General features: G+C 35.8%; 1 protein-coding gene across 1 annotated transcript; it reads left to right on the top strand.

Annotated features, from left to right (window-relative positions):
• Window positions 1-17,054: 17,054 nt before the first annotated feature.
• Window positions 17,055-48,298, top strand: LOC131073105 (dihydroceramide fatty acyl 2-hydroxylase FAH2). The gene is made up of 7 exons (XM_058009481.2): window positions 17,055-17,294; window positions 36,663-36,733; window positions 46,593-46,685; window positions 46,839-47,035; window positions 47,177-47,282; window positions 47,437-47,583; window positions 47,804-48,298. Exons 2-7 carry the CDS (start codon window positions 36,683-36,685, stop codon window positions 47,906-47,908), a joined length of 699 nt encoding a protein of 232 aa, XP_057865464.1. The 5' UTR covers window positions 17,055-17,294; window positions 36,663-36,682; the 3' UTR covers window positions 47,909-48,298.
• The last annotated feature ends 23,791 nt before the right edge of the window (window positions 48,299-72,089 follow it).

Genomic DNA, 72,089 nt, shown 5'->3' with positions numbered 1-72,089 from the left:
TTAGTAATTTCTTGATTATCTATAAGAATCTTCTCAATGGTTTCATTAGCTTGTTTCTGCTTAATAAGGTTAAATAAAAATTTACTACCTCTATCACCAAATTGAAGCCAATGGGCTCTAGAGCGAATTCTAGCACCAAGAGCTTTATGATGCTGATGTTTTTGAAGGGCATCCTTAGTGCAGGCGAGATGGTGGACCAGAGAAGGATCAACTGGGTTATCTTGAATAGCGGATTCAACATCATACAGGTTGGCAGCAAGCCTAGACTCCGCACGTGTAAAATCCTTGGCTTTCTTCTGACCAACAGTCCTAAGCAGATTCTACCAGGCAGTAACATTCATATTCCACCTCTCAGCATGAGAAATGGAAGGGTAGTGAGATATATTGATAAGCCTGATAATGGGAATGGCGGAAAGGATATCTTCATCATCAAGGAGGCTAGTATTGAGAATAAATTTGGGGCTATCATTTCTACTAATAACAAGGGAGCAACTAAATCTGACCGAAATAGAGATAGGGTGGTGATCCGATAGAGTGGTAGGGGATACTAACACCAGGTTATTATGCTTATCAGGGGTCACAGAAAAGAAGTTCTTATTGAGGTAAAACCGATCCAATCTAGAATAAATTCTGGAAGGGCCTTTTTGAAAGTTGCACCAGGTGTGCCAAAGCCCCGAATTGGTATTCTTGTTCCCAGTTAAAGGATCAAAGAGGAGCTTAGAGTGCTTAAGTAAATTCCAATGACGTTTTTCTTGCTCTTTCCATGAGAAGGGACGACCTCCCATTTTATCCTCTTGGGATTTGATCATATTAAAATTTCCCCCAAGTAGCCAGGGAATATCAAGGAGTGAGGTAAGCCAGGACCAAAGATTAGATCTTTCATTATAATCATTAGCAGCATAGATAGAAAAAATACCAAACTCTTTATTATTATAGTTAAATATGATCCAAATAGCTCTATTGCAGGGGGGATATACCACTACTCTTGATAAGGGGTCCCCATTTCGGGTTAATCAAGATGGCGACACCACCTCTGCCATGAGTATGGTTAGTGAAAAATTTAATGGCATTGCTCCAAAGAAAATTAAGGTTGGATTCAAGAGTGAATCCAGTAGATTTTGTTTCTTGCAACATCAGAACATCGATATAATTAATACTGCTGAGAAAACTCTTGATAAAAAATTTTCTATCGGGACATTCAATTCCTCTAATATTCCATGAAACATAATTCATGAGGAGACTACTTTGGGATTAGATGCCTCAGAACCCGCAATTCCCTCCATAGGAGTGATTTCCACAGAATCAGGGGGACTCTGTTTTTTTGACGCAGAGTTTTTGTTTTTGGAGCCAAGAGGTCTCCCTCTTCTCTTCGAGGTGAGGATATCATCATTGTCTGAGAGAGACGGAGACATAATATCCAGATCCATATTCAGGGTGCTGGCTAAGCTAGGGGCAGCCGGAATGACTTCCAAAACAAAGTCATCGGTAATTTCTTTAAAAAAATTTACCGGAAGCTTAGGCCAGGTTGGAGGATTCGAGGCGGGGGGTTTGATGGAGATGTCAACAGAGGGAGGTGAAGAGGGATTTGCAGTTAACTGGGGATTGGGCTCGGAAATTAACGCGGGAGGAGGGAGGAAAACGAAATTATGAGTGGAATTATTAGGTTTATTGGCACGGTTCTTCCTTTTTTTTGAAACTATTTAGAATCCATCCGCAGAGTCCTCAAAATTAGGCAACGACGCTCGTTGGGGATTAAGCGGAAGTTGAGAGGTCAGGTTTGATTGGGAAGAAACGTTTATTGAGGGCAAGGGATTAGACTTAGAAGAAGTAGAAGCCGCAGGTTCCAGGGGATTGGAGGAAGGGGAAACCGTAGGGTTAACCGGTTTAGGGGTTTTATTCTTTACGATGGGACAATCTTTTCTAAGATGCCCCTCCTTTCTGCAAAGAAAATAGGCATTAAGCCCACCCAAAATCTCTATAGGGCAGGAAAAAACTTCATTGGTAATGACAATTTTTAATTCATTTGGCAGATCTTTGCCCGGATTTAACAAAATTAAGACTCTAGCATCCATGTGTGGTACCAGCTAGACCGAATCATCCATTCTAACAAATTTGCCGATGGGTTCAAGGAGTTGCGGCAATAAACGCCACAGAAAGGGAGGAATTTGCTTAACAAGAATCCATCTAGGAGCTGAAAGGGCAACAACTTCGTCAAGGATGGCTTCAAGAGTCCAAGCAAGGGCTCGAAAAGTGGTGTTACCAACCATCCAGTATTGCTTTTTGAGGATATCAGATTGTGATTCATGGTTATTAAAAAAGATAACAAACAATCCCCTCTGGATCTGACGACAAAATGAGATGTGATATCCAAGTTTTAGGTTCCAGTAGTTATGGAACCAATCATCTAGAAATTTCCTAGGAGGAACCTTATCAATTTCAACCGCGGAAAAGAAAATTGCAGAATTTCTTAGCCTATCCTTTTCCTTTAGAATTTCAACCAACATTAATCTGGGTATATATATACCAAGATATAGATATATTCAGATATATAATCACATATATTGAACATCACAAAAATTTTGAAACTAACAATTATAAGATTTATATGACAAACATATCAAATTTAATTTATATATATACTTTTGACTCATATATATATATATATACATATACTTTAGGTATATATATATATACAGATATACTTTATATATACATTTATATTAGCATTCATATATATACATTTAGAATTATAGACTTATATATATATATATATAAATAAATTCATATATAAATTAATTCATACTTACAACCTGAAACCAATAATAATAATTAGTAATCATTTTCATATTTAAAGTCTACACTATCAAATCCAAAACATACCTATAGAACATTTTATCTTAAACTTGAAATTAATTAAATATTCATCAAGATTTGAGGAGCAGCTATGCCCTTAGGCTTATATGTCCCTCATATCATGAAATAGAGGATGATTAGTAACTTAGCAGGCGGTAGCACTCATATCTAAACACAACAATTATATAAGAATAAACCCCTACATAGGTGTACTTGATCATTAAAGCATGTAGGATCCCCAAGAAATCCTGATCATTATGACAAGTCAGGGCTTCGGTGTGTGGCGTACTCATTAGATCATCTGCCAAAATTAATCACGGCTCCTCAATAGGATTTTCCTACATACGACGCACCATTTAAGGATATGCACTATTTCTTAGCCAATTAGATTCATCCAAAGTGGGTTATGACTCGCATGCATTTAGAAAGAATAAGCAAACTCATTTCTTTCACATCAATAACCCATTCGGCTATTAACCAAGCTTAAGGTTAATTTAAAGACACTCTATAATACATCAAAGAGCTAGAATTGAGAAAAATTGGTGATGGATACCCTGATCAAACTATGTAGTACAAAGAGGCAAATGGCTTTTGAAGGGGCTATCACCAGAGATCGCCTAAAGCGTATCATGCGACTTCCCCATACCTTAGTGATTGATGCGGTTGAGAGCATCTTGGGCCCGGACTTTCTCACAAATTTAGACAAAACCAGGGCAAACACGGATGTGGTAGCCATGTTTCTTGTTGTGATGGTTACATCGTCCAAAAATCGCGAGGATACAAGTGCTCTATGTAAAGAGGTCTTCATTGCCTCTATATTGGATGATCTGGAGCGGGTTTTAGTCAACATTGACAACGAATGGACTATCCCTCGGTCGCAGCACTATGATATTCTCATTCAAAACAACAGGTCGGTTCCTAGATTCCCTATCATCTCCACGGATGGTGAGTCCTTCACCAGGGAAAGGATTGAGGCAATCAATAGAAATGTCAATTTTTTGCTCTACTTGTTTCATGTGCGACACCCTCCAATATCCACTTGGTTCGAGGACTTCCTCAAGGCTGAAGGCCTAGTTCTAGACGATGAGAATGCTTCTACCTCACCTTCGGGGTCAGAGTGAGTAGGCTCGGCCCTCGGTGTGTGCATGGGACCATTTTTTATAGTAAAACAGGGTTATTTTTGCAGGGGATAATCTTGTCACTAAATGTTTGGATTATTCCGGTGACCCAAGAAGATTACTATATCTAGTTAAACAGGGTTTAATCTTTAGTTAACAAAGATCGGGGTAAAGATAGTAACTAGTATCGAATCTTAAAGACAAACTTAAGCGACCTACAGGACATTAAATTAGTTTGATTTAATGGTTAATCCTAAAAGTTATGAAGACTAAATGGGCATGATGGAATATCTATTTATATAGACATATATTAGCATTCTGTTTTGGATACCTAGCAATTTGAATATATACTCTAGATATTTACAAGCATCTGGATGCATGCATTTACTGGTATTTATTCACATTGGTGGAAATCATATCAGGATGGGTAATATTGGCTTATTTTAGAATACTAATCACTGGTTGTAGTACTCTAGTGCCATTTGCTGAAGATTTCTATATTTTGATATCCGTCTGTCATAGCTCAAGACTATGGATTAAATGTGGCTAACATGCAAAATTCGGGGCTTGGACAAAGATTATATCTAGCCTTGAATAATCATCCTCTCTGCTATAAATTTACAAGGAAGGGGAGCTTGAAATGACCGAATCTCATTTACCTACTCTTGTTATTGTAGCCTGGATCCCATCCTCCACTAGGGATTGCATCCAGGAGCATAAACAAGAGTTGGTAAACCAGAGATTCTTTGTTTGGATGGGTCATGGGTCGATCATGATTGGGCCTAAGATAAACGAATTTGGAAACCCAATTCAGTTTAAAGTTTTATACTTCTTTATTTATGATCTGTGAGGATAGGTTTCATAGGATATTTTAATGGTAACTTTCTAGCTTTATAGATAAAATTTCATTTGTGATAATGGATTGAATGATACTAACAAATCTGCCAAGTGTTTGAGAAACTAACCATGCAGGCCAAACAGGTATATCTTGGGCAATTAAGGGATACTATATACAACCAAAGAACAACTTCAGAGCCAAGCCGCTGGAAGTTAAGGGACAAATGATTATTGAAACTTGTAAATTAGGGCTTGTAAGGGAGGGGTAAAATAGAAACACCCTCCCTCCTGATTACCCTGGCCCGGGGTGATGATATATTAAAATCTGAAATTATTGTATATTAAGACAAGACTAGTTGGACTATGGTCCCGGGCAAGGCCGGAGGTTTTCTCGCCTCCACTCTTTCCTACTGGCGCCCGCACGAGTGGAGTATTGTAAAACTTCAAAATAATTAATAAAATTCTTGGCCTCGGCCTCTTATTGATAAAAAAAAAAAAAATCATCAAAAAGAGGAATTAATTTGAAAAATAAATAAAATTTGTCACAAATCTTCAAAAAAGGAAACAAATAAAAAAAAAGAATTAATTGACAAAAAAAAGAATTAAAATTTGAGAAAAGAAATCAATTGGAGATAATCTTGAAAAACAAATAAAAAATTGATAAATAATCTCAAAGAAAGCAATTGAAACAATTAAATATTAAAATTGAATGAAATAGAGAATAAATCAGTTTTTTCTTGATTTTATCTTAATTTTAGTTCAATTTCCTTTAAAACTGAGAAAATCATCCAATCACATCAATTCACCTGGATTGTGCTTCCTCTTGGATAATCTCGACTGCTCATCATCATTTGATCTCAGCCGTTGGTTTCTTTCTAAATTTTCTATAAATTCAGGCTCTCATCTCTCATTCAGAAATCCAGGAGAATATATTGTTATTATGTTGTTTTTGCTCTAGGTTCATTGAGAATTTGCATTAAGATATTGCATATTAGTTATTTCATATTGCTTAAATCATTTAGCTTAAATATTCATATATTACTTAAATCATGTTAGATTAATCTTGCATATCTAGCTTAAATCTTGCATCCATCTAGCTTAAATCCATGCTCATATAGATTTAAAAATCCTTCGTTTAGGTGTTGTCTAGTCACTGGATAGCTTAGCAATCAGAGAGCAATCTAAACTCGCATCTACTAGAAGGCAATGAGTCGCTTTGTAATGGTTTATTATTCATTGATTATTGATTTACTAACCATACATCTAATGACTTAATTGAAGTGTTGTGTATTCCAGATACAGATATAGGTCCACTTTTCACACACACACAAACTAATTGATTGATAGGCTTCACTGAATTCAATAGTATTGCCTATAGAAAGTGTATACACCTAAAAATGGTCTGAAGATAGTCAATTAAATACGCAGTTATTTGATTAATTCCCCTTCCCAATTAATTGAATTCACAAGCAATTTAATTAATTTCTCTATTCATCTACTAGTAAATAAATCCAAATGATTTATTTATATAGTTCATCTCACATCCCCCTTTGATTAATTAATTCTCAATTAATCAATGTCTCCCCATACTAATCAATTCTTCTAATCCCTAATTAAGATTAACAAACTCAAGTTTGTTGAGATTAATTACCATTTTTCTATTATTTGAATTTCTAAATTCAAATGAGCACATGGCTCCTAACTTTAACCACCCAACCTAACCATCCCCTAACTTAACCCATTCAATCTAATCTTGGGTCTAACTAAACCTATCATATCTTGCACATTCTAACCTCCTTATCCTAACCTCTTATGGTGTGGATATTCTCTCCTTGAGACACATGGCACTTTTTCCACATGTCTCCTCCCTTGGACACTTGCCCTCTCATGAGCAAGGCTCCTTGACACTTGTCACCACAGAGATGACAAGTGTCCCTTCCTCCAACCTCTTCTCCAACTTCTTTAATCTTGGCCCTTGATATCTTCAAATCAAATCTGGACCGTCGATTCCTGACACCTCAACTTTGGCCTTGGAAATCCTATAAATACCCCTCATTTTGGAGCAATATGGATCCCATCTCATATCAATTTAGGCATCATTACTATAGGCAATTTGCATTTCGATTATCTAGTAATTAGATTTGGAATTGATCATAGCATATTAATCTAGTTTCTTACATCATGCATTTCATATCATCTCCATAGTCAATCATGATCAAATAGCTACTCAACTCTTGAGTTGCCACTTTGGAGGTCATTGCTTCGTTGAGAGCCCATCAATCCAACATCTTCAAGGTCCTCAAGAATAGAGGAAAATGGGACATTTCAAGGAAGGCTTATGGTTTGCGTCTTTGATTTAGTTTTTCAATTAAGCTTTTCAACTATGTTTTTATTGTCTCATTATATGTGTATGCCTCTTATACTAACCACATTTTTAACATCACATTAATTGGTGCCCATCGTGGGGCGTAGCCCCTTTGATCTTTAACAAGTTTGCTTGCAAGAAATTTTATTGACAGGTTGATTAGCTCTTTCAGAGTGCAGATTAGCTCTCTTGGGCTCCCGAATCGCGTTTTTGGCATCTTTTGTGGCGTTCCGGAACCTCAAATGACATTTATGGGAGATTCCTCAACTCTATTTTCTGTACTTTAGCGCTTTCAATTTGTACTTTAGCGTTTTTGGTATGTATAGTGGCATTTTTGGCAAATTTGTCAGCGTTTTCAGTCTGTTTAACAACGTTTCTGGTTTGCAGAATAGCGTTTCTGGTTTGCAGAACAACGTTTCTGGTGTGCAGAGCAGCTTTTCTGGTGTGCAGAGCAGCGTTCTTGGCATATATGATGGCGTTCTTGGTCAATTTGATGGCATTTTCAGTTTTTTATTAATTTTGCAAATATTGTATGTTGCATTCCTCATTTCTACTTCTGGACTGTCATTTTTCTGAACCTAATTTGCAGATTGTTGATTTAGCAGACCCTTATTTCGCTGTGAAAGACCGGAGTTATAAACTATTTCGCCGCCAAAGAATACAATATAAACTGCTAACTTTGTTTGCAACCGTGAGATTTTTGCACTTATATTTATTAAATTAGGCACATAGACTAATTACAATGGAAATGAACAAACATGTCTTATGTGTCTTGATGATAGGCGAGTATGCTCTCACCTTTCTTAGGTGATTAGAAAGCTAGACTCATCCTTTACTTTCAATAGTGCATATCTTTAGCGGGCCTGTCACAGTGGGAAAAGGTAATCACCCTGTGAGAACGACCCAGGTGAGTACAGTTGGACCTGAGCATTCCAACTCAGTATAATAAATAGGTCTCTGATGATTAAAGTCTCAGAGGATGGGATTATTTGAGTTTTCTCTTTGAGATCTCTCATATCGGGCATTTTGTAGGGCCTCGCGGTCTCAATCACATTTACGTGACTACAACTTATTTCAGTACCTTGTTGGGCTATAGGCCTCAATCATGCTTGCGTGACTTCAAGGGGTAATTTCAAAGGGAATTCCTAACTAAGAACCATAAAAATAGAAGCTACCCGATTCACCTCCGAAAGGGTGATAATCTTTGTGCAAGAGAGATAGAAACTCTCCCAAGACACTTGCCATATCGTGCCCCCATTAGCGTTTGGAGTCGGATAATACGACGTTAAGAATCCATTGCGTGAGACTCAGCGACCGTATTCTAATTAGCTATCGGGTGTGTACCTAAGTCAGCAAGCAAAGGTTTTCATTCTCAGCCAATCTCCTTAGGATAGACTGATTGATGTGTTTTTAATTGTTAAAAACCTTTGAAACAAAAATATAATCTGATTTCTATGTTTGTAAGTCAAGTCAAGATATCATCCATTAAAATACAACAAACATTGAAAACTCAAACTTCAAACTGTCAAATTCACAAGTTTTGCAGCAAATTAGCTCTTTTAGTCCAAACAGTCGCATCTACAGTCCAAACATTAGCTTTTTCAGTCCAAACAGTTGCTATTTCAGTCCAAACATTAGCGTTTTCAGTCCAAACGGTCGTACCTTCGGTCCAAACAGTCGCATTTTCAATCCAAAGGTCAGCTCTCTTGGTGTTAATGTCAAATTTCTCATATTTCAACATTAACTCTCAAAGGTTGAGCATATTACAGAGTTGGGTCAAAATTGTAATCTCCTAAGTTCAAACACTCAATTTGCTAAACCTTTATATCATTATTTGAACTTTAGATTCACTGTATTGCATAACAGAGTTCCTGGTCTGTCAGTCAGCGTTTCTGGTCTGTATGTCAGTGTTTCTGGTTAGCATAGTAGCATTTTTGGTAAGTCTGTCAGAGTTTTTGGTTCAAACAGCAGCATTTCTGGTTCAAACAACAATGTTTTTGGTTCAAACAGCAGCGTTTCTGGTAAGTTTGTTAGTGTTTCTAGTCAGTACAACAGAGTTCCTGGTCATTTTGTCAGCGTTTCTGGTAAACTGCATCAAAATCAGAAAACAAAAATAACCCATTTCTTAAACAATCAAACATAGAGAGTAGGTCATCTTGTTGGGTCATTCAATCAGGCTATCTTCTGTCAAAAACAGATTTAAGAGCAAGACAAACAAAAGTCTCAAGTATTCACTTCAAACAAGTTAAAGATCAAACACCTTAAAGTGCAACACCACATTGTCTTTGATAAATTGATTGTTCAAACATAGTTTCTCATTAGGATCTATCATCCTTTAATCACGAAACTACAACGCTTGATCAGAATAACCTCGTTCTTTATCATAGGATATATCGTTCCTATTTGAACTTGGTCATATAAAAAATCACAAAATTTGCACTCCAAAAACTAAGATCGAAAAACCTATAAACAAGAAAATACTTGAAAAGATCATTTTGTGTCTATCCACTTACAAATTTCACCTCAACAATTGATCACTTATAACAACACGTTACTCAAGATTTAAACCTCGAAAAACATTCAAAACACGTGTATGCCTCTTATACTAACCACATTTTTAGCATCACAGAAAGTACTAATAACAACTTCCTAATACTATTCAATACTACAATATTGATGAGACACTTGCTTTAAACTGATAGTAAAACTAACATATAAATCTTAGAAACATCAATATAAAAAATATCGAACAATATTTTTCTATGGGAAATTGGGATGCACCATAAAACCATGAATGATGAGATTGAGTGTTACCTTTTTAAAACACTTATTAGAGTCATTTAAATATTGTGATGTGTTTTTGAAGGAAATTAAATTGCATCATAAAAATGTGAATGATGAGATTGAGTATCCCCCTTTTAAAACATTTATTCAAATTAATTTAAAAAAAAATACATTTCAATATTTTAAAATCTAAATTTTGTTTAAGATAATTCAAAAATATTTGTTAAAATAAAATAAAATAAAAATATTAATTTTAAAGTAAAAATAGTTTAAATTTTGATTCAAGATAATTTCAAACACTTTTAAAAATAAAGATAATTATCTCACTCTATTTTGTAATAATTTCTTCATAAGAAAATGGTTTATTTTTGTTCCATTTAATATCTTAAAAAGAATTAAGTTGTACTTACTATTTTTAGATTTTTATATAACTCTTCACATCTGTTTATACAACTGTAAGATGCCTCTCAACATTTTAAAAAAACTTGCTAAAATATTTTTAAAAGTCCCCTCCATAGAACTACAGTTTAAATAAAAAGATAAACAATCTTCCTACATGATCCACTAACGTAAAAGGGAAGGAAGGTTAATGAATAAATGAAACTTAAATGGCTTCATCAAAAGACAATTTTTAGATAAATGGAAGAATCCAAACAACAACCAACAATACCATTAACAATTTCAATCGACTAACATCATATTTATAATATTTCCAAAGATTCAAGGAATTAATCGATCTAAATCATATATTCTATACTTAGTTAACATTCTTATATTCTCTACAAAAGAATTTTTTTTTCAGTTTTCCCTCGAGCACAAACTAGCTTTTAACATCTAAGAAAGGCCAAAGAATAAGGAACAAAATTCGTTCAAAGATAATGTATGATGATTTCCTTTATAAAAGTCCCAAGTCCAAATGTTGGAATGCGAATGACACTCCTCTTTGGTCATGCTATGATTCCAATCTCCAAAATGTTTGGATATGACGAGTATGTTCTAGCGTTAAAACCAAAAAATAGCCAATAATTTTTATCATTTGTTTTAGATGAATGAGACATGCAACTGATCAAAGGGAAAGGTCATTGCATTGCTTATTAAAGACAATGATAAAATCATTTACAAAATAGGTTGCAAAGTGTTTGTTGGTAATAAGTCAAACCCAAACAAAAAATGGATTGGTTCCATAGGGCCCAATAGCTTAGTAGAGCACTTCAACAACAAATGGAGGTCTTAGACTTGAGTCCCAACTAGTCCATGAAAAGCTCAACATATTATTAGAGCTCAGCCAAGGCTGAGAGCCCCAAACACCTAATGACTTAAGAGGGGGGGGAGGGTTGAAAATAAACCAAAACCAAACCAAAGATGGGTTGTGGGGCTAGTAACTTAATTGGAAGAACACTTCAACAACAAATAGAAGGTCCTAGGTTTGAGTCCTAAAAAATCTCAACATGGTATCAAAGTCAAACATGGTATCAAAGTCAAGCCAAGACTAGGAGCCCCAAGCACCTAATGTGACTTAAGCAAACCTGGAACAAAGATGTGTTGGTCCTATACAAGCCAATACCTCAATTGGTAGTGTACTCTAGTTATGCAAACAACTTAAACTTCTACCTAAGAGAAATTCTTGTTATGGGAATTTCTCGCCATTAGCAACAAAACTCAACATTATAACTTAAAAATCTAAGCTTTTTCAATATACTGAAAATTTTCCATGTAGAATTTTAACTTCTGATAGTAATGACATTATGTTGGTCTACCCGTGAAATGAAGAAGTGTGATGACAAACTACTTATTTACACATGAGATTGCAAATGAGATTGTTGGCTATTAGCTACAAAATAGACAATAATGTCTTTCTTCAAGAGGAGAGCGTGGGTGTGAAAGCTAGAAGTGTAGTGGCAAGAAAAGGAGTTAACACCTTGCATATAGACTTGTGGACATGACATGCATGACATGCATCTTACTTTAAAATCAATAGAAGAGGTCCAGATCCATGTTCAATTCAACAAGTTAAAAGTACAATATTCCACAAGCAAACAATTTTCTCTCCCTAGCATACATGAGGACTGGAAAATAGATCTATGCTAATAAAGAGTTTTTTCTCTGCCTCGGTAATTCATGGGAGTTCCATCTAAAATAGGTAGCAAAGCAGGTTGCCAATATTTAGTAATTTTTTTTTTGCAATTTGGCAAAAGGCTATCTTGCATTAAAGTTTAACTCTAGTTCAATACTATTATATTGGAAGCAATCAGAAATGAAATGAATGCTACCCCAAGGTTTTGGTTAGTGGACAATAACACTTTTTAATCTTGTTAAAAAATTCTTAGTGGGTATTTGCCCAATTGTAAAATACTTGCTTAATAACTGAAAACCAAAATGTCTATACCTAGTAGATCTATGCAATATAGCATTACACATTTGTGTCTAAATCAGATAATCACTAATAAAACCCCATTTATTACAAAGACAAAAAAAAATCAATAAAACTACGTAAACGTATAGTAGAAGATGCACCAGACTCTTAAAAAGAGTACACAACGACAAAAATCTTTATTTAAATTTATTTGTATTGTTGTTAATCATATTTGTGATAGGCATATAAATCCTAACAAACTTTCACTCTAAGAGCCAATTCTTTTTGCATAGAGAAACTTGCAGTATACATATTTGATGTTTTTTTTAGCAAATCTGTTTAAAACTTCTATGCACAGAGAACCTTGCATTGAGACATGTATGCAAAGAGAATCTTGCATCACTATCAGTGCTATAGGTTTATTTTTCTAGTTGTAATCATTCACTACTACATTAGCATATATATCCATGGAAGTTAAAAGAGTATATAGCAAAGAAAATAAGGAACATATGCATTCGTCGCTATGTTGTGTATCTATTGTTCCCTTCTTCACCTATATAGGCAATGTTTTGACAAGAGTACCTAACTTGCGGCAATAGAGGTTTTTTTGCATCAGCCATTCTCTTTGCAAGAAACGTTGAAAAAATATAGCGACATTTTGAAACAAAGTGAAGAAAGAGCTAGTGTTAAGCGTAGCTTCCATTTACACACACATACATATACATACATACATACATACATGCACATACATACATACATATACAAATATATATATGTATATGTATATGTATACATATATGTATGTATGTGTAACTAGGAATTTGGATAAAAGATTCATAACATAAAATAAGCTAACCACGAAAGCCTAAATGCTATGAAAAGACTCCTAATTCAATCAATAGAAGCATAAAAACAAAGCACTAAAATGAAATGCAAACCAAACAAAAGTGCTCCTTCCATGTTATTCCACTATTCTTCTTTCTCCTTCAAATGTGTGTGGCTCTCACCTACAAAGCAAATGTAATGCAAGCAAGATGATAAAATGACTTAGACAACATAAGGATATGAGAAGCGTGGTTGTTAAAAATGAGCAATGAGAGCTCAATTTAAAAAAAAATTATGGATTGATTGGATGACTAAGATTGGCTCGAGACTGAAAATAATCAACGAACAAGATTGAATGCACAACAGAGTTGCCATTCGGGGAAGGATGAAGACAAAAGAAAGCAAATGAGAAGATATTATGAGAATAAATAATTAAATCTTTAATTATCTTCTCATAAATACCAAATTAGCAAGTTGAAAACATCAAGAAGATTTTAATAATTAAAAATTATTAAATATCTTCATTCGAAAAGATAAATAGAAGAATTAAAAATAAATAAATTATCCTCTCACAAAAAGCAGATTTTTGAAGATGCATACCTCATTTTTGAATTTAAAAAGTAAGATTGATGAGATATTGCCAAGAAGATTGATTTTTTAAATCAAAGAAAGATATTAGTTTCCAAATTTGAAAATTAGGAGGATTTTATGAGAATATTTTAATAATTAAAAATTATTAAATATCTTCGTATAAGAGGATAAACCAAAAGAATAAAAAAATTAAGAAAAATAGGAAATAAAGATGAATTAATAAATAAAATTTATTAATTATCTTTATTTTGGAGGAAGATAAATATGAAAATTAATAAAAATGATGTATTAATTTATTGCTCATATCTATGAATTAGTTAATTAAATAAAATAAATTTATTTAATTAATGGACAAAAGAGACAAATAAATAAATTATTTAATTTATTTATTTAGGACTTAGAAGAATTGTTAGTAAAGGGGGGTTTAATTAATTAATTAAACCTAAGAGGCACTATGATCATGATATGTTAAAAATAGGAGACATGGGTGTTGACCATTTTTTAGTGTCTACAATATGTATACATACATGTGTATATATGTATATACATATACACATACACATACACATGCACATACACATATGTTCACACACACATACACACAATGTTTATGCTTTTATCTAATTAACATCCAAATGCTTAACTACATATTTCTTATAAGTAATTTGTGTGATTTTGATAGATATTATAGTATCTGCCACTATCTAATCTTATTTGCGTGTATTTGTTTTTGCATATCATCATTTATGGATCCATTTTGATTAAATTATCTTGTAACTTGCTTCACTTTCTCTCAAAGTACTTTGTTTTTAACTTATCCAACATGCACTCATTTGCACAGTTTTTAAAAAGTCAATTTAGCTCTCTATCGTCACAATTCAAATTCTTTATGCTAAATTATGTTGCATCTCATTACTATTGTGCTCATCTTCACCCACTTGGATGTGTGATTCTTGCTTCTTCTTTATGTCATAATATGCATTCTCTTTAAAATATTTGAGGTATTCTAGTTAAGCCTATGCGTTTAATTAGCTTTACTATGTTGAATTTCATTTTCTTTCAATTGCTATCCTTTGGCTTTCTCGCCATGATCTAGGTGGCAAATTCACAAGTGACTTGCATTTAGTCTTTACTGTTGATATTCTTAGCCCTCAAAGAATTCAATGTTACATTTTGCCCTAGTTCATTGCTTATGATGTCTTCTTGGATTTGAACCTATACTTTGTTATGAAATCCTATGTGATTTTATCTTTGAGCGAATCTCATTCAATGCAATAAGTTTTTTAGTATGTGAATGAATTGATTCAATCAATTTTCTTCTTTATTTGTTGAATTTTTGATTTATCTCTAGAAGCTTGCACATCATGACTGATCCACTTACATAGATATTTGCATAGAACGATACTAAGGGAAAATTTAAATCATTTCTTTGCCCAATTGATTCGTATACATTAGATAATGATCAATATTTACAAATATTTTATAATGCCTCCATGAATGAGATTTTTTTCATCTACTCTTTGCCTTACAATCATGGTGATAATAAAAATATTTTCACATCTGACCAAACTTGTTTTTATATGACACTCAGTAGAAGCATTTAAAATTCATTAATCATGTAGAAAAACCAATATTTTTGGTTGGTTTTTTATTCTCACGTTTGATAACTTTCAAAGTAATTAATCTAAATGTTGTTGCTACCAAACCTTAAGACTAATCCAAATCATTATACAATTGACAGGAACTTGATGCAATGCATCTCTTATTTGTTTGTGTTTAAGTGAATATTGAGTATTTTAATGTCAAAAAGTTAAAAAAGACAATATAAGTGTGTATTTTGTTTAGATTTTTCAACATAAAACACTTGTGGAATTGATAAGCAGAAGAAATTTTCCACAACAATTTAAATTATGATATTGGTATCAAGATTCAATTGTGTAGTTTTTGTTTTTGAGTCAAACTCATTGATTCATGTTTCATTAGTAGTGGTTCACAAGAACTCATCTCTCAGAGAATGAATGGTCCACTTAGTAGTCATTGCATCTAGGTGATGCTCATAGAGGTGAAGCATTGGGCCTTCTTGGGGAGGTCACCCATCCAAGTACTACTCCAACTCAAGCATTGTGGAATGTCAAGTGACCTTTAATCTATTGGAGAATTTGAATGGCTCACAAAAGCTAACTAAAATCAAGACTTTTTTATTACAAGGCATATTGATTTCAATGAAAAAATGTCTAATAATAAAATATATAGTTATTTTTTTCCCTTTTTCTTTGTTTTATCTCATTGTAAAGGAAAGTAATCTTTCCTAAACTTAGTCAATGCTAATCCAGTACAATGCATTCACTTAATAATAAATAAACTTAGATTAATAAATTTGACAACTATGAGATTGATATCTAAGTATTTAATACAAAGCTAGGAAGTTAAATGTGAAGTTGGTTGAGTACTGAGCTACATACATGATTTAAAAAAATAAAGGTGGATCTTGAAAACTACTACTTTGACACACAAAGATATATTGATCTATTATTTGCCTCATATTTTGCGCAAACTTGTAGCTTTCTTGATTGAATATGAGGGTTTGGGCCAATTTTGCATGCATGAATTAATCTTGCAGGGTGTAGATTTGAACTTGCTAAATGTTTACTTTTACTCATAAATTAAATTTTTTATATTAATTATTATTATATTTTAAATTTTTTCATTACTTATTATTATATATATATATTTTAAAATATTGATAATACAAGTATTTTATTCTTCTTGTTAAAGATGAGATACACATTTGAAATGCAACTACTTTGTTCTATTTGAAAATCAAATGCTTCTTGCAATCAATTGATTCACCAACACTAGAAATGCATCAAGATGTGAAGCCATTTCCATTAACATAGCAAGCAAACATAGTAGTGAAGGGGGCAAAGACATAACATCGTCTAAAATACCTTTTTGTTCAATATCCTACTACGACACCCTCTAGACATTAGTGACAAAGATAACAACATCATTATAACAACTTAAAAAATATTCAATATTTCCATACCTTAACTCAATTTGATCAAACTAATACTACTCCCAATTTGTCTATAGTCAAATCCCAATTCAATATAATTCTAAAGTGATTTGTTGATATTGCTCAACTAATTGACTTATGGTGAGATTAGTTAAACCACATGATAGAAACAGATACTGTTTTGTTTTGTTTTTACTCATCAATTTAAAAGTAATAATGATAAGAACACTTCAGTAGGTATATTCCACTAGGAATGATAGTTGAGAAATTTGCGTTGCTTATTCCACGGAACCACATGGGGATAGCGGCGGTAGCTTCTTATTGTTGCTATTATTATTATTATTATTTTATTTATCAATGAGCGGGAGAGTTGTCGCTAGCTTAGCTTAGCTGGCTTCTGCATATAGGAGGTATCGATTTGCAATTTATAGCCCACGGAACAGTTGGAAAGTAAGCGCTTTTGTTATTTGACATTGACAGGGCGAGTGAGTTATTGAGTTTACGAACGGAGCGCTCTTTGCTGCAATTTGAACTGTCCGCATTTTGAAGCAGGTACACATCTATCATTTAGCCATTCTTCCTGGTTGCTTCTTTACCTGCAATATGAATGCCCTGCATTTTCAGTCGGATGTACTTTATGCTCGGTTAAATCATGTATATTATTTTTGACGAATCCAGAGGCGTGAAACACTTCAGGAACCCACCTGAAGTGATTATGAAAGTATAATGCTATTGGGTTTATAATGCTTTTGGGTTTGCTTTATTGTCTTTTTGAATGCATGTACACAGCACATTGTATGTTTCTTTCTGGATCCGCTCGATTGTGTTTACTAGATCCTTATCAAACCAGAGGAATTGTATATGAATAAAGGGCCTTCTCTTCCCTGACTTGGAATTGTATATTAATACATTTCCGACTTTTAGAGCTCCAGCCACAAGCTTAGATTTGATTTTAAAGCCGAAGGTTGTGGACTATGCACAGTTTTGATGGATTTTTTTATTTTTTATTTTAAAGAAGCAATCTAAGGAGTGTAACTTACACTTCAGGCATTGTGCTGGTATATACTTTTGATGCTTTGTAAGTTGTGTTAGTGGTACCCAGGTTCTCTTACCCTGACCGCCCACTTGATCCCGATTTTCATTACCTCCCGAAGAATAACAATGCTTAGAGGAAGGATGGTCTGTATGTCTGAATGTTGAAGTGAGGTTGGTCTCTGTGTCCGAATGACGATGTTGAAGTTATTGGTATGGAATGAGTTGGACCGGAAAATTGGCAACCTGGAAACAACTTTTGAAGAACAGAGACCGCTAGTACTTGAATCTCAGATCTCCCATGTACATGTCTGGAGAGTCTACCACTGAGCTACTGCCCTCTTTCACTTTTCCCCCTTTCAGTTTCCCCCTTTCACTTTTCTTATTCTGACATTTTAGGCTGGACAACAACATTATTAAAAAAAATGGAAACAATTGGATTGCATAGATCTATATATCTTGCTATTTTAGCAGATTATAACATAATGAATAAGCATGTATCTAAATCAGAAGCTATCCCATGGCTAAGTTCTCACAAGTAGGGGCACTAGTCCATCAATCAACTAGGGGTCGAGCCAGTCCTTCAATCAACTAGGGGTTGAGCCTGGTTGAGCCTGGCATAATTGTGCCTTCAGAGGTTAGTGGATGGTATAATCAAGGAACATAACATCATCCTCATCAATTGACCTACAATGCCTCAGTACACCAACAATATTTGGAAATGTAATATGAGCACCGAAAATATCATACTTAGGTTTTTGAATGTCATTATGCTATCTTGCTGTAATTCACTTGTGCGAAGTAACATTTGATCCAAAACACAATCTCCTTTATCTTGAGTGCATGAACACAAACTTGGAATCTTTATTTAGTAATGACAGCCAAATCTTGGTTCTAGTACGTTGGCCATACTTTGTAATGTCCCCACTTTGAAATATAATTTAATAATAAATGCTAATAATAAAATTAAAATACAAAAAATTAAAAATAAAAATAAAATAAAAATATAAAAGAATATAATTAAATATAATTAAAATCTGATTAAAGTTAATGAATGGTCAAAAGGCATGAAATGATAAGTTGTGATTCCCCCAAACATGAGGTATAAAAGGGAGGAGAGAACTCATTTGAAGAAGGGATAATTTGGGAATGAGAAATGCAGATCTGATTTAAATAAGAAGTGCAGATCTGATTGTGAAAGGTTGTGTCCCTTTCAACAGGCAGAAATAATGAAGAGTTGCACTCTTTCAAAGGGTGTGTCTCTTGCCAAAGGGCATACATGATGAAGAGGTGTGACCTTTCCCTCACATTGAGAGATATAAAGGAAAGGAATCAAAAGCATCCAGCGACAGCACCATGGATCAGATCAGATCAGGACTGTTATTAAGTTACAGGCAGTAACATTCTTGTTCTTGGTGGTATGCATGGGGATGTGTCTAATAAGTATGCTTAATATATGAAGCCCGATAATGTTCTTATGCAGAATGGATAGTAATATTAATATGGACTGCAATATGTATGGCAGTCATACTTAATTTCATATATATTAATAATACATAAGAAATTAGTATACTTATAGTCTAAATCATGTTATTATTGTCAGTATTTAAGAAGATGGGAATGAGATGTTCCAAAGAGGGGCAGTCTATATCCAAGCAATAGGTTAAGTCCCACGATAGGGTGGGGATTAGTGACCCATAAGCCTTAAGGGTATAGACCCAAGATTGGTAAGGTCTCGGATTTGTAAACTTTGAGGGAACCTAATGTATTTGGTCTCTAAGCGCTTTGGTAACATACATAGACCCTTTTTCCTTAAAATTGAAGTAGTAGCAGGGTTTGATATGTATATTAAGAACTATGAATAATGAAATTAATCATCTAATGAGGAAAATAAATAAGCACTTGTTAATAACTAATAAGTTGAAGAATATCAATGATTGGCCTCATGATTAGTCTCTCAATCAATTTTAGTATATTGAAATAGATTAATTATGTTAATTAGGTAGGGGACATTACATACTTTGACACAATTTACTTCAGTTCCCCAAAATTCACTTTAAGAACTGAATTTCATCGTGGAAATTTTAATTACAGTTTTCTTAGAATGTTAGTTCAAACAACACAAATTCCATACTCAGAATTTTCAAGTTTCGAAATTACTTGCAAATCACTGCTTATGGGATTATAAATTGCCTCAATTGTGAAACGGGGTGAACTGCAAGAAACACAAATCTGATAACTAGAAATTTGCTTACAAATCATTTATCATCCAATGCAAATCTGTTAGTATTAAATTACACTCAATTCAGTTCCATATTTGTTGTGAACTGCCACGCTTGGAAAGCTGGGTGAACTCAAAAAAGAGAGAAATTAATAAGAACCTTTGGTGAGTTATTCCCTCAAACCAGGTGTAAGATACACCTAGCTATATCTTAGTATGAGCTGTGAAAGGATGCACTTGCATTTTTATTTCTTGGTCTACCTCTATCAAATTTTGAAGTTCAAACTTCAAACTACCACGGAGTTGGAGATTCTTGTTTTGTTTTCTGACCTAGCAGCATTGGTTTGGTTTAGAAGAATGGTAAAGCTATAAATATTAATAGGCTTAATTTTATCTTACTCTTCCATAGGTGTACTTGATATCCCCTGCATTCTATCTTTTGGCAGATTTTTAACTTTTTAGTGCCCAGCGATGCATGTCTGAAAAGTTGTAGGTTTGACTAAGTTTTCCCCAAATGTTGTAGTTACACTATGTTAATCCACCTCTTAGAACTAACTTGAGATGCCATGAACAGTTTTCCATGGCTTCAATTGTGCCTAAAATACTGCCACGTGTCATCCCTTGCTGCTTAGTGTGTGCTCAGGTTTGCAATAAACACAATATTTCTACTATTAGTCATTTCCTTGGTGTCTATGTGCTATTGTTGTACTGACTTGTTTGACTTGTCCATATTGGCATTCGCTTCCCCTTGATCCCAACATCTTGACCATGAGGTGCATTAAATTTTTTCAAAGTATGGAATTTGTTGACCTATTAGATCATCGAGGTTGTTGTTGTCATCCAAACTTTGAAATGGTAATTAAATGCCTTCAATTATATTTTATCATTAGAGTGTTAGACGTGTTCTTCCATTGGTACTACTTTCTTTGCATCCCTTCCAACCCCCATAGTTTACTTTTGGAGTCAAGTCTTTTCTTTGTCAAGCAACTGGACTTGGTTGTCCCATCATACCCCCACTCCTCAAGCTCATTCAAATGCAAAACTTTTTCTCTGTGTTTCTTGTGGGAGTTGCAGGCCTCCACATCCTGAAGTACCATTTCCTTGTCACCATTGACTCCTTGAGATCCACCAAATCCTTAGTACATTTTTTCGGAGTATTGAACTTTCCTTCACCTTGGTACCTCTTTTAAGGTATGCTTGACACCTCTTCCTTGACAACTCAATAGCCCTTCCTTTGATTGAAGTTCCCTCCCATTTGGTACTAGTTTCTTGGTATGTTCGATCCTCAATCCTCGATAGTCTAAAGCCCGCATACCTTAGGGAAATTGATTCTTGAGGGAAATTGATTTCAATACCCAAAGAAACTCAAATCTACTCTCGTTTAACTTTCACTTAGATTCTTGTGGAGGTGATTCTCTCTCAATCCTTACCAAAAGTGATTGGGGTAAAGGTTGATAGTAGAATTTGGAAACAACAATTAAATTATGAAGGGATAGCTTTGAGTACAGATCATTCTCCACCCAAAGGAATGTTAGGTAATCTAGTCAAATACCATAATGATTGATAAAGTCTTTGTGATTAAGATTGAACTCCAAATGCTAAGGTTTTGAACACAGGGTAGCTCTACCCCAAGACCAAGGTCCATCTTGGGGTAAAAATGACCCTATCCTTAACTAATTTATAGATCACATTGAAGAAACCTTTAGTGTAAGGGCTGATAAAGATCTCTTTAGCCAAAAAAGGGTTTTCGTGTTTTTGAAATCTAGTTGTTAAGGTCCACTAGGATTGGTCATGTTTTATTTTTTGAAATCTAGTTCTTCTTCCTTCAATACATCTTACCCAAATTCCAAGTTTTCAAAGCTCTCCATTTTAGCTCCATTGTTGGATGGGAAATTTTGATGTTGTTGGAAATTAATCTTTGAGAGTGGATCCACTAGATACTTCACTTAAAGAGCCTATGACCTTTTTAAGGAAAAGAAAGAATTGGGCATGATTAATGGACAAAAGGTCCGTGTGACTTTGTTGATGTGTTTTTTATGCACATGCAAACACAAAATAAAATACCCAAAAGTATCTTATCCTCTCCTAAACAAAGTCTCTCAAACGCTGAAGATTAGCTTAAGGATCACTTGAGACAACTCCAAGGTTCTGGTATGTTGGGTCATGTTGTGTGGATAAGCACAGTTGGTTGATGTGATTGCTGGTATCACAAGGGGTTACGTTGAATTGTCGAATGCTTGAATCGCTAGAACTTAGATCATCTGATGTTGCAATCTTGTGATGCTCTTTTGTCCTAAACTAGCTTGACTTTGAAAAAAGGGCAAAAGATGAAGGGTTGAGAAAGTCTATTCTAAGGCCTAGAATGTAAGAAGATGGATGAAAAATTAGATGGAATTCTACTGGGCGAGGTCTCACCATCAACTTGAACAATTTGACACAAGCTCAGTGCAATCTTCTAAGGACATTTCTAAGATATCCGAATTATTATCATCAAACATTGATCACCATTCAAGTCAATGCATAAACAATGGATGTATAATAATTCGAAGTTAAGCTCATATCATTCCAGTTGACCACGCAAGGCACACTTACAATCAGCAAGAGGCTAGTGGTATGGACTAAACGGATTCCACACAAATACATTCAACAAATTCTTCCATTCAATCTAATCAACATGAAAGCAAATTGAGAAGTAAAGACCATGCAAATTGTTGAAGTAACAAATCAAATTCACCATAGCTTCAATGAAATCAATTGTTCTTTACAACAAGGTTTGGCAACAATCTTTGCTTTCTCCTAATCTAACTTCTACTCTAATTGCTATTATATTCCTCTCCTACTACTATTCGCTAACTATTAACCCTTTACAAAATGAAGAGCTTGAGCCTTTTATAATGCTCTCAATACAATTCAGTGGCTCAGATCAATTCGAGATCAATGGGCGAGATTTTACAATGAAAACCCTAATTAGGGTTTGTTACATCAAACTCAATTCTGGCCAATGAAATAATTACATCATTTGGACACGACCAATAGATAATAGGGGCAGGTGCCTCGAAGTTTGTGCCATCACGGGTGAGTCAGGTACATTGCATCTAGACATGCTGATGTGGAACTTCTCTGATTGGCGAGTGGTGACTAGGATTCCACCTTTAACTTGCACTTGTAGGCTTGATAGATCATCATGAAGGAATATTTCTTGATACTCAACATTATCTGGGTTCAGCGGTGATGATGATGATCTTCTAACTTTGATTAACTCTTCTGAAACTATCTCTTGAGGGCTTCAATCATGGAGGTGCAAGGTATAGATCTTGTCTTCCTCTTAGTTCTGAAGTATTGATGTTGCCTTGGAACGAATTCTTGATGGCACAGTTGCTTCTCTGCTTTGGAATTCCTTCTCTGTGTCTCCTTTCATGTTGTTGGTGTTGTGGATCATGTCTTTGTGTAAGTGAATGCTTCTTGTGTAATCACCTTCTTGTGCTTGTCTATGAAATTCCCCTGAGGATATCTTCGTTGTATCTTAATCTTGATGTTGAAATTTGATCCTTGAGAGACTTGTTTCAATCCTCCTTCAACGTGATCCCTTTTATTTCTCTCTTCATCTCTTGCAAAACGAACAAATGAGCATCAAACACACATGATATACCTTCTATATAACCTCCTAGTTTGATATAATAATGTGATTTCATGTGGTTTGCAGGTGTAATAAGATAATTTAGAGAGAATTCGCCTTCATGAAGAAGCACTTGAAGTTGAGGTCGGTCTAAGGAAGGGGCACCTGAAGTTCGCTCTCACCTTGATGCACATGAAGTTTTGCTCTCACCTTGATGTATATGAAGTTCGCTCTCACCTTGCTGCTCATGAAGTGATCTTTGAACTTGCTTTTAACCATTCATTGATGAAAACCTGTCAATCTAACCTAAGGGAAGGCCTATAGAAGAATTTCGCTCTGGGAGTGGAAGACATGAAGTTCGCTCCACTAGGCGAGTACATGAAGTAACCTTCACCCTTTATCATCTTAAATTCAAAATTGTTCTCTCCTAAGCATGTTAAGACATCAAATTAGCTCAAGGGAATGATCTATTAGCTGTTTTGTATCTTATTTTGGGCAAATGAAACTTTATTCGCTCCTCTTGGCTTGGACATTAAGTTTGCTCTCCTCTCTCAGTTCATGAAGTTCACTCCCCTCCTTGGATTCATGAAGTTCGCTCCCCTCTCTTAGTTCATGAAGTTCGCTCCCCTCTCTTAGTTCATGAAGTTCACTCCTATGGGGTTACACATGAAGTTTGCTTTCAACTCCAAATCAGCTCAAGGTAATTACTCTCACATCATCTCTCGGGTATATGAAATTCGCTCTTCGAGTTCATTACATGAAATTCGCTCTCCTACTCATTCTCGTGAAGTCCGCTTTCTTATGCCCAAACATGAAGTTCGCTCCTGTATGCCTAAATATGAAGTTCGCTCCTCTGGCTCCAAACATGAAGTTCGCTCTTGTGGGCCTAAACATGAAGTTCGCTCTCCTGCCTCCAAACATGAAGTTCGCTCCTCTGGCCTTGAAGGTGAAGTTCGCTCCTTTGGCCTTGAAGGTGAAGTTCACTCCTTTGGCCTTGAAGGTGAAGTTCGCTCCCCTTTCTCAATTAATGAAGCGAATTTCAAACTAAAACAAACTTTTCTTCAATCACTTCATTGCTTTATTGATTCAATCCTTAGGGTTTTCAAACTTTCATTCACAAAGACATGTCAAATTTTCCTCACGAAAGCCTAAAATGCCAAATTCGCTCCTATCAAAGGATACATGAAGTAAACTTTTCTCTAAAGCAGAGGAACTTGATGTGATCTCAAATCGAAATCATACTCACTATCTTCATTTAAACGCTCAAACTCATACTCAAACAAGGCTCCTAGGGGAAATTCGCTCCAAAAGTGATGGTCATGGAGTGATCCCAAATCAGAATTCTAACCCTCTTTTGCTCACTCTCTCAATTTTAATGTGTTATTCCATGTTCAACGTGAGGTCCTAGGATGAACTTCTCATTCATTCTTCGTTTGAACTCATGATGGGCTTTACTTCTCATGTGATCTAGACGTTACCAAAGGTTAACAAACTCACTCACTTCGCACCTCACACCAGGCTATCCATGTAACTCCTGGCTTCTTGATCATCTATACCCCTCTAATGAAAAGGGTAATAGCTAAGAACTCTAACACTACCCTGGAAAGCAAAAAAGAGTGGGGGTCCCCATTTGCGATGGGGCGATGTGTGAATACCTCACAACTGACTTGAATTGACATTAGATGAGTCCATATCTTGTTGGTTGAGTGTGTAAAGGCCCTCGAGATCCTCATTGGGAGAGTTATCTCACTTTTCCTTATAGTCAATCCCTTTTGTTGGTCAAGTCCCTTGATCTCCTCCCTTGGTCCCTTTTTGTTGGTATGAGAGCATAAAAGTCACACTCTACATCCTCTTCTTTGCCACCTCCACCTTCATAATGCTTTCACTTGATTCTTTAACGCTAGAGTTCCAAGTTGGAAGATCTTAGCTCATGTTGAATATGATCTTATTGTTAGAATCTGAAAAGATGAATGACCCTGAATAACTAGTGCAAACAAATAGAAATAAAACTATGAATGTAAATGATACAAGATCAAAATAACAGCATAGAGTTAGCCTCCAAGAGAGAATCGCAAATGCTAAATAAGCAAAATAGCATTAGGAGAATGCAAGAGAAAAATTTGTAGAATGCAATTACAATGCAATAGAATAGAATACAAAGACTAGCTAGGAGTGAGTATATATAGGAAATGACAGAGGGGAGATGTAATGTCCCCTTCTCGTTGATGACCTTCTAGTGGCCCATTAGCCTATTCCTGAGACCCGTAGGTTAGGTGGAATGAAGAATGAGGGTCCAACATTGATGAGGCGAGGACTTACTATTTTTAGTAAGTCAGGGGTTGGCCATTTTGGTGATACTGTCCTACTGAGCTCTCCATGCTCTGTCACTGGGCGCAAAGATCATGCTTTTCGGAGCAGTGGTTCATGACTTACTATTTTTAGTAAGTGGTAGTATGGCATATTTCTATTTCTGGCAGTGGACAGGGTCCTGATCCTGCAACAATTCAGTGGTCTTCCTGGCTCAGCTTCATCCTGGTTTTGACAATAATCAGTATTGGAGTCATAAGTGACATAATTAAATATTATTTCCTTATCCTAAGGTTTAATATTTAATTAATTTGATTAGTTACTATTGATTTATTGACTTTGGGAATAATGCCTAATATCTCCTAAGTGCTAGGCGAAATTTATGTCTAAGAAGAGGACGTCAAATTATTAAGGGAGATATTGTTTTATTTCATCTCAAGTGTTTGCCAAGTGAAAATCGTGGTCCTTGCTTTTGGTGTGAGGTTTGACTTGTGGAATGGCGCCACCCTTGGGGTCCACATGAGATGTAATGAAATGCAAATGGGGAAAGATGAATTTGAAGCATTTGCATTTGAATTTGGTGGTCTGGTTATAAATAAGAGCCTTGGGCTCCCATTCTTGGTATCTTGAAAATTTGCAATGTTATGTTGCCGGATTGGCGTCAGAACTTTTGAGGCTTCGGAGTGTGTCTCCCTAGTGCTTCCCGGTTTCGTACTTGAAACATAGTACCTAGCTGTGTGCTGTAATCTACTATATTCTTAGTGCGTATCTTAGTCCTTTTTGGTGTTTGGAGCGATTTTGGAACTTGCTGGTTTGCCTGTGGCTGAAGTGCATTTTCGATCATACCTCTCTATTGGAGTGATTGACCGTTATGGGTATTGGCTCTTTCATCCTTCCTAGTACTGGCGATATACACTGTAAGTTTGTGGCATCTTTGGTTGAGCTTTGAATTTATTAGACAAAATCGAAATTCCTAAGCTAGGCGTGGGTTTTTGAAGTGCATTGGGATGCGTGCAAAATTAACAAGGGAGTTATGGTAGCTTGTCTTTGGTTGGTTGTCATCGTAGCTAGTCTAGTGTGGGTTTGGGATTGATTTTGGAAGATTTGGATATGTATTAAGAGAGTTGTGAGCTTTTTAGTGATTCCTTAAGCTGTTGGTTTTGCAATTCCAGCCTGCAGATTTGATGTTAGCAGAATTTCATGTTCTTATTTGGATATTCAGCATTACTCTCTTCTCATATCGTCTTATTTTTTGTAAGGTTAAGTAGTAGTACTACTAACCAATTCTGATTTGTAATTCTCATCCTGCTGAAAAGTGGAAGAGGCTGGCTTGCCTCCTATTATCAAGCAAATTGTAATTTCAGTCCTCCCACTACATAAGTGGTCGAGTGAAGTCTGAGTGTAATGGTCCTCCCGCTGCATAATCGGTTGAGTTGAGATTGTTATGTAATTTTAGTCCTCCCGCTGAAATATTGCGGTTGAGTGATTCATATCTTTTTGTGTCTCACTTGGCTGGTTCACCGCCAAGTTTCTTGCTTTCCCATTGGATAAGCGAAAGGGGCTGGCTTGCCGCCCAAGCATTGTATTGTTTCCAGTTAATTGAGTAACGATCCCCTCAACACCGTATGCTCTCACCTTCCCACATTGGGCACTTGGTGATCAGAAAGTGGAAGGGTTGCTTTCCCCGCATGTTTCAGTTTATGATTTCTAACCTTAACGGGTTATCTTCTTGTTGATGACTATTGTTGGCCTAAAAATAAAAAAAATAAAATAGCTGGGATATTACAAGAGAGGTGGCATTTATGACCAATGGGTAGAGACCAACAGTAGCCTAAAAAAGGCAAGTGCAACTCCCATGGAAGATGCCAACACTTTGCACCCATTCACACCAATACTCACTTTATTAATCTTAAGCAAGCTTAATTAAAAGTGTAGGAAAAAACTAATAATAGGAAAATAAATAACCAACTAGGAAATAAAAACCTACACCAACACCCTCTCTTAAGTGTAGCTTAGGTGGGTGAAAAGATGATGGGTCCCAACAAATGAGGCCATATTAGGTACCCATTTATAAAGAATTCCCCCCAAGAAATAGAAGAAGCCCCTTCCATAAATAGAGAGAGAGAAAGAGGACTAAGAAGCCCTGCCCCCGCCAATACACCCCCCCTCCAAAACAAAAGTGGACACTTGCAAATGAAGGAACTTGCTCTTGGTGAAGATATCTGCAACCTGAGATCAATGATCGACTCATGATTCACCTCCGGAATGTAGTGCATGTAGATCTCAATGTGTTTGGTCCTCTGATGGTGGGTTGGATTGTAAGAGATTTGTATGGCACTCTAGTTGTCACAAAAAATGACTGTAGGCTTTCGAAAAGCAATGCCAAACTCAATGAGAATGTTATGCAGCCTAATAGCCTCAATCATAGCATTAATTGCTCCTCGATACTCAACCTTTCTAGATGAAAGAGTAATTGCAGATTGCTTTTTGCTCGACCAACAAATTGGACTGAAACCAAGAGAGAAGCAATATCTTGAAGTAGACTTGCGATCTAGAGAATTGCCTACCCAATCTAAATTTGTGTATCCCATCAAGTCAAAATCCATGGCCGCTGCTTAGTGAATCCCACAATTGTGAGTACCTTGAATGTAGTGAAGAATCCTCTTAGCTATTGTCTAGTGTAGCTCATTGGGCTCTTGCATGAATCGAGAGACCATGGCTACAACATATGAAATGTCAGGTCTTGTGTGAGTCAAGTATATGAGACTATAAACAAGCTGTCGATACAAAGTGCCATCCACCAAAGGTGAAGAACACTTAACCTCAAGTTTGACCCCAGACAGAAGTGGAGGCAGTGCAGGCTTGCAATTAGTCATGCAAAATCTAGAGAGCGTATTAAGAGCATACTTAGGTTGTGCAAGGAATATCCCTGAAGAAGACTGAGTAATCTCAATCCTCAAGGAATAGTGCCAAAAGTCCTAAGTTTGACATCAAGAAATGATCATGAAGGGCAGTTTTCACTGCCCAAATTGTCGATGAGTGACTCCTTGTGATCAACAAGTCATCAACATAGAGAACCAAAAATGTGAGAGTACCATATTGCTGCAAAATGTAGACAATCGGATTATAATGGCATTGAGTGAACCCAACTATCAGAAGGAAAGAGTCCAACTTGGCATACCAAGCTCGAGAGGTTTGCTTGAGGTCATAGAGAGACTTTCGAAGATGGAAAATGAGTGAAGTAATGCCTTTAGAGACACAAAACTGCTCAAACTTCTTGTTGGCATATTCCCCCTCATTATTTGTGTGGAGAATTTTGATAGATGTTCCAAATTGTTTCTCTACAAATGTTCTGAAGCCCAAGAATGAGTCAGACTTTAGACTTTTGTTTGAGAAAATATGCAAAAGTGTATTTGGAGAAATTATCAATAAATGTCAAAACATATTGGGCTCTACTGAAAGATGGATGTGAAAATGGTCCAACTAAATCACTATATACCAACTCGAAAAGTTGCGAAGCTTTCCAATATTTGCCTTTGTCAAATTTTTCCTCTAGATGCTTGCCAAAAATGCATCCTTGACAAACACCATTAGAGCAATCCTGTAACCATGTCATGCTAATTGAGCTGTTGCAATTAGCAATAGTTTAAGTGGCCAAACCATTAATGTCACAAGTTACTCACTTCATCAGAATGAGCGAGCAAAACAAATGGAGGAGGATCAAGAACAAAATGAGAAAATAGATAAAGTTGAGATTGATGATCTGCTCTCCAATTGCAATTGTAGAACCATTGTGCAACTCACAAATTACCACTGAATTAGGAGAGAACTCAACTTGCTTGCTTGAACTTGTGTGAGTGAACTGATATACTAATAGGAAATTAGTTGATAGTGAGGGCACACAAAGAACATCATGGAATGTTCCATCCCCCACATCAACAGACCCTCTCCCACACTCTTCAACATGAGTGTCATCACCCATCAAAATAGAAGACATAGAACATGGCTCCAAAGTTGCAAGTTCATCTTTCGATGACGCCATGTTGTGCGAGGCACTCGAATCAAGAACCCAAGTTGATGGTGGTGAAGCAAATGCTACAAGGGTCTTGCCCTTTCCTTTCCTCTTGCTGTTTTCTTTAGCCTTGTTAGACACCTCACTTGAACTCTGTTTTACTGAGTCAAGAACACTGATATTATTCTTTTCAAGAATGTGTGTCAAGTGATCAATTTGTTTCTTCAAACATGTATGCTCGTCATGACAGGGTCTTTTGCGATAGGCACACTTGACCTTCTCTTTCTTAGGCTTGCCACCATTAGAAGATTTGGTCTCGTTAGTTGCTTTTGGGGCAGTTTGTTTTGATCCTTCTTCTCATTGCTATTCTTTTGTTTCTTATCCTTATTTTACCACTTTGTCCTTTTTGTTCTTTTGTGTCTTGGTTGGCAACCAGGGCATGTGACTTAGAGGATTTAAGAGTGCTCATCCGGATTAGCTTATCTTGCTCTCTTGTGAGAGAAATCACAAAATCATCCAAGGATGGTATGGAAAATTGAGTCCCAAGTGCATCCTTAGTAGCATAGAAGGTAGAAACTAATATTGAATATTCAAAACTTAGCTTAGAGAGAATACTAAGAACAAGTTGTTCGTCTTTCTTTCCAATTCCACATTGCTTTAACTGCAGCCTTATTGATTTCAATTTTGTGGAGATATCTTGGATTGCGTTAAAATTGCTTGGACTTGGACTTATGAGTTCATTTTCCAACATATGACCCCTCTTTGAATCTTTAGTTCCAAATAAAGTTTCTAGCTTTGTCTAGACTTCATTAGGAATACTCAAGGATTCAATATAAAAGAGTAAACCAATAGATACAGACAAGCACAAAGGTCCATATGCTTCATCACATCTATTAAACCATTTAGGCTTTTTAGCATCTAGAGTAGGTTCAGTTTCCAATCCCATTGTTATCCTATGCAAACCAAATTTTATTAAGTAGATTTTCATGCATGATTCTACTTAAAATAATTGTAAGGAGTTAGACTGGGAATTGTTGTTTAATGCATGATGTAAAAATGTTGAAAGAAAGAGAACACAAGAACACCAATACACCCCGACCCTTTTCACTAGTCTTAGAAATCATCCCCCCCTTTGTTGGCACTTTATATCATAGTGTGATTACAAAGCTTTTCCCAAATTACAATAGTGTTAAGGACTATAATGGCCAAATTTACAATCACAAATTCTAGAAAAATTAGCTAGTAGTTGTGCTCAAGACCAATTTCAACATGCAATATCTGAAAAAGGAGATAACAAATCTGGTCAAGACCAATATGGATGGAAAGTGCTCATTTTTATCTTTCCAATGATATTTTGTTTGGTAAAATCTGATGCCTGAGGCAAAAGATGAATTTTTGAAAAACTTATTTTGTCTTGCAAGAACGGTTTTTTCTAGCAATAAAATGTTTACTTCTGATTTGATTTCTGAAAAATCTATTCATTGTATGCAGATAATATTAGAAACCCAAAGTACAACCTGAGTTGGCTTAGTGGTGGAGAACTTGTGCTCTTGAAAGAGAGGTCACAAGTTCAACTCCCACAAGGGGGTAGGGTATGTACACCTTATCGGCTTCGGCCTATTACCTATCAAAAAAAATAAATATTAGAAACCAAAAAATATTTTTGAGGTACTCTTGTAATCTAGCAAGCAGAAGATGAAAAAAACAAGTTCAATTGATGCACAAGTATTATAACAAGTTATTTATGGTGGCATCTCAAATGTGAAGCTTAATATTGTCCCCGTGCAATAAAAAGTGACTTCAGAAGGAATGATGAGAATAGGCAAAATCACTCAAAATCACTAAAATATAACAACACTCCAGATTGGACAAGAAGAAGCCAAACCAACACGAAACTGAACAGAAATGAAGTATGTTGACCTCCTCGATGCAACAATTTGTACTATGATGATGATTTTGATGTGTGCTCACAATTTCTGCAGCATAAGGGTGCTCGAGGTGCTCAAGATTGCATGAAATTGAGAAGTTGAAGTTGCATTACATAATGAGAGAATGAGAGAAGTTTTGCCTAAGTGTTGAATGCATTCAAATAGAGGGCTAGGATAAAAAGATGAAGATCAAGGGTGGAGTTGCATTTGGTCCAAACCTTCTATGAGAGGTTGTTAAGTGTTGACCTAGAAAGGGATGAGAGGACAAGGTAATTGGAAAAGGGAATGGGGTGGAGTGTAAGGAAGATTTGCCATAGAAGCATTTCTTGTCCTCATACTCCAAAGTACATGGGGATGAGGAATAAAATTTTTTAAGTTCCTTGTGGAAAGGGAACCCATGTGGGTACTTTCCAAAAGTGGGCGGCTTTGAAGGTTTAGTGGACAAGTGGAGAAAGCCATTTAAGGCAGGAGTTGATTTCCTCCCTAATCACTATGACTAGGGATGTGCACATGTTTAAGAGGAGGGTGATTAGGTTAATGAAGGAGGATTATGATGCAAGTGGGAAAATGTAGGAGGATGGGACATTTGGAGAAAGAAAAGGGGAATTTTCGATTAATTTAAATCCAAAATGGAGGAAAAGGAGAAAGGGGGAATTTTAATTAAATAAATGTGGGTATTTATTTAATTAAATAGGAGAATGGAAGAATTTCTAACTCCATATAGGAAAGGTTTACATAGTTCAATCAGTTCCTCTTGAATGCAATGTGTGAGCATGAAACAACATGTACAAGATGACAACAGGTTGAAGAGAAGTGTTATCAATGCCTACATTTATACTTTAAAGCAAAATGTTAACTTTAAGTAATTTGGAGTTGAAATTCTGGCACTTAAATTTTACGAATAAGTTAGAAATTGATTTAAAACAATTAAGACCTGAACTAGATACTTATGTTCAAGTTGGAAAATAACTGACATGAAAGATACAATAATAAATAGATAAATAAGCAAGGTTACTAGGAGACGGGGCTACTTGGAGACTTCGGAGATTGGTACGACTAATTTTCAAAAATAGGAGACGAGGGTACTTGGAGATGCTAATTCATTTTTAATATAATTTAATAATTTCCAAAACATATCATGACAGAAAACTTTGAAAACAAGAACAGTGATAAAGTTTAACATTAACTTTAAAATTGAACAATAATTGAAATTAAAATTGCTTATATTGCTGATACCATAGCCAGTCTAAATTGTTTAGTGAAAGTAAGGTAATATAGATGTTGAACACACTCAATTTTGTCGGCTAAATAGTAAAGGCAATTTCTCTTAGACTATTACAATGATAAGAATTTAGTCCTCTCAAAAAGTCTACACTGTCAATAGATCCGATCACTATAACTTTGCATGGATTTTTGTCTTCCTGTGAAACAGTTTCCTTATTAGCCATTTCCCTACGACTTTGGTTTGCTGCAAGCTTATCTTTTTGTTTGCTTTATTTTTTTTTGTCTTTTACTGCATTTTGTCCAAAGTTTTCTAGGAGGAGACACCAATTTTTGGTTGGGAGACTTAGGAGATGGCAGGAGACGGCAGCCAAAAGCACCTTATGCGTCAAGAAGTTTCCAGAGACATCTTCGGTACTAGAGATGCGTCTCCAATACCAGTGTGGGTCTCCACGGGTAGGAGACGAGTCTCCTGGTAACTATGTAAATAGGAAAGGACATGTCTAAGACAGAATGAAGTGACATTAAGTAAGGTAACTTATGATTAGACAAATACATAAGTTACCTTACTTAATGTCACTTCATTCTGTCGGCTAAATAGTAAAGGCAATTTCTCTTTAGACTGTTACAATGATAAGAATTTAGTCCTCTCAAAAAGTCTACACTGTCAATAGATCCGATCACTATAGCTTTGCATGGATTTTTGTCTTCCTGTGAAACAGTTTCCTTATTAGCCAATTCCCTATGACTTTGGTTTGCTGCAAGCTTATCTTTTTGTTTGCTTTATTTTTTTTTTTGTCTTTTACTGCATTTTGCCCTAAGTTTTCTAGGAGGAGATGCCAATTTTTGGTTGGGAGACTTCAGAGATGGCAGGAGACGGCAGCCAAAAGCACCTTATGCATCAAGAAGTTTCCAGAGACATCTACGGTACTGGAGACGCGTCTCCGATACCAGTGCGGGTCTCCACGGGTAGGAGACGAGTCTCCTGGTAACTATGTAAATAAGAAAGGACATGTCTAAGACAGAATGAAGTGACATTAAGTAAGGTAACTTATGATTAGACAAATACATAGGAAACCTTGCTCTAGAAACATTTGAAGGGAGCCAGTGGACAATACGTATAAGGAATCACATGAAACTTATGTGCATTTCAAGCAAGGAGTTTTTAGTGGCTAGTCTTTGCTGCATATTACATATTAGCATTTTAAAAACTTGGGTTAGCTAATTATGACACCTTTTTAATTGGCAAAGTTATAACAAATTTATTTCATTTATTTATTTATTTGCCTGGCTTATTATTTTCCTAAAATTTGTTAGGTAGCGAATCAGTTGTGTTTTCTACTCATCTTTTGGTCAGATTTACCCATATTCTATGACCCATTTTCATAGTTGTATTCTGTTTGTCACTTGTAGTTTAGCTATTTGTGATTATTATTTGTTATTGCAAAAAATTGCCAAACATTTTTTGCTATGATTTCAAGTTTCACAATATGTGCTAAAAAACTACACATTTTGATAAGAAATTCACCAGCAAAAATTATAGAGATATTTTCTTAAGTATATCCTGATTTCAAAATTAGATTTGTTACAATTTCTTTCATAAGTATACTTGTTTACATTTACTAAAGATTCTGCTCAACCAATCAGTCAGGTAATTTATATGCAATAATATTGTCTATATATGGGAGATAATTGCTTCTGTTGGCATTTGAAACATTTGTGTGCTCTTGTGGTTGTTGAGTTGGCCTTGTTGGTTGTGGAAAGGAGAAAATGACCATGCACAGTTAGCCATAAGGATGGCATCACCAAGAAGACCAACTCATCAACTTTACAAGAAAATGTGATTTGTTATGGCCCATGGGAGATGTTAGCTTTTACTTTTTTGGCAGTCTAATATCTTATCATGTTCAGTTGGTTCTGCTTTAAAGATCTGAATTAACAATTGACTTTCTCTTATGAGCATTAGAGTACACCTTATCCTTTCCTTAATTTATATTGTCATTTTTAACATTCGGTGTGAAAGAAAGCTCTTTTTCATTACAACCCAAATGATTCAACAAGGTTTTGAGTCTTAAATTCAAACTTGCAAAGATCAAGGGATGATCACAAAATTTACCATTTCTTTTCCATGATCCTACAATGAAACAGCGTTTGGTTTCTACTCCCTTTCTTCCTTGGATAGGTTTTTTAAAGAGTAGAAACTTCATGCCCAGCATCCTGACTTGCTTCTTATGAGTAGCCTTTTCAGCTTGTATTTCTCCACTATCTTTGGTCCAGAGGAAACTGACTTCCTTAAAGCAGGCTATATTTCTCTCCCTACTAAGTCAAATGGCTTTGTGGAAATCCAATCCATTTCTGCTTTAATGTTCCAATCTGTTGTGGATCAGCCCGTGAAACTTTCCAAAACGCTTATAAAGATTCTATTCCTAATGTCACATGCCAGCATTATGTTATCCAATGATTCCATTCTCCAGCCACATCAATATTTAATAATATCCATATCTGTGGATAATAAGTTGGTTGAGATGATTATATAAAATCTTTGAAAACTAGTAAGGTCCATTTCAGGAAGCTGAAGGTCATTTTTGGCAAGATTTGAAATTGCATTGGCACTCCAACTGTTAGAAAGAGAATCTATAGGACCCCTTTAGTGGTAACTAGAAAACTTTAGAACTAAAAGTATATCCTTTGATAAATCAGCTGAACTCATTAAGTTTGTAAATTAAAAGCTAATCAGCATTGAGTTAGGTGACTGATGAACAGTTTGACAGTCATAGGAAATGTTGCTTGTTGTGATGTTAGAATGGAGCCAGTGGATATGTGACAGGAAGTGTAGAGTGTTTTGGATGATGCACACTGGAAAGCAAAAAAATTGTATGTATTGCAAAAGGAGACGATAACTTTCAATTTTTTCTTTGATATATATATTAATTCAAAAGCAAAGGAACAGGCACCAATCAGAAAGGTAATTTACATGCAGTAACATTCAAGTCAGTAACTAGGAATAATCATTTCAGTTGGCACTAGAAAATCAAAAAGTTGTGTAGTCTTGCTGGTGTAAGAAAATCTGTATGCTCAAAACTGGATTGGTCAGCTTGACATTTTTGATTAGTGCAAAGTATTGAGGTTAGATTGCTGTGCATTGCTATATTTGAGTTCCTTCTTTGTTATGGTTGATTTTCTATGAGAAGTTTGTGAGGTCAAAATTTGGGCTTTTATCCTATATCTTGAGTTGCATTCTTTTTAGACTAATTGACAATTGTCCAAATATCTTTCTTATCTAATGATATTAGAGGGATTTCCTTCTGTGATATTATTTGCTTGTTTCAAAATTGTGTTGGACTACCTAATAGAGGCATTGCACATAATACTTGCGCTGTAGAGTTTCTACTGTACAAATTGGTTCCTACTTTACAATTACGCTAGAAAATCTATTATTCTATCACTACAAGAAGTTGATTAGGAATATTGGGCGCATCTTTCAATTTTATAGAATATGTAAATCTTAGAGCTTTATCTGTGGCAACCATTTTCTCCTTTCATTTATAATATTCTTGTCTATTTCACGGAAATGCTTCTGCAGTGTGCTAAAGTGAGGAAAAAATGACTGTCAAAGCATATTCAGTCGACCTGAACAAGCCTCTTGTTTTTCAGGTTGGTGGTTACTCTCATTTGTTTCTGTGTTATATATTTGCTAACTAAGATTGAATGATTGTATGGTTTGTTTGCTCTTTAGGTTTAGGTTACTGAAACATTCTTCAATTCTTTAATTTTTTCAATCCCCACATTTTAAGCTGGCACTTGGTTATATGATTACAATGATGTATTGAATTATTTTATTTTTAGCTTTAGATTTCTTATCAGTTGAGAATCCTGGGAGTGATGACTATTATTCTATTTTGAGGAGTCCTTGATTGATATTTTTAGAAGAATATATTGAATGGGTTATCAACTTATTTCACGTCACATTTGGACTCCCTGATACAGTGAAAAGAGACTTGAGGCTGTTTTTTATTAGAATTGAGTAACCAAAATGGCATACTCCTGCACTGAGAAATGGTGTTAAGTTGGCAATACCTAACCAGAAGCTCACAGGCTTATCTAAGCTGATAGAATAATTCCAGCAAAGGATTATTAACTAGGATTTTTATTCATGTAGCATAAAGAACCTATTTAGGATGCATCCCTTACTTTTTCAGATCCATCCCCTACAGGAAACATTTTAGGGATGCAGGGGTTTATCGGAAACATCCCCCAGCCATCCCTGACCTGCAAAACAAAAAAAGAAAATGTTCCCAGGATGTCAAATTTTTTGCCAAAAGTGTTCTGAAATAGCCGGAAATGGCTAGCTGACCTAGGCATGTCAGATGAATTTCACTGCGTGCATGGCACAAGCATACATTTTAAAAAAGTATACAATGTACATCTTCTGCAGCAACGTAGTTTCACTTCATTAGTCACTTGCAAGTCACTTCTGCAGCCTCTACGTCTTCTTCAGCAAGCTGTGTGTAACTTGGCGGCCTTTTGGATTACACTTTTTCAGCTCTAGAATTTCAGCAGCATCATGGACTTCACCTCATCTGCCACCTACAAATCACTTCTGCTGCAACTAACATCTTCTACTTAAACATGGTTTCACTTTGTCAGCCACTTGCAAGTGACTTCTGCAGCAGTATGGATTTATTATTAAATTATTAATTTATCATCATACTCTAGCATAGTGCCTTGTGACTTCAGAATTGATTGACTCCTAAGTATCATCAGATTCCAGCTGCATATGGATGTTGATCCCAAAGATGCTACATGGGTTGATGAGGAATAGGCATAGGAGGAATTGGTTGGAGTTCCATTGGATGAGACAGCCCCTCATAGTGGCAGTGACTTAGACTCAAAACTCTGATTTTGATGCAGTGTTAGCAGATATTGATTAGGGGCAGTGGTGGATTTTTTTAGTTTTTGTCATCTGTATAATTTTTCTATAATATATATGCACATTGATTGGCATGAGAACATTGAAATTTTGTTAATTTGTGTGTTGACTCTCAATGTGAAACCTCAATTCAACTCTAACCTTATCTATCAAGGTTCTATGATGTATACGATGGATGCCTTATTAATGCTATCATATAAATTTTTGAGACTTTCTATATTTTCAAATTTCCCTAGTTTTCCCTTAAAAAATGGCTTCCCAAAAAATCTTTCCCAAAAACATTTTCCTCCTCATCTGTTGCCCTCCCCCTCCAAAAAACTTGGTGTAACATGGTAAAGAACAATAGTTGTTAACAAGTAAACTTATTATCTAATAAACAAGAATTTACAAAACACCTAACCAAAAGCTCACAGGCTTATGTAAACTAAGAAAATAATTAATTCCAGGAAAGGAATATAACTTTTGACTGATTTTACATCAAAAGTTCTGTATAAATTACTTTATATCATAAAGAAACATCTAGAAAAAGCACCATTTTCAAATTAAAAAGTGGATTTCTTGAGAAAACAGGGAATAACCCGAAGGTTGCTGCTATGAACATTTTTACTCGTGAAATAACAAATGCTGTTGGTTTCTAAGGATCAAACTCCATGATCCATCATCAAGAATAGAGCAAGACAAGAGAAGAGAAATCATGATCCATAGTATTGTTGTGCATAGCTTTTAGTTTTGATTGTGTAAATTTTTTTCCTCGACGTTGCAGATCAAACTCTATGATCCATTATAGAAAATTTCAAATATTCATATGATAGCATTGATAAGGCAATGGATAGTTAAGCTTTTTGCCGTTTGGGGGCAACTCCCTCTATTAAATTAAAAAAGGAATAGATACATTGGACTGATGGTGCCTAGCCAGTGGTGATGCAGGGAGATACTCTCTCTCACACATGCAAATCTCTTAAATGACTTGACTTAAAATGGTATAGGGTGCTCCCCTATTACAAATCAACTCAAAACAACAAAGATTTTAAACAGGAAACACGTGAGACATGATTCTTGATTTCTATTGACAATGCTCAAAAGAAATAACAATTTTGTTCTGAAAATTTACAAATCTTCTAGCCTTAAAGGCAACATACATTAATCTCAAATCTTATTATAAATCAGCAAATTGATATAAAATCAATACATATGCAAGAGGAAACTACAAGGAATTCATCCCAACACTTGAGCTATAGTTGCACAGTTGCACTTCAAATCTGTCCTTCAACTTGCAAACTAAACTTGCAATTGTGACAGTGAGATCTCCGACTCATCCCCTCAATATATGGACTCATGGGGGCCCAAAATACAACCATAAAACATTCCCAAGGGTCAGAATGGGGTTCCAAAAAAACATTGTAAAAATCCATACCACCCCAACTTAGTGGACAACTTCTAAACATAGTAAATTGTTTCACATGTCCTTCACATGGTCGCCACTTTCTTATTGAATTAAGTGGTTATCATAAAGATGCTTTGTAACTCCTCCAAAACCCAAAAATAGCACTTGCAAAGACATGCAATCTTGGGTTGCCCAATTTTGGAAGCATGCAAGTGACATCTGTCAACATGCATAGGCATGCATGACAAAAGTCACTAACTTCCAAAATGAATGCCTAAATTTAGTACTCTTTTAAGATGCTCTTTCAACCTCTGTTGACAAGTGTTCACAATTACTTCCACCTTCCAAAGTGGGTGCATTGGTCAAAGGATTTCTTCACCATGCCTTGTAACTTTCATCGACATGTGTCCAACTCCCTTGTAAGATGCCACCTTAAGGAGTTGGCCAAATATTTATTAAATATTTAGGCTCCAAAAACATTAAATTTATTTATCAAAAAATTATTCCATACATTGCACAGAATTAAATAAAATATATAAATTTTTTGGTTGATTCAAGATTTCCCTTACACCACCCGATGCTCCTGCATTAGACACCTAGGGTAAGAATTTTTTTGTGAATATGGATTCACAATTTGGAGTTGAGTGGTAGTACCATCTTTTCAGATTGTCATGAACTTGCAGCAAACTCCATCACTGAAATAGGTACCTCTATTTCTTCTCTCTCCTCTTCCAACACCTAGCCGGAACAAACATTCTGCTCTGACAACTTAGCTCTATAACCTCCTGAATTTGGAATCAATTCCACCATAAACCATCCACCTCAAAATGTATCTCACATTCTCCTTCAATCTTGTGGAATTCAACCCATCATAGTCCGGCCACCTCCACCAAAATGAACCTGCACTAAACACTCTAACACCATACAAATCTTTTGCGTACCACAAATCGTTAGCAAAATCCTTCTGAACTAAGTTATCTATAACATGCAAATCATTATCATTATCAAATTTAATAAAATATGAATTACTATTCTCTTCTGCTGCAATCTCGTCATTCTCACATCCATCTTTTCAAAACTTGTTTTTTCACCTTTGTTCCATTCATTGCTTCAACTTTAACCGTGTCTTCAATATGATATGTTATCGTTTTAATGCCTTTAGAAAGGCATTTTGCTTCCGCAAACTGATCTTCCACATCCAAAACAACATTAGAACAATAATCTTGACATTCATCATCCACATTTTGTAACAAATAATCAAGCTCTCTAACCAAGCAGTCTTCATTTTCACTACTCTCAAACAAGGAATCATTAGAAAACTTCACTTTCACCTTCACATCCTCATTGCCTTCTGCTGCAACTTTTGCTCCACTTGCAATAAGTTTATTCCACTCTCCTTCTTCTGCTGTAATCCTCATTAACAGATCATTTCTTTCTCTGTCTCAACACAAATCTTCAAATCCTCAGGTTCTGCACATGTAAACTTCCTCACATTCAGTGATTTGTATACAAACTCCTCTTACCACATTAATAGATTCTATTGCAAAATGCCCCCTTCAGTGATTTGTTCACAACCATGGGAACCTCAGCTCCTCAAATCCTCTAAATAGATCCTCTTGCAAGTTGCACATCCATATGCAACAAAACTTACACACACTCCATGCTTAGGTCTTGGTGTAAACTGCCTCACATTGGGCACGTTGCCTGCAAATTCAGGAACAAGCTTTGATACCACTGATGCATAGAGACTCTCCCTCTCAAACCACACACATGCAAATCACTTAAATGAATTGACTTAAAATGGTATATGGTGCCCCCCTATCATAAATCAACTCAAAACAACAAAGATTTTAAACAGGAAACATGCAAGATATGATTCTTGCTTTCTATTGATAATCCTGAAAAGAAATTTCCCGAAAATTTACAAATCTTTTAGCCTTAAAGGCAACATACAATAATCTCAATTCTGATTATAATTCAGCAAATTGATATAAAATCAATACATATGCAAGAGGAAACAACAAGGAATTCATCCCAACACTTGAGTCATATTGCTTTTCAAATCTGTCCTTTAACCTGCAAACTAAACTTGCAACTGTGAAACTGAGATTTCCAATTCATCCCCTTAGTATATGGACTATGGGGGCTCAAAATACAACCATAAAATATTACCATGGGTGAAAACAGAGTTCCAAAAAACCATGGTAAAATTCACAACCCCAACTTAGTGGACAACTTCTAAACATATTATGTTGCTTCACATGTCCTCCACATGGCCACCACTTTCTTATCCAATCAAGTGGTTGTCATATAGATGCTCTATAACTCCTCCAAGACCCAAAAATAGAACATGCAAAGACATGCAAGCTTGGGTTCCCCAATTTGGGAAGCATGCAAGTGACATGTGTCAACATGCATAAATATGCATTACAAAAGTCACAAACTTCCAAAATGGATGCCTAAATTTAGTATTCTTACAAGATGCTCTTTCAACCACTGCTGACAAGTGTTCACAATTACTTCCACCTTCCAAAGCAGGTGCATTCGTCAAGGATTCCTTCATAATGCCTTGTAACCTCCATCGACATGTGTCCAACTCCTTTGTAAGTTGCCACCATAAGAAGGACTTGGCCAAATATTTATTAAATATTTAGGCCCCAGAAACATTAAATTTATTTATCGGAACATTATTCCAGACATTGTTCTAAATAAAATATTGTTTTTTGGCTGATGCAAGATTGCTCTTACACCACCGGATGCAATAGGCTCCCAGCTGCGTTAGGTACATCATTCCCTCTGCAAACTCTGATATTCTCTCAACCTGCATGGGAGAAAACAGATCTCCATTTTGTGTAACGTAGTCACTGAAGGTGCCCATGTATCTTCTTTCCAGTCTATCCTTATAAAGCTGCAACACCATCATGGAAACTTTCTTTTGCCTTACAGCATTAGCATCAAATATTCCTGCTATTTTTCCTATTGAAGGCCGCTTGTCTATGGTGGAGATTGCAGTCCTAACAGCATTTGTGTGTGCTTCAGCCACCAAGTTGTGTGCAGCCACCATACCCCACGTGGACTAGCCCATAGTTATAAGGCAATCATCATATACATCATAGAACCTTAACACATGATATTGGAGTTCAATTAATATTTTTCATTTCATAGAAAGTGACAAACAAATGAAGTTTTAACAAAATATAATTGCATTCATTGACAAAACTCATGGCAGATTATATAAAAATTACATTAAAATGCCTAAAGGCTGCAAATTTCAACTAGAAAATGACAATTATATAGAAAAATATTAATATGTAGCTGTCCCTAATCATCCTCCCCTAACACTCTATCAAAATTGGAGTTTGAGTCACTTGGTTTTCCTTCAGCTCTTAACAATTAGCATATCGACACAAATGAGGCTTTTTTTTTTGTTGTTTTTAGGTTGATGTTTTCTGCAAACCCCCTTTTTTTAATTTTTTTTTTCAGTTCTTTTAAAAAAAAAAAGCAACTTAAAGTTGATTCTGCCATAGGGGATGGCCAGTTGTCCTCGGGATGGTTAGGGGACGTGTAGGTGTCCCCTACCTGTCTCAGGGATGGTTAGCCATCCTTCGCCATTTCCACCTGTTCTGTAATCGTACCAGAAATGTTTACGATTTTTTCTTGATTTTTGGGGATGGTGGGGGATGTTTCTAAGGTGTCCCCACATCCTCCAGATGTTTTTGACCTGGGGTGGCTTGATTTTGGCTGGGTACGCATCTGCAAGTAACATGGATCTGTCCATGTTCATTGCTCAAGTCTATCCACATGTAGAAGTTACACAATATTACAATTGTTTCGAAAAGCATAACTGCACCTATGATATGAACATCATATTTAAATTGTCACATAGAAAATACAGAGCAAGTCTAAAGGAAAAAATAGTGGCTTATTGAGCATAATGTCACAACATAGCTAAAATTTTACAACCTTCACATGCAAGTATGTCTAATCATGCAGTCCCAAGAGCTTGTGTACTCAAGCTAACAACAATTGTTTTAGCTCCAACCTAACTATTGGTGAGTTTGGACCATAGATTGCCCCTCTTCCTCAATATTGTTCGGACCGCAATGCTTTGGCTAGAGACTTTAAACTAGCCTTTGTGTGTTTGAGTTTGCTTGCTGAAGAGCTATACTATGTTTGATGCTACTGCTAATTAAAGTGTGAGACAGATTATGCTAAGGTTGTAGCTTCTTAGGGCAATACACAAATATGCTTTCGGCCTTAGTATTAAATTCTACACTAAGGGAGGTGCAAAAATTCCTTCCTAGTATTGATTAAGCATCAGGTCATGTTTAAATGTGATGATTATATATCTCCATAAGATCATACGAAGTAATCACATTACAAACTTTATTTTAACAATTACAGCGATTTTCATGAATAGACATAGATCATCATTTGCTTCTATACTAATATTGATTAACAATTATATTCATTCAATACAATAAATTACTTAATTCGTTCGTTATGAGTGAAGTTCATTTATTATGTGTAGTTAAAGATGTTGGACATTTAGTCTCGGAATTCGACTGGTTATAATTCATAGTAGGATTTCGTTCCAATATAAATTTCTGTTATGTGTTGAATAAGCTAATTAGCACCTTGAGAAATTACGCTTTTAAGTTCCTTGAGCTCCACTCATCATGGACCGCCTACATATCCTTAACATACGGAATCATAGGAGATATGGTCCTTAAATAATGATAGACTTAAAAAACACGTACTATGTTTACTATTTGAATGATTGAATCATATTACAACAATACTAATAATCTTTGTATTCCATAATCCACCACTTAAAGTAATTATAAATTTATAATAACAAGACGTTTTTCACTTGACGAAATCACATAATAGAGTGAATTAGAGTTCTAGTGTTTTGATGCTAAGTTAGGTATAGCCATTTGTTTTACATTGAATGGATACAATCATGTTCCTAAGGTGATTGACATCAATATCTCATGGTTTAACTTCATTTCAAAACATGATCCACTATTGAGGATATCACATCCTACTTTGATATCGACTATGGTCATGCCATTTGGTCAGATATTAAGGAAGTACATGGTTCTTATTTTACCCATCATCACCATTTCTCCAACTATCTATATGGCTTAATCTTCAATCAGAAGAATTAAATTTACTAATTAAATCTTTTAATAAATAATATGCTTATCATCGATAATTATTGCAACTCTAACCAAGTAATCGCCACATAAACAATTCCTTTATACCTTACAATAGATTAGATTGAGGATTCAATGGCAATTCTAAGAATCTAACATAAGCATGACCATTTGTCATTATTATATGTTCATTTCCATTTATCAAATATTATATTCATAGTTAGCAGACTTGGCATGCAGAAAAATTTGGAGGACATTTTTTTTCCAGAGTTAACTCACAAGTTTTATGGTGGGTACTTGGTGAGTTTGAGCTCTTGAGACATGCTGCTTGTAAAAACCATGGATTAAACACTTCAAAAATGCTGTTTTTTGGCTTTTAAATCATTATGAAAATGGTATGCACCATGAAGGTCTATGTGGTTTTGAAGGTTTTTATTTGGGTTTGGTGGCAGGGGCTTCCATCCCTTGACCCCACCCTGTGTGAATGTGCAAGGGGTGCTATCCCCTGATCCTTGCCAAACACATTTGATATGGTTTGGAGGTGCATTGTGTATAAAATCTCTGTTTTTTTTTTTAAATTCAAGTATTTTTTAAGTTGCCAAGTTTTGCCTAGTTGAAATTTTTTGTTCTTCTGAGTCTGAATCTGAGTTGAGACTGACATAGGGCATTTTCTTAAGAGGTAGTTGGACATAGGATTATAATTTTATCCATTTAAAGCTTAAGCCTTATATATTTTCCTTAAGAGTTATTTTATTCAACAAGAACACATAAACACTGATACAAAAAGATATGGAGAAATACCAATACGTTAATCGTGGAAGACAAATTTAAAGCTCTACGTCTTTTTTTTTTTTTAAACTATGCCTGGTAAACATTTTAACGTGATCGGTGATGCTGGCATGATATGCCCTCTGGCTGTACATGAAATGCTTTTGACCTGGAGCTATGAACCGGTGAGGCCACAAATGGGGGATCTCATCCCCACACTTCACTTGTTCAAACCCGCAAGCACAACAGCCAAGTGAAAGCACAAGGCATGTGAGCTCGGTGGCCCAGCAGGGATTTGAACTTTGGATGCATTAACAAAACGGTAGTTATAGACGGCTTCAAAATTGAAGCTGATCTGTAATATTACTGCTGGTACTGTTCTTGCAAGACGATCTACCTGTAGCTTTATTTGCTAAGTATAGATTTGTGGTTCACCAATTGTATTAAAGGCATTTGGGTATTTTACAGCAGAAAAATATTGTCTAAACATGCTAATATGCGTTAGATGGATGCTAATTTGGTAGTTCCAAGCAGTGGGACCATCCTGTATCAGTCTGACTAGTGTTAGTGTTTGATAGCTTCGGGAGATATTTTTCTCTCTAATATAATTAAATGATGAATTATCAAGGCAGGTCGGCCTTCTTCATTTTTTTCATAATATTACTTTCTTCTAGGGCCGACCTAGAGAGGAGGCCGCCCTAGACATGTATATAAGCAAGGTGTTGCTTGCTCATTTGATTTATTATTCAAGTTTGCATTCTTCAAAGAAGTTCACCCCTCCAGCAGCAGATCGCCATTCTTATAGCAGCAGATCAGATTTCTTGAGAAGCATATTTATGTGTATTCTTGCACCAAGGAAAGGCATCATTATTCACTGTATTCGACCTTGTGTTGGGTCTGATTTACAAAGCAGATTTCTGCTCTTATTTATACTATATATAAGAGATATATCCTGCTGGTTTTTTCTCCCTCGAGGAGGGGTTTTCTCCCTCGGTAAACATCGTGTTCATTGTCTTATGTGTTGTTGTATTTCTGCTTATTTCATTTCTGATCCTAAAACTAACAACTAGATGCATGCTGATTTGGCAGAGTTTTCTAAGTGATTTAAAATAGGGAACATTTGACATTTTCCCTTTTTCTGCAATTACACATCACTAACTAAAACCATTATCTGCCCTTCACTTTTATGCTGAATATATTACTATTCAAAGTGTAACCACACCTTTTGACTTATAGTGAATTAACATAAAATTGTCAAAATAATTCCAGGTTGGCCATTTAGGTGACACATATCAGGAATGGGTACATCAGCCAATTGTTAGCAAGGAGGGTCCCCGTTTTTTCGAAAGCAACTTCTGGGAGGTAAAAAATTCAATATGTTTATTTCGTTTTCAACTTTTGTCTAAAATTTGTACACCATTCTAGGTGTGATTGCTTTAAAATGTGGCGATAACAACATGGTGGGTCTGATTTTCCTTAATTACTGTACTTACTTGTTGCCATGTGTTATTACAGTTCCTCACCCGTACTGCCTGGTGGGTTATACCTCTAGTATGGTTGCCTGTTGTATCTTTGACCTTATTGATTTCCATCAAAAGGGGTTTGTCACCAGACCAGGCAGCGTGTGTTCTATTGTCTGGCATCTTTGTCTGGACACTAATGGAATACAGTCTGCATCGGTTCCTTTTCCATATCAAGACAAGTAGTTATTGGTATGTGTGATAGGGTTTTCTGCCCTGAATATTTTGCTTGGAGAAAAATATTTTTCAGGGTTACGACTATGTCTTTATATCATTGCTTGTTCTTGGACATCCTTGTAGAAGTTTCTGACGTACTTATCCAAATTCTATCAGGGGTAATACTCTGCATTATCTGCTTCATGGATGCCACCACAAGCATCCAATGGATGGATATCGACTTGTTTTCCCACCTGCAGCAACGGCAGTACTATTAATTCCGGTATGCTTGCAAGTTTCTAGCTGTTATCTGAAGTGCAAGATGTTCCATTTTCTTATGAACTATTAATTACAAGAAAAACAACAGCTTCATTAAATTCAATATAGACATGCTAAGTAGTAAAATCTTATGTTGCACATATTAAATATCTGTACAGTTTTGGTTCCTGGTGAAGCTGATAACCCCTTACGCTGCGGCTCCTGCTGTTTTGGGTGGAGGATTGCTTGGATATGTGATGTATGACGTTACCCATTATTATTTACATCATGGACAGCCTTCTCAAAATTTGGCACGCGGACTAAAGGTATAGAATATTTCAGCATCCCTTGTATGGAGTGAATCAATTTCTTGTTGCAATTAATTCACAATTCTGCCATATTTGATTTTGTTTTAAGCATTTTTTTGTTCTCGATTGTTATGTTGTGCAAAATTTACCGAATTGTGTTGAAAATGCCTTTATTTTGGAAAATCAGGTTGGATTTTATTTGCTCCAGGGTTGTAACTGCATTCTTTGTTTTATGCAGAAATATCATCTGAATCATCATTTCAAAAATCAGACAAGTGGGTTTGGAATTACGTCATCTCTTTGGGATAGGGTGTTTGATACACTTCCTCCGAAGAAGGCATGAGAGGGTTGAGACGAATTTTTCTATTTGCCACTGTTGATGACTGATTGTATATCTTAAATGGAGCTGGCATGATTAAATACCTTCTTATTGCCTTTTCGAAACAGAGGCGGCGTGTTGCATTCAGGACAGATAATCTAGTGCTCTGCTTTGGGTTGTCGCTTTGACCGAGTTGGAGGCAACTTTGTTTTGCTAGTTGGGATTGAATTCTCTCTGCCACCATTTGTCGCTGTATTATTATAGTTCCAATCTTTTTCAATTAATTGTTTCATGCAGTTCTTAGGTAGATAATTGTCTGTAGAACTTGGTCTTGCTTTGTGACTGGGTAATGAATATTAAGAGTGATATAATTTTAAATTGATTCTTTATTAATTCTAAAGCCAAGTTCATTTATTTTCCCAAAATAATTATGAGTTGATATATGAGACAAATCAGAAATAAATGTTTCAAATTGCAAAAATAGAAGCGATAAATTTTGGAATTTTTGTAAAACCAATGCATCGAATCTTTAGTTATAATTTTGCATTCCAAATTATAAAGCAAATACTTAATGCTGCCAACTTCATCGAAACTACATCAGTTGAAAATTTAAGGTTGATTGTTGAATGTAACTGTTCTGCGATATAAACTAGCTAAGGATGAATTACAGAACTGTAAGGCTGCAAACAAACAATGCTAATATTGCATAAGATGAACTATTTCTTTTAGAATTTTTGGCAATATCTATTAAGAGTTTTTTTTATATTCCAGCAAGTGTGATTTTGTTTTGTAATGATAAATTCCACCATTCTGACCTGAATGTTAAAGATGTTACTGGTTAAATTCTTATTAGAGATTCAGAATGCAATACAATAATATGTGTTGCATGTAATAAACTTTATTGCCATTGAATATCACCAATAAATGAAGTGGCTGGGTAAAATGAATTCCCACACCCCTTTTTAACCTCAGAACGGTTGCCTTTCTTTTCCATATCTCCCTTTTTGCAGTTTGATTTTATCAACAAGTCACAAAGAGCCCAAAATAAATTAGACCGACTTCTATGTGCTGCAACAATGTTGTGATGGTCTTTTTAATGCTTAGAATACATCAAAATGCTGGGCGGCTGGGTTTATGAAGTCTTAACAGCATTATGACCACTCAACTATTGACTTGTAGTTGTGTTGCCAATCCTTCCCTCTCCATATCATCTTCTAAGGTAATTTGATCCCTTTCAAACTCCAAACAAGGCTTCCATTAAAAGTGTGATTCTTTTTTTTCAAAATTGAACACCAAAAATGATGGTATGACTAAGATAATAGAGTTCTAACAAAATTAAGAATATTCGCACTTCACTTTTTAGCTTTCATGTCATCATTGGAGACTTGTTGGTTGAAAACTTTGTACACTTGGAGAAATATACAAAATTGTGGTTTCAACCATAGCGTGTGAGTAAAACTCTTTTAATTAAGGGAAGACTCTTTCTATCTAACTACAACTTTGAAAATAAAATAGGATGGGACAACAATCTTTTTTCTTTCAAGAAAGATAATATCTTTTTCTCTTCACAGAAAAAACGATAGTGGTTTGATATAAAACAACAGTAACAACTTTCGAAATGAATGAGAGAAAGGAAATGAAGTTTTTTGAAAGCTCAAGGACTTTCGTCATTTCCTTCGGGACGGGACAACAATATCAAGCTCAAAGACTTGATTATGTGAAGTCCTATCTACCCTTTTCTATACTAACGCTATCAAGAACAAATCATAACAACTCAAAGACTGAAATATCTTATTCTTTTCTACTTAAAACAATGAGTAGTGTAAGCTCAAAGACTTGTAGCTATTTTTCACAAAATCTGTTTTTAAACTCTCTTAAGAATAAGTGCAAGCACAAAGACTTACAACTCCTCTCAAAAGAGTATTTATTCTAATTTATATTAACCTCAAATATTTGCAGCATAAAGATTGCAAATCAAATGCGATTAAGCTCTTTAAGAAACACTTGCAAGAAATATAATAAAGAACACACTCTAAAAAAAGTAGCACAAAGACTCAAAGCTTGAGCAATTTCCTTCTATTCCTTTCAATTCTTGAATTCACACATGAAAGTTCAAAGATTTATTTGCTGTAAATTTGGTAGAGTTTTTGCTTGCTTTCCAAAAGATAAAGATTACAATAAACCTTTCAAGTATTTATAGAAGAGGAGTCTTGAGAAAAATGTGGGAGGATCTTAACTAACTTGAGAGATTCTCTCAACCACCAAGACTTATTCAATAACTAACTAAGACTTATTCCAACTACAGTCCTAATTGAACACAACTTGTAGTTGCCTTACATGTAATTACAAAAGTGCAAGTAAAGACTTGACTTGCATTTTACAAAAAGACTTTTACATGTAACTTGTCAAAAAAAAACTACAACTAAAAGATTACAAATCTGGAAAAATACAACTAAGTGTTGAAAAACAAGTAAGCTGCAGCACGTGAAGACATGAATCCTTCAAACTTTTGGATGATCATTCGTAGTTCATCAAGATCCGGTTCATGGGTGTCCTTGGCAATAACCATGGTCTCCACAATGATATCATGGCATCAGAGGAGCGTAGAGTTGTCCTTATCCAAGATGGACTGAATTTCATGCAAAAAGATTTGGTGTTTCATCAAAATTTGAATTGAAGAAGCTGGGAATTGTTCGCTCCTCCATTCATTATGAATCTTCATCTGTAAATCTGCAAGAGCTTCTTTTTCTGGTATCGGCTCTTCATCCTGACTCATTATGTTGCAAGAGGCCCTTTTACAATGAGAAACAATATCTTGAAAAACTTCACCTCGTAATCTCATTGCATCACCAATCTCCTCAATGAGGGATTTAAGAACAAGGGCCTTATTTTTCAGAAGCTTTTCAAATTCCAAGTACATGACCCTGGAAGGGATAATGGCATGCTTTTGTAGAACACTCAACTGTTGTTGGGGCATGGTGTGCCGGTTGTCAAACTACCTTCAACACTTTCCAGATTCTTCTTAAAAGCGTCGGAGGTATGACTTAATTTCTCTTCAATAGTCTCCAACTTAGACATCATCTGGAAAATGTTTTTCAGCACTTGTGCACATAGATCATGAAGCTGATCAACCCAGGAATCCAATGCTTGTACTTTCTGAGCAACCCTTTCAACACTACGAATTGATTCTTGTGCCTCGGTAGAACTTGAAGGATTACTCACCTCACCAGTTTGTTTTGTGATTTTACGAACAACTGCAACAAGTTGTCGGTTGTCCTCTTCTAGCTTGTCTTTCTTAGCTAAAAGTTCATCGCACCGCTGTACTAGTGAAGCTACATAAAACTGAGCATCATATTTAATCACCTCATGTGTTTGCTTACCCAATTCTATCCTTGTAACTTTGTGATCAGCAGCTGATATCTCTTCAAGTGGCTTATTTGCAATGGATTCAACAATTTCAGCTACCTTCATCTTGTTGCTGTCAACAATTACTCTGGAGATAGTCTTGGCCTTTTTAGCAACCTTGGGTCTAGATTGTTTAAGTTGCTAATAATCAAAGGCATTTGGTGAGATTTCTTGCTTTTTCCCTTTTGGAGTAAAAGATCTAAGCCATGGAGGTAAAGCCATCAACTCTCCTTCAGTAGCAGCTATAGGCAAAGGAGAAGCAGTTTCTGTTTGAATAACCATGGTCATCCTCGGAGGAGTATTTGTTTGGATGGTGATTGTTGGGTCTCAAATCAACAGATTGGATAGGTTCTAAGGAAATGCCAACTCCTATGATCAAACCTTCCAATTGACTTGGCCAACATATAGAGTGAACTTGTTTAGTTGTTAACTCTCTCACTTTAGGCTCTGCAGGACCTAGGCGGGTGTACCTATTCACCAGTTGTTCTTAATGACTGGTGCTTCTTATAGCAGATTAAGTGTCTTGATCTGATTCCCTCCTATCTCAAGATGGCATAGATTCCTAGGATGGAGATATAGCAGATGAGTTCAAGATTGTTGTTGTAGAAGCTATTTGATCTATGTTTCTTACTTAGTTACTCCTGTTGCTTTTAAAATGACATATGACGAATACGGTGATAAGTGTAATCTGTAAATAACCAGTGCCTTCTTCGCTGTTTGGGCTACAGAGTCATTATATTTTCTTTAGGACTTATTATGCGAACCTGTGAGACAACTTTTTAACCCACCCCTTTATGGACCTGTCGGTTATTATATCTTTTGAGATCAATTGAATGCTTATATCATAAGTTGCTTGAATGAATTTACCCCTACCTTTAAGGGACCATTCAAGTAAGCACTGCGAAGAACAATTACAATTCGCAAGCAGAACTTTTATTTCAACTTTATAACATATAACATAAATTTCATTCCAAGAATATGAATAACCTTATCTCTTTAGATAATATCACAAGCGATCGCCGAAACAAAATGAAATAATCCACAACGCATACGCAAAGAAAAACAACTAATCATAGCATGTATTCCATCAAAATTTGTATAACAGAGAACTTACAGGTTGGCATACATTGCTATCTTGTTCCTATTCTAACTTGTTACCCTATTACAAAAAGCCTTTCTCACATATATATGAGAGCAAGAGCCAATTATGAAAAGACGTGTCTTTTCAAAACATTAATTGTTAATTTGAATATTCCTAACAAACTTAAGTAAAAAGAGATTAAGAATTCCTAAATGATGAATATAATCATCATCTTTGAAAGTCTTGATCTTAACACTCTGTTTCTTCAATTCTTCTCCTTGTGAAAGGTATTCGAAGATCATTTGGTTGACGGTAGGGGCCATGTCTTTGCTTCGGTCCAATCTTGACAGAGCGCGATCCTTGATGCTTATAAGCTCATTCCGCAAATCTTCCATGGACATTACTCCTCCTTCTTTATAAAATGAGGGCATTCCAATAGGGCTCCCATCATCCAATTCTTTAAGATCTCGCTTTAGCATATCTTCGAATTTAGCATGATCTTCTATGTGTGAAGTCCCTTCAGCCTTCTCCTCTGGTGTCATCACATCAATACTGCTTATCACCTCATCCAATCGTGCTTTTAACCTTTCATGCTCTCTTAATGCTTTTATGGTTCCAGCGTACACCCTCCAGTAATGTTCGACATGTATAAGCATGGTGTTGAATCGGTGTTCAATGATGTTGTTAACCAATTTATCCATTTTTTGCTGGATATTGTTTATCTGTTTGGTAGCCTTATCTGCTTGATACTTCCAATATAGAGCATTAGAAACATCATCCAAGCTCTGTCCTGTAGGATACGAGGCATATTCATTCAAGGGAATCCCTGTCTCAAGTTGTAATATTTTCGTTTGCAACTTTTGATTCTCTTCTTTAGATTTTTCATATAAGCCCTTATAAGTAATATTTTCTCTGACCAAAAACTCCGTCTGATCCATATTTAATTTGGCTACATCCAGGTTCAACTTTGCAGTGACCCTAGGGTCAGTCTTTCCAACCTGTTGAATCATGAGGTGTCCAAAGGTTTCTTCGATATCTACAATAATTAGCCTTTTTCCCTTTGGATATAATGCCCATTGTAGGAGAGCCTTTTGATTAGGGTCATACCCGGAGCCTAGGAACAATTTATCTACCTCTTGAGGCAACACCTGTTGATTCAAATCCTGTTTTTTCAAGAATCCGTCAAAAAGAAGTGCTGAATTTATGTCCCAACCAGAGAAGATGATGACACCAGCTTCTTTTAATATTTTCCTCCCTTTCTCAGGGGTCATATCCTTCATGAGGGTATCAATTTCATCCTGTAATCTTTTCATCTGTTCTTCTTCGGGCCTTCCAGCCATGCTTCGTTTCACATGGGCCCCTTTATACTGGTACAAGAATGAAAGGAATTCCCTTGAAGAGGCGAATCCGTCATCAGCAACGAAATCCTCATGCTCTGTCATTCTTATGTCAACTACATCTTTAATGTTGAATTCACCAGTGTCTACATCCACCTCTGCTTCAAAACCCGGAGGATAATCTTCTCTAGGAGAGTCAACAGGGATACTACTAGCAGTTGATTTTGGTGACATGTGAGCCAATGGTTGACTATCCTTTTCAGTATTGATAAAATGAAGGAACTGGGGGGGCACCCTATGCATAATCTCTACTTCATGTTGAATTAGCCTTTTGGCTATCTCCACAGGGTCTTGGAGGTTTCCAAGCAAGTCTCCATCCACCATCTCCCTTGCTCTTTTCCATTTGAAGGCTTCCCAAGTCATTTCGCCTTTTTCTCTCAAAGCCCTGGCCTCTTCCCTTTCAAGGTTCTTGATCAAGTCATCTGGCATTTTAGCCACATGTATTCCGGCCTTTAGTTTTTGTGACGCCCTGGCAGCTCTTATATATCCCTCAAGATCAAAGTTCTCTCTAGGTTCACCCAGAGTCATGCCATAATAATCTAATTTATTTTGAAGTAGATGATAGCTTTTTGAACTTTTAACAATAAAATTGGAAAAAACCAATAACCCTGGAACAATGGACTGTTTACCAAAATCCGTAAGATGTTTGGCACTGACCGTAGATAACTGTCTCACAATCTCCAGGCTAGCCACCCTGTTTGGTACTGTAATTGGAAGCATGTATGGCTTTCCTTCATACCCAAATACCCTGATTTCTGTATGATTATTGTGGCAATACCAGTCACCCCAATTGTGATCAATCTGGGACTCCGGAGAGAAGTCTTTTGGCCTGAGGAATCTCTTAATTTCAGGGGACAAAGTATAATCTCTATGTTGCCCAAAGGCTGCACTAAGGGGTTTCACAAAATATTCCTGAAAGTGCTAGTACTGGTTGTTCATGAATCTTTGATCCCATGCAAAAACCCACAACTGAACTGGTTTCTTCAAACCATTCTTATCATAAGCTCTGATGCAGAAATCATCTGACCAGAAATTGATTTCTTGTCCACAATAAAGAATAATATGCATCAATAAAGAGTACAATGAAAAATGGATATTCACAAGGTCTTCTTTCAACTTCTCCAAACCATGATTTAGGGCATCTGCAACATAAGTGGCATAATGAAATGACCTAGGGTCTTTCGATTGTAAATCGACGCACAGAACCATAACCCCAATATCCATGAGAGGATGAGCCTCTAAGCCTAATACTTGGGCTGCAACATAGTATGTATATTTAAAATACAGATGGAAATGGTTGACATCGAATGGCACCTTGTCATTTTTGTTGAAAGGAACAATAGACCCGCCCACTTTCGGCCGGTGAATAGGTAATCTCCATGTCCTGTAGATGTTTTCTAAGCTAAAGAATTCTTGCGACAGTTTCTGCATATCGATTTTCTCCTCTACTTCCCAGTCTAGATCAAATACCATATCAATAGTCTGTTTGTTAATCACCACCAAGGGATTCCCTCGGTAGTCGCATATGGTTTTGGTTCTCGGATCATAACAATCTACCAGAGCTTTCATTAATTCAACATCCACAAACACATTTGGGACTACCAATTTCCCTAAGTTTTTCTTCCATAGATTACTTATGGGCTCAAGAGCATCCCTTCTTTTGTAACTAAACAGGAACAATTCATGTCCCCTGATTTCGGTCCATATGTCTCCCAGATGTTCAAATCTATCCTCCAATCCTTCTTCTTCACTTTTGATCATTTTAGACCTCACGCTGGATGTCGGGCACTGGTCTAGCAAATCCTGAGTCAAAGCTCTACCTTCCTTTTTCTGTCTTTTGGGCTTCTCTTCAGGGTTTAGCTCTTTCCCTTTCCTACTCCTTTTAGAAGAAGAAGACGGTTCCATAATAAATACGAGAAATCAAACTTGCTTGGAAAATTTGTCTAGCTCCTCTGATTGTCGTTCACGAATTCTAGCAAATTCCTTGCAGCTTTCAGTTTCTTAGCATCAATCTGGTTCTTATGAAAAATTCGATCAGTTAAGCTATAATTGCATGGGCAACTTGTGCATAGTTAATGTCTCTGCGTCTATAACGGCTATTCAAATGTTTAAACTTAATTGCAGATGTGACATTCTTCACTTGGGCTTTTAACTCTTTCGCGGGAAGTACTATTCAACTGAAATGATCATAAATTGAGTTTTCGATGAAACCCTTGTCTTCGGCCGGATACTTTAATCTTTCATCGAAAGCTCACTTCCTTCGATATCACTTCATCGGTGAATAGCCTATGTCGAAAAACCCTTTTCAAGTCTCCTCGAAATCATCTTTTTTTCGATGAACTTTCTTTTGATAAGTCACTCGCAAGTTTCATCGAAATCATATTTCGATGAGTTCTATTCTTCGATGAAAGTTCATGCAAGCTCTTCGAAAGTCATTTTTCTTCGACATCCCCCTCATCGATAAAACCCCTCTGTTTTTGTTCGATACAATGCTATCGATGAGATTTGCATTTCGATGAATGCTTTTTGAATTTCTTCGGCAGTTGTTTCTCATCGAAATCACTTTTTGCCTTTTGCTTTTTGCTTTTTGCTTTTTGATGAAACTGGAGTATCGATGAGCGGCTGCCTTCATTTATCGAAAGTGATATTCCACCGAAGACATTTTTACGTAGTGCTTTACACGTCATGCTTTATTTCGATGAAAGCATTCTTTCGGTGAAACTCCTTTTGAGATGCTCGATATGACATTTTTGTCAATAACCTTTTAGTTTTCATGCCCTTGGGAAGATTTTTTTAATTTTTAAACATAGTGTTCAACAGTGGCTCTGACTGAGGATGGAGGCATATTGTGTATGTCTTCAAGAATTCAGAATCTCTGGTTAGTGAGGAAAAAATTTGACAAGTCATGGTATGTACAATGGAAGTGAATCCTAATCTACTGTACATGTAATAGAGTTCATCAAGAAAATAATTTTATCAAGAATTGTCCATGTACTGGCAATTCTTGGACTTCCCTTGCTGTATTTTGGAGCAGGTAGGAGTCTCCTCCCTTTTTATCCATAATCACATATGGTCCAATCCATAAAGCCTCAAATTTGCCATGCTTGCCTTTGTCCTGACTCCTGGCATTCCACATTAAGACCCAATCACCCACACAAAATTTCCTATCCGTCGTCCTCCTGTCATACAACCTCTTCATCTGATTTTGAATCTTTATATTCTGCTTCTGAGCCTTTGTTCTGACTTCATCAAGCTTTGCTAACTGCATCATCCTCTCTTGTGAGGGGTCTTCAACATCTATCCCTTCTTGAGTCACGAACCTATGTACCGGCAAGAGATTGTCCAAAGGCAATCTGGCTCTTTTGCCATAAACCAACTCAAATGGAGACTTTCTCGTAGATTTCTTCATTGTTATTCTATCTGCCCATAATGCAAGACTTAATTTTGAATCCCATGCCTTCTTGTTGTGTCCCAACATCTTTTTAATGATCTTTAAGATGTTCTTGTTGCTTGATTCAGCTTGCCCATTTCCTTGAGGGTGGTAAGGAGAGGAATGAGATATTTGAATGCCATACTCTTTACAAAAAGTGTTGAATTTCTCCGACCTAAAGGACATGCCATTGCCTGAGATGATCTTTGCAGGATCACCGAATCTAGTAATAATGTTCTCCATTATGAATTTTATTACCACCTTACTGGTAGCTTGTCTAGTAGGTATTGCCTCTACCCACTTGGTAAAATAGTCTGTAGCAACCAATATCCATCTGTGCCCTCCGCTGGACTTTTCAGATATCTCTCCTATGAAATCAATTCCCCATTGTTGAAAGGGTTCCTCAGCTAGCATTGGTCTTAATGGAAGTGACCCTTGATATTTCAATTTGCCTGAAAACTTCTGACAAGCTTCACACTTTCTAACATACCTATAAGAGTCATTGAAAACGCATGGCCAAAAGTATCCAGCTCTTAATATCTTATGTGCAGTAGTCTTAGCCGAAAAATGACCACCACAAACCCCATCATGCATCTCTTGGAGAACTTTCTCAGCTTGGCAGTTATCTAGGCACAATAATAATATCCCATCTCTGTTTTTCCAATACAAGTCCCCATTGACAATCATGTATCTCGCAGATTTCAACTTTAAAGTTCTTCTCTAATTATCTGTCATACCATCTGGGCATTTTAAGTGCTTAAGGTAGTATATAATGTCAGTGTACCATGTTGTATTCTCAATACTGAAGTTTGCTTCTTCTAACCCTACTTGGTTTACACAAGACTCCTCAATTTCAGTCCCTGTCATGAGTTTGGCCAACCCTTGTCCTTTGATAACTTGTGAAATTTTGAGTTCAATGTTGAACTCTTGTATTTGGTTGATCCACTTACATCTTTTGCCTGTGACCTCAGTTTGTCTGAAGATATCTTTTACTGCTGCATTAGGAACATATGCTACAACTTCAGCCCCCACTAAGTATGGTCTAAACTGTTTTACTGATTTAACCAAGGCATAAGCCTGTTTTTCATTCAACTCATATTTTATCTCTGAAGGGTTCAAAGACTTGCTAAAATATGCAATGGGTTGCTCATATCCTTCTGGATTCTTCTGCAACAATACTGCTGCTATTGTATGACAAGAAGCAAATGAGAATATTATAAAAGGCTTGCTGAAATCTGGAGAGATTAGTACTGGTGCTTCAGAAATTGCTCTTTTGATTGCTACAAAGGAATCAATTGCTTCCTCAGTCCAATCAATTTGGACTCCTTTCTTTTACATCTTTACTATAGGTTTTATTATGTCTGCAAAATTTAGAATAAACCTTCTCACAAAATTTATTTGTCCCAAGAATGATTGAATGGCCTTGATAGTTCGAGGAATGGGAACCTCATTGATAGCTGCTACCCTTTCAGGGTCAATTCTCACCCCTTCCTTGGATACTATGTGTCCAAGTAACTTTCCTTCTTCGACACCAAAATGACATTTTTTAGGATTTAAGGAAATCCCATACTCTAAGGCTTTCTTGAATATCTTCTCAAGGTGCTCACAATGATCATCAGCCCTTTTTGAGTATGCAGTTAAATCATCTTGGTATACTACCATGATTATGTCAATCAGTTCTGCAAAAGCCACATCCATTGCTCTCTGAAATGTGGCACCAGCATTAGTCAATCCAAATGGCATTCGTGCATATACATAAGTGCCCCATGGAGTTGTAAAGGCTGTTTTGTACTTTTCAGTTTCTTTAACTTTCACCTGATTATAACCTGAAAACCCATCCATCATAGATAACAATTCACATCCTGTTACTTTCTGCAGCATGTTGTCCATATTTGGCAATGGGTAATTGTCCTTTAGAGATGATATGTTTAAGTTTCTAAAGTCCACACACAATCTAATATCCCCATTCTTTTTTCTGACCGGTACTAAGTTAGAGACCCATGTGGAATATCTGCAGGGTTCGATAATTCCTACATCTTTCATTTTTATGATCTCTTCCCTCATCTTTGGTAACAATGTTGGATTAATAGGTCTCTGCTTTTGTCTGAATGGTTTAGCTTCCGACTTAAGCGGTATCTCATGCTGAAAAAGATCTTCTCTATAGGCTTTGAGGTCTTCATAAGACCATGCAAACACGTGTTTATATCTTCTTAGTAATGTCATCAATTTTTGCCTCATGGCAGGAGTTAGCCTTTTCCCAATGAAAACATTTCTAGGAGTTTCTTCACTTCCTAAATTGACTTGTTCCACATCACTTTCTTTAACAGCTGATCCTTTAGTCTCAATTACATCCTGAGCATTGAAAGCCCTTTCCAACGCCACTAAGCCTCTCGGTAATTTATTTGACTTTAGTTGTATGATTTCATGTCCAAATAAAGTTTCCTTACCTTCAGTCTTTTCCACGAAGTCACTGAAATTTATTGCCTGAGTCTGATAGTGATCAATGCACTGTAAGAATTTCAGTAGGTCTGCATCATCATGAAACACTTGCCAATTATATATGTTGTCAGGAACTGATGGTCTCACTTTCATCTCTACTTCAGATATCCCAGTTAATGTTATATCATTATCGTTCAATGCAATACTGGCCAAAAAGTCTGCCATGATGTTCTTTGACCTGTCAATCCAGTTTATTTGGAAAGCATCAAAAAGTTCTATAGTATCCCAAACAACATTCCTATACTGTTTCAGTCTTAAGTGCTTTGAGGAATACTTCTCTTTTACCTGTGAGACTATTAACTCTGAGTCACCAAACACACTGAGTAATTTAATTCCATGTTTAACCGCTATATTAAGACCAGTGAGTAAGGCTTCATATTCCGCAATGTTATTTGTGCACTCAAATAGCAATTTGAAAGAATATTTGTAAGTTTCCCCTATGGGTGAGATAAATAGGATTCCAGCCCCACTCCCTTCCTTGCTACAAGACCCATCAAAGAACATTTTCCATACTAGATCATTCCTCTCAACTAGGTCTGATTCAATAGAGATCCATTCATCAACTTTAGGTTTTGTCAACTGCACTTGGAAATTGTCCATATCAATTTGCAAGAAACATATTTGATTTGCTGACTCTTCCATGTCTTCTATGATATATGTGGACCGGGGTTCCCTATCAATTTTTACCTCCTGCCCATTTATTGGAATCGTAGCATATGATAAATCTAACTGCACATACCCTCCAATCATGTTCGACCATTGCCTAGATAGCAACATCCCATAGTTTGGAGGGACATCCACCACTGTGATATCTGTTTTGTATGATGCTTCAGGGCAGGCTGCCAATTTGAATTCTACATCCTTCATGATGCCAACCACCGGGACCGACCTATTATCCATGGCATAACATTTCCCAAAGGTAGTATCGACTTCCAATCCAAGTTCTTTCATCACTCCCACAGGCATAACATTTATGGCCGCTCCTGAGTCGATCATACAATTCTTTACTTTTTTATTGTTTACCACCAAAGTAAGATAAAATGGGTCTACTTGTGTTAGGTTTTTGGTTATGGTAGACCCTAGATATATGACTGGGGCCATTTGTTCATTATTATTACCTTTTGGAACCTCTTGTTTCTGTTCATTCACTTTTTCCTTTTGGACACCTGAGATTATCTCAAGAGTCTTTTCTCTATATTCAGGAAACTTCATTATTTCCATTAGGGGAACAGAAACTTTTAATTGCATTAATGCGTTTGAAATATCAAACGAAGTGGAGTGTTGTGCCAAAGGAAATTTTGTTATATCTTCCTTTTGAACATCAGGACCTCTTGTATTATTCTTTGGTATATCTTCCTTAATCTTGGCTGCTTTATTTGTTTGCTTGGGTGTTTCATCATTTTCTTTTATAAAAAGACTAGTGAGTTTGTTTTGCTTTGGATTCACCACCCTATTCCTCAAATCATAAGTTCTTTTTGCTTGTGCAACGGCATAAGCTGTAATTCTTCTCTTTTCTTCTTCAGTGGGGATTCTGAGCTTAACACTTTCACTTATGTTGGTGGTTACGGGTAACACAGAGCATTGGTCAATGTTCATGGAATATGATCCTCCTTCTTCTGCAAAGGATATCATGTTAACAGTTGGATCACCCATATGTTCTTCATAACCATTCTCTTCCTCCTGCAATCCTTTTGCTACAGCACACAAAGAGGGAGCATGTGGCATATTGCAAGCATAACACCACATGTCATCATCTTGAGTATAGTTTACTGTTCTTTTCAAAGGATCTGGAATTTGCTGGTTGTCTCTGTGATTCCTGTCTACTAGTTTTCCATCTTTCCAGGTAGTGTTATAGGGCATGTCATGTAGTTTGGGCCTCTCAGGACGATAATATTGCTGCTTCTTTGTTTTGTTTACTCTTATAGATAAATCTTTTAGGGCACTCAAAACTTTGTCAAGCTTATCCTCATCTTTATTAGCCTTGGGTGCTTTAGGATTGTACAACCTGACATCTTCTCTTTTCCCTACTTTTCCAGCAGCCTTCCTATTATTTTCTATAACAATGGCATCTTTCATAACATCCCAGAGGTCTCTAGGATTTCTGGTTCTCATCTCATAGTTTGTTTTACTATCATAAGCATTGATGTAATATAGAATGCTTACCTCAGGTACTGGTTTCATCCTATTAGGGATTTTATTTAGAACACTGCTAAATCTTTTATTAAAATCTACCACTGATTCATTTTGCTCCTTTTTTATGCTAATAATCTCATGTAAAGCAAATTCAGGGCTGTTATGGTCTCCATACTGCTCAAGGAATAAGTTTTTGAACTCTGCAAGATTTCTAATAGATGCATCGGGCAACACCCTAAACCAATCTCTTGCATCTTCTGTTAATGATTGCATAAATAACCCGATCTTGACATCTTCATGTGGTAAGCCAAAATCCTCAATTACTGCATCAAAGGCTTTACAATGAGCTTCACCTGAGATTGCATTACTTCCTGTGAATCTTGGTATTGCAGCCCTGATTTCATTTGGGATAGGATATGGGTATACCATCATTCCTGAAAAATCAAACTGCCTCATTTGTTCCATATTCATTAGTCCATGTCCCCCATGAGGGTTCCCAAAGTTTTGATTTATATTACTGTATAAGGGCATCTGATTTTGATAAGGAAAAGGGTATTGATTCTGGTATTGATATTGAAACTGATCAGGGGGTGGATGTTGATTATAAAATTGGCCTGGGGGCGGAAATTGGCTATGAGGAGCAAAGTTGTTATGTGAATTTGGCTAGACTGGTGGTGCACTTGATTGCACATGATCATCCCTTTTGTTACCAAACACGGGGTTCTCATAAGCCTTAAAATTATTACTCTTTGTTTTACCCACTCCCTGAGCACATTTTTTCTTGTAGTTGCTTACATCTTTATTAAAGTCATCCTCACCAACATTTATGCCTAATTTAGCACACAGTTCTAGACATTCCTGAGTCCTTCCTGAATCTCTCATTTCAGCAGCTGCCTCCATCATTTGTCTAGTTAAATCTGTAAATCTATCTGCAGGATCTGTCATACCTGACCTTGATGAAGGCAGTGTGTTTTGTCTGGATCGTGCTTCGTGATTTTCGAAACCAGGGGGAATTTGATATCGCCCCTTCTGAGCTTTATATGCTACAACCAAATCCTCATTCACTGGGCTAGAAGTAGTTGCTTTATCCTGTTCTCTTAAGGGTGAATGTTGGTTGCTTTCATGTTTATACTGATCGTACCTTTCTCTCATGAATTCATTCATGGGTTCTTTGTTTTTGTTCCTTCGTTGAGAGAAATCTAACTGGGATAAAGATTGTCCTTTTGTGACTGATCTTGTTCCGTGCATAGATGTTCCTTTATCTTTGAGTCGCCACCTCTCTTCCTGAGAGGAAAGTTTTTCTTTCTTCTGAGTTCTCTCCCACAACAGAGTTTTAATAATTCTTCCCCAGCAGAGTCGCCAATCTGTTGGGTCTCAAATCAACAGATTGGATAGGTTCTAAGGAAATGCCAACTCCTATGATCAAACCCTCCAATTGACTTGGCCAACATATAGAGTGAACTTGTTTAGTTGTTAACTCTCTCACTTCAGGCTCTGCAGGACCTAGGCGGGTGTACCTATTCACCAGTTGTTCTTAATGACCGGTGCTTTTAATAGCAGATTAAGTGTCTTGATCTGATTCCCTCCTATCTCAAGATGGCATAGATTCCTAGGATGGAGATATAGCAGATGAGTTCAAGATTGTTGTTGTAGAAGCTATTCGATATATGTTTCTTACTTAGTTACTCATATTACTTTTAAAATGACATATGACGAATACAGTGATAAGTGTAATCTGTAAATAACCAGTGCCTTCTTCGCTGTTTGGGCTACAGAGTCATTATATTTTCTTTAGGACTTATTATGCGAACCTATGAGACAACTTTTTAACCCACCCCTTTATGGACCTGTCGGTTATTATATCTTTTGAGATCAATTGAATGCTTATATCATAAGTTGCTTGAACGAATTTAACCCTACCTTTAAGGGACCATTCAAGTAAGCACTGCGAAGAACAATTACAATTCACAAGCAGAACTTTTATTTCAACTTTATAACATATAACATAAATTTCATTCCAAGAATATGAATAACCTTATCTCTTTAGATAATATCACAAGCGATCGCCAAAAAAAAATGAAATAATCCACAATGCATACGCAAAGAAAAACAACTGATCATAGCATGTATTCCATCAAAATTTGTATAACAGAGAACTTACAGGTTGGCATACATTGCTATCTTGTTCCTATTCTAACTTGTTACCCTATTACAAAAAGCCTTTCTCACATATATATGAGAGCAAGAGCCAATTATGAAAAGACGTGTCTTTTCAAAACATTAATTGTTAATTTGAATATTCCTAACAAACTTAAGTAAAAAGAGATTAAGAATTCCTAAATGATGAATATAATCATCATCTTTGAAAGTCTTGATCTTAACACTCTGTTTCTTCAATTCTTCTCCTTGTGAAAGGTATTCGAAGATCATCTGGTTGACGGTAGGGGCCATGTCTTTGCTTCGGTCCAATCTTGACAGAGCGCGATCCTTGATGCTTATAAGCTCATTCCGCAAATCTTCCATGGACATTACTCCTCCTTCTTTATAAAATGAGGGCATTCCAATAGGGCTCCCATCATCCAATTCTTTAAGATCTCGCTTTAGCATATCTTCGAATTTAGCATGATCTTCTATGTGTGAAGTCCCTTCAGCCTTCTCCTCTGGTGTCATCACATCAATACTACTTATCACCTCATCCAATCGTGCTTTTAACCTTTCAAGCTCTCTTAATGCTTTTATGGTTCCAGCATACACCCTCCAGTAATGTTCGAGATGTATAAGCATGGTGTTGAATCGGTGTTCAATGATGTCGTTAACCAATTTATCCATTTTTTGCTGGATATTGTTTATCTGTTTGGTAGCCTTATCTGCTTGATACTTCCAATATAGAGCATCGGAAACATCATCCAAGCTCTGTTCTGTAGGATACGAGGCATATTCATTCAAGGGAATCCCTGTCTCAAGTTGTAATATTTTCGTTTGCAACTTTTGATTCTCTTCTTTAGATTTTTCATATAAGCCCTTATAAGTAATATTTTCTCTGACCAAAAACTCCGTCTAATCCATATTTAATTTGGCTACATCCAGGTTCAACTTTGCAGTGACCCTAGGGTCAGTCTTTCCAACCTGATGAATCATGAGGTGTCCAAAGGTTTCTTTGATATCTACAATAATTGGCCTTTTTCCCTTTGGATATAATGCCCATTGTAGGAGAGCCTTTTGATTAGGGTCATACCCGGAGCCTAGGAACAATTTATCTACCTCTTGAGGCAACACCTGTTGATTCAAATCCTGTTTTTTCAAGAATCCGTAAAAAAGAAGTGCTGAATTTATGTCCCAACCAGAGAAGATGATGACACCAACTTCTTTTAATATTTTCCTCCCTTTCTCAGGGGTCATATCCTTCATGAGGGTATCAATTTCATCCTGTAATCTTTTCATCTGTTCTTCTTCGGGTCTTCCAGCCATGCTTCATTTCACATGGGCCCCTTTATACTGGTACAAGAATGAAAGGAATTCCCTTGAAGAGGCGAATCCGTCATCAGCAACGAAATCCTCATGCTCTGTCATTCTTATGTCAACTACATCTTTAATGTTGAATTCACCAGTATCTACATCCACCTCTGCTTCAAAACCCGGAGGATAATCTTCTCTAGGAGAGTCAGCAGGGATACTACTAGCAGTTGATTTTGGTGACATGTGAGCCAATGGTTGACTATCCTTTTCAGTATTGATAAAATGAAGGAACTGGGGGGGCACCCTATGCATAATCTCTACTTCATGTTGAAGTAGCCTTTTGGCTATCTCCACAGGGTCTTGGAGGTTTCCAAGCAAGTCTCCATCCACCATCCCCCTTGCTCTTTTCCATTTGAAGGCTTCCCAAGTCATTTCGCTTTTTTCTCTCAAAGCCCTGGCCTCTTCCCTTTCAAGGTTCTTGATCAAGTCATCTGGCATTTTAGCCACATGTATTCTGGCCTTTAGTTTTTGTGACGCCCTGGCAGCTCTTATATATCCCTCAGGATCAAATTTCTCTCTAGGTTCACCCAAAGTCATGCCATAATAATCTAATTTATTTTGAAGTAGATGATAGCTTTTTGAACTTTTAACAATAAAATCGGAAAAAACCAATAACCCTGGAACAATGGACTGTTTACCAAAATCCGTAAGATGTTTGGCACTGACCGTAGATAACTGTCTCACAATCTCCAAGCGAGCCACCTTGTTTGGTATTGTAATTGGAAGCATGTATGGCTTTCCTTCATACCCAAATACCCAGATTTCTATATGATTATTGTGGCAATACCAATCACCCCAATTGTGATCAATCTGGGACTCCGAAGAGATGTCTTTTGGCCTGAGGAATCTCTTAATTTCAGGGGACAAAGTATAATCTCCATCTTCAAAATTTCCACCTCTGTTCAAAGATCTACCCGGACATCCTCAATACTATGCACGTGCACGAAGGATTTTTTGATCTTTTCCTTCATACCTCGGTAATCAAAATCAGCTCTGGACTTAAACCTTTTGAGCTTAATTTCCTGCATTTCGGTTTCCATAGCCTTGGCTTTGACGGACGTGACAAGAGAATATTGGCCAATTTTTAATGGGTTTGTTGTATAGATCCCCATTCCAACTTTATGTCTGACGAATTGATGAGCGTGGACAACCATGATCTGTCTTCCCAACTCCATAAGAATGATCTTATCAGTTGGGTATCTAGGGAGCATGTATGACTGCCCAATATAGCATCCAATTCTCATATAGATAAAGGTTGGGAATTGAAAAAACAAGCATCCATACTCACTCACCCTTTCCCATGCCTCATCTGATACCCTTTTGTTCTTCAGAGTTCTGTCAAACTGACACATGAAGTAACCGAAGAATGCATCTTGAACTCTTCTGAAATGCAATCTGTTGGGTCTCAAAGGCAGCTGATCATAGTATTCTCATACCGGTATAAGCGAGTGGTCAATCTTGGTAGAAAGACCAGGGAAATTTCTGAGTGACGCTGCCAAATACACTAAGTATGAATTCATATAAAAAGTCATGGTGGAAGGGACTACTGCAAGTTGTTCGCACAAGGCATCGCTGATGACTTCTCTCCATGATATATGATGAGACTTCCTTATGAACATGACGAATTGGTACATCCAGGGTTCAAAAACATTAGAATGTTCAAGGCCCATTATCCTGTTGAGGAGGGTTATGATGTCTCCAATCTCCCATATGAAGTCACAGCGGTACAACTTAGCCCACTTTGAGAAGGCGACTCATGGCTCTTGAATCCACCTCTTAATATGACGTTTGTAGTCCTTCTCCCTTTTCACATAGTACTCAGCTGCACTATCTTTGGAGATCTCCATATAAACAGGTGCAGGAGGTATTCTGAAGACTTTCTCAATTGTGTCTACGTCAAGGCGGATTATTGCTTCACCATCATCATTTTTAATGGTTCTTGTCTCCTTATCAAAGTGATGGGCGCAAGCGAAAACAAATTCAAGTTCTAGGGCAGCCACTGAAAAAGAAAATGCGTGATGAATATGGCTGTCCAATAGTCGCTGCATATTGCTATCTTGCGGATCCTCAACCCTCTTGACAAATTCTAACATTTCCACATGCCCTAACTCTGTATCCCTTATGTGATCCAAAGGAGAAGAGATTTGAGAAGGTGAAACCTCATTTTGTTACTTGTCATATTTATACTTCATCTTTTTTGGAATTGGAGATGACGACAAATCTGACATTGAAGGACAACCTGGTATACTGCGATGAAGACTTAAAAGTGTTAAGGCAACATCATAATCAGCTGCAACTAACATTTTTCCTTCTTCAAATGGGAAGAACTTCAACCCTTGCACTTCACGATTTTGTGAGAGAAAGAGGGGAAATAAATGGGAAATGCTAGGAATCTTGACTTTGACCAATTTCGGATCTTGGGGAAAATTTTACAAGTATACATGTTTGGGAAAAATGCACATGCAATCGGATTTTTAAAACCCGAATGCAAGTATACTTCTAAAATGGTAAATGGATAAATGGGTGAAAAGTGAGAATTAGACTTTCGGGAAATGATGTGAACGAAAAGTATGGATATAGGCGTTATGGATGGATAAACATGGAAAGATTTTGGGGATGACTTTTTCATGAAAATGGGGAGAAATTTGAATATGCAATCCGGTTCTAAAACCCCGATTTTGGAAGGATGGGCATTTTTCATTTTTGCAACTTGGAAATTCAACAAAAGATGGTTAAAAATTTTAACCGTAAGGGAAGAACAATGATTTTCATCCAACTTGTAATCGGTATTTAAAATCCCGAATACAAGTAAAGAGGGAAAATAGGGAAGATCAATGCAATTCAAAAATTGCTTATCAAGGGGGAAAATCTCTCTCACAAAACTGATTTTAGGGGCAAGAACAACATATTTACAAATTTACAACTAGAAAGGAAAAAAAAGAAAAAAAGAAAAAAAAGAAAATGAAACAAGAAAAGAAAAGAAATCATACCTTGTTTCAATCTGAAAATGCCTCTCCAAAAGATGATCAATCTTTGGAAGAAAGAAGAATAGATCTTAAATAGAGATTAACCGCAATTGAAAACCCTTGCCACGTTTTACCAAAACGCCTAGGGCAGAAAAACGTGGTATTAAATGCAAATTATATGGCACAAGAAGTGGCCAAATCTCTCTCTAACTTCAATGCCTAGGCAAGAGAGGCAAAAACAATTTAGGAGATTGCTGCTTTGTGTAGTAAAAATCCCCCAAAATGTGGATTCAAGGAACCACGTGGTAGGCGTTGAAGTTGAAAAACAACAAACAAAAACCCCCAAATGGCGTGAAAGATGTTTGCAATTGCATGAAGATAGGAAAGAATTAAAAACGCCTCTCCTTCCTAAAAAATCTCCATGAATTTTGCTTGAAATCTTCAACAAAAACGTTTTTCCTTGCTGGTCGGGTTTTTTTGGAGGAAATAACAAGTTCGATTTTGCATGTATTTGTGAAAATCGGGTTTCTTGGATGAAATAGCAAGTTTAAAATTGCACTTTTTTATCAATAAGGCAAAATCGGGTTTTAAAAATGCAATTACAAGTTTAAAATCCTCCAAATTGTACTTTATCGAGAAAATCGATTTTTTGGGCAAAATAACAAGTTTTAAATGTCACTTTATTTCATTTCTAGGTAAAATCGGGTTTTGGAGAGAGATGTGCAAGTTTAAAATTACTTGTAAAGGGAAAATAAAATCCCTACAACAAGTTTTAATAACTTGCACATATGTAATAGGGGCTTAAAATCCCTATTACAAGCAAAAAACATTAAAGTAGGGGTTTTAGAAAAGAATTACAAGTTTACTTGTAATTTATCCAAAAAAACTCTATTTTAACTTAAAAAGCCAAAAAGCATCAAGGGGGAAAGAAAAAGCAAATTACAAGTTCTTATTTTCAATAAAGTGCACTTGTAATTAGTAACTATAGTCAGTACAAATTTAACTTCTGTATGAACCCAACAATGGGAATTAGAAGGTTTCTTGGTTTTGATTGCTGGATAAATTTTGAAGGTTTTCGTTTTTGATGTAAAAGCTAAACCAAAGCTTAGTTACAACAAACTGTTTTGTAAATTGATAATAAATAAAATGAATTTCTTATTTCAATAATTTTTATTTATTTATTTATTTATCTAATTTTGAAAGTAATTATTATTTGAATATTCACCTTTTTATCCAAATTTAATTATTTATATTTTAAAATAATTAAATAAAAATATTTTTTTAATTTTTTAGCTTTTGGACAACTTAAATATTTGACCATTTAATAATTTTTTTTAGATTCATCAAGATTATAAAAAATATTAAAATTTTCAAATATGAAGATTTAGTGCATAACAAATCAGTTTATATAAAAGTTGGCACTCTCTCACAATGATATACTTCTTCAAGAAGTGTGGAATGTTTCCAAAAAATTGGAATCATACTTGAAAAGTACTATTGTATTCATCTTGACTCTAGAAACTCTTTACCAAAACAAAATTATATTTTGTCAAGATTAAGTACAAATCATAAGAACAAAACTAAAACAATGAACAAATATTACTAAAAAAAAATAAAAATATTTGCACATGAGAAATAAAAATAAGTATATTCACACACGAGAAATTCTACACTGCATTAATAAAATTTAATTAAAAAGCATACTTCTTTCACCATATATTTAGTGACACCATATATTTAGTGAAAAAAGAAAACTCTAACCCACATATGATTGAATTTTTACTAATCTGTAACTTAAACCTTCATAAATCTTAGATAGAAAAATCATGTTTGAAATTAAAAATTTTAAGATTATATTTAGGTATAAAAGTACTCTATTAAAAGGGTAAGTAAGTATTATATTCTTATTTTTAAGAGCTTTATTTTTTAAAAGTTGGAAAAAAAGGTGGTAATTTGAGAAGCACAAGAAATGTATAAATTTTTATGAGTATTTTGAGAAGCACTAGAAATATATAAATTATGGATTTTATTTTAATATTATTAATAACTAAATATATTGTCTCAATATTTTACAATAATATGTGTGATTTGTCCAATAAATACTAATAAAATTTATGTAATAGATATGAGAATATCATTTTAAACAAAGTTGCTATTAATATTGTTTGAATAATAGAGGGTTGTACTTTTACCAAAAAATATAGAGAGAACAAGAAAATAAGATAAATAGATAAAAGAGAGAAATTCTCGGTGCATTAAAAACATAAAACATCTAGATAATTTAGAAAAAAAGATTGATAAAGGAAAAATTTATTTCTAGTGACAATAAAATTGGTATATATTTGCATAATAAAGTAACTAAAATCTCATAGAAACATAATTTTTTAATTAGATTTGGCAACAAGATGGGGATGTAAAGCTTCAACATAATATGTACCTAACAATGACTTATAGGCTATGAATAAATCCTATTCAAAAGCTGATTAAATTTAATGAAAAGGAAGAATATAACATGCCTTTATGAGTAATGTTGAATTTTGCTTTTTTAAATGTCATATTCCATTAACATTAGGAAGAAAATTACAAACAAATTTATATTATTAAAGAGGAATTTTTTTATTAGTGTTTCTAAGAAACTTAAAACCTCAAAGATAGCTTATAACTTTCAATTTTTTTCTTATTATTACTATATATATATATATATATATATTATGCATTGTATGGTGAAAATTATTCTATGACAATTTCTCACATTTCCCAACCATAAGTTAAGTTAAAAATGATTTTTACAATACTAAAAAGAGCTAAATAAATCTCATCACGTGTCAAGATAGATACAACTTAAAGTAAACCGCTTTAATGACATAAAACACACTAAAACATTCCTAGATACATTAATCAATCTAACATGATGACATAATCAAAATACCATTTAACATTATTTGAACTAGGGAAGTGAAATGCCAAATTTGTGTCTTTTTTTGGGCAAAAAGTTAATTCGCCAGAACACCATAGTTACAAGAAAATCATAGTGACTTTTAAACAACAATTGACAAAATGACACGCATAAGAAGTAGAGTCCACTAGGGATACTCACAACACCAAATACAAAAGAATCCATACAAACCAAACCATTGACCATAACCATGTCTCTTAGATCCCATCTTGCAACCTTCAGTTACCCTAGTCCTCATGAGGAAGCTTAAGAAATTGTTGAACCTTATCTTGGGTCAAATCACCCCAATCTCGTACATTCCAACTACACCTTCCCTTAGAAGCCCATTTAGCTAAGCATCCAACCACCTTATTTTGTTCCCTGGGGATATGGATAAAGGTTATAGAGTCAAAGTTTGAGGTTAGAATAAGAATTTGTTTAATAGTTGAAACTAGTCTCCAAGAGGCCTCTTAGAAATGTTTTTTGTTAAGAAGAGAGACCAAAATCATAGAATCAATTTCACGAAAAAATCTTTTCCATCCCATAGAAGAAGCTTGTACTATAGCTCAAAGGATTGACCAAGATTTTACTTGATTATTAAAATGAATACCCATATGAATAGAGAAAATGAACTAAACAACCCCCTTGCTATCACGACCAACACCACAAATTCCAACAACACCAAGATTACCCTAAGAAGAGCCATTTGTGTTAATTTAAAAAAAAACCATGAGGGAGGGACCATTTTCTAGACCTGTTCACCTTCAAAGAAGTCCTAACTCTATTACGTGACCTAATTTGAGAAGGAAAATGAAGTGATAACTCCAAGAGCTTGACTAGGTG

The sequence above is a fragment of the Cryptomeria japonica genome, chromosome 9 (assembly GCF_030272615.1).
Source record: "Cryptomeria japonica chromosome 9, Sugi_1.0, whole genome shotgun sequence".
Classification (NCBI taxonomy): Eukaryota; Viridiplantae; Streptophyta; class Pinopsida; order Cupressales; family Cupressaceae; genus Cryptomeria; species Cryptomeria japonica.
Note: the sequence above shows the minus strand (reverse complement) of the source record. Positions and strands in the feature narration are given on the sequence as shown.

Coding starts and splice junctions, on each gene's coding strand:
- LOC131073105 (XM_058009481.2), top strand. CDS start 36,683: ATGACTGTCAAAGCATATTCAGTCGACCTGAACAAGCCTCTTGTTTTT. Junction 46,686..46,838: donor TCGAAAGCAACTTCTGGGAG/GTAAAAAATTCA, acceptor GTGTTATTACAG/TTCCTCACCCGTACTGCCTG. Junction 47,584..47,803: donor ATTTGGCACGCGGACTAAAG/GTATAGAATATT, acceptor TGTTTTATGCAG/AAATATCATCTGAATCATCA.